General features: G+C 38.3%; 4 protein-coding genes, 1 long non-coding RNA gene and 1 pseudogene across 7 annotated transcripts in view; 3 read left to right on the plus strand and 3 right to left on the minus strand.

Annotated features, from left to right (window-relative positions):
• Positions 1–25,696: 25,696 nt before the first annotated feature.
• On the plus strand, positions 25,697–28,018 carry LOC133793702 (vestitone reductase-like; annotated as a pseudogene).
• A 741-nt stretch (positions 28,019–28,759) lies between these two features.
• Positions 28,760–30,967, minus strand: LOC133793703 (vestitone reductase-like). The gene is made up of 4 exons (XM_062230999.1): positions 30,829–30,967; positions 29,327–29,839; positions 29,023–29,221; positions 28,760–28,901 (listed from the first exon to the last, which is right to left on the minus strand). Exons 1-4 carry the CDS (start codon positions 30,965–30,967, stop codon positions 28,760–28,762), a joined length of 993 nt encoding a protein of 330 aa, XP_062086983.1.
• A 4,299-nt stretch (positions 30,968–35,266) lies between these two features.
• Positions 35,267–38,036, minus strand: LOC133796836 (translation machinery-associated protein 22). Its single transcript, XM_062234511.1, has 7 exons — positions 37,750–38,036; positions 37,579–37,668; positions 36,740–36,792; positions 36,527–36,608; positions 36,355–36,422; positions 36,177–36,260; positions 35,267–35,638 (listed from the first exon to the last, which is right to left on the minus strand). Exons 1-7 carry the CDS (start codon positions 37,895–37,897, stop codon positions 35,582–35,584), a joined length of 582 nt encoding a protein of 193 aa, XP_062090495.1. The 5' UTR covers positions 37,898–38,036; the 3' UTR covers positions 35,267–35,581.
• A 2,683-nt stretch (positions 38,037–40,719) lies between these two features.
• LOC133793704 (uncharacterized) lies at positions 40,720–41,668 on the minus strand. Its single transcript, XR_009874925.1, has 2 exons — positions 41,423–41,668; positions 40,720–41,076 (listed from the first exon to the last, which is right to left on the minus strand). It is a non-coding gene; the product is annotated as an uncharacterized LOC133793704 (long non-coding RNA).
• A 1,817-nt stretch (positions 41,669–43,485) lies between these two features.
• On the plus strand, positions 43,486–45,708 carry LOC133796837 (protein BRI1-5 ENHANCED 1). Of its 3 annotated transcripts, none has more exons than XM_062234514.1 (5): positions 43,486–44,094; positions 44,207–44,378; positions 44,477–45,016; positions 45,104–45,314; positions 45,398–45,708. In XM_062234514.1, exons 2-5 carry the CDS (start codon positions 44,240–44,242, stop codon positions 45,540–45,542), a joined length of 1,035 nt encoding a protein of 344 aa, XP_062090498.1. In that variant the 5' UTR covers positions 43,486–44,094; positions 44,207–44,239; the 3' UTR covers positions 45,543–45,708. The 3 variants fall into 3 exon arrangements, with proteins under 3 accessions (XP_062090498.1, XP_062090496.1, XP_062090499.1); XM_062234512.1 differs by having other exon boundaries at positions 44,218–44,378; XM_062234515.1 differs by having other exon boundaries at positions 43,486–44,071; positions 44,218–44,378.
• Positions 45,709–69,824: 24,116 nt separating this feature from the next.
• The window catches only part of LOC133793706 (protein transport Sec1a-like), a 5,274-nt gene continuing 3,009 nt past the window's right edge, over positions 69,825–72,089 (plus strand). Inside the window, exons 1-9 of the mRNA XM_062231000.1 lie at positions 69,825–69,902; positions 70,050–70,128; positions 70,338–70,388; positions 70,477–70,573; positions 70,679–70,711; positions 71,078–71,203; positions 71,467–71,658; positions 71,746–71,829; positions 71,939–72,037. Coding sequence (XP_062086984.1) covers positions 69,830–69,902; positions 70,050–70,128; positions 70,338–70,388; positions 70,477–70,573; positions 70,679–70,711; positions 71,078–71,203; positions 71,467–71,658; positions 71,746–71,829; positions 71,939–72,037 — 834 coding nt within the window. The 5' untranslated portion in view covers positions 69,825–69,829. The remainder of the gene's footprint in view (positions 69,903–70,049; positions 70,129–70,337; positions 70,389–70,476; positions 70,574–70,678; positions 70,712–71,077; positions 71,204–71,466; positions 71,659–71,745; positions 71,830–71,938; positions 72,038–72,089) is intronic.

Consider the following 72,089-nt stretch of genomic DNA (forward strand, 5'->3'; position numbering starts at 1 on the left):
ATGCCCTTCCTTGGGCCGCGACACGCCTCAAGAACAAAGGCCTCCCCAGGCCTTCACGCACACACGGGCCGCGGCATACCCTTCCTAGGGCCAAGGCTTGAACCTCCAAATCCAGAAAACCAGCCTTTTTCTCAAGTTTTTCCCCGAGTTTAAACTCATAATTCACACCTCAAACTTCAGCCAACCTCAGAATTAAGCCCAGAATTCATACTCATATAGCCTAAACATCCTAACAAACTCATAAACCAATTCTTACACCCATCAAATATCCAAAACCAATCTTGGAAACCAAATCCATGCAAGCCTAAGTTCTAGCAACCAAAACCAGCAGAATTCAATTTGATCAACAAGTTTAAAAGCTTACATTTGAGCTTAATTAAGCGTCTGAATTAATCCCGTGAGTGCTAAGCTACTAGTCTTCCAAATTCCAACCTTGAACCTCAGAATTTTTGGCCTAAAATCTTCCAAAACCAAGCACCAAGAGAGGAAGTGATGAACCGAATGGGAGAGACTTGAGAGCTTCTGTTTCCTTTACTAAATTCCACTGGTTTCTCAAATCATTTGAGCTAAGTAATACCCCTGCCAAATGACCAAATTGCCCCTTAAGCTTATCCTCAACCCTTGAGTAACCTAAGGGCAATTTAATCTTTTACTAAATCCCGTTAAATCCCCAGGTATTCCTATAAATCCCCGTTTAATCCTGACATGTCCAAATGATTTCCAAACTACTACCCGTTACTCAATAATTCCCGAACACATTATATTCCCAAAATACCCGTAGCTCCTCCCGAGCTGGGCATTTGACCTCGTTGTGGCTTTCTAGCTAAACCGCTCCCTAGGATTGTCTCGGATCGTGCATTACAAATATATCACCACTCACACGTGGTATCAATCACAAATATCGCATTTATGCCCTCAATGGGCTAAAATTACAAACATGCCCCTAACAACCAAAATGGGCCCACATGCATATTTAATACACTTAAATATGCATTTCTAATCACATACTCATCCAATTCACATATTAACATAATAAATCAATTATTTCCCTCCAGGCACGCTAATCAAGGCTACAAGTCTTGTTAGCAAATTTGAGACGCTACATGGTTGCTCTTGGAAGAGCTAAGAGTTCAAATCTCTCCATTTCTCTAAGTTGAATTGCTTTATTTATATCTTATGTTGTATCGATCACACATTTATTTGAAATGAACCTAAATAAGAGGATCACAGACAGTGCTATGGTCAGCTTGTTGGGCAGCATTGCAACCCGTCGTGTAATCCTCTTCTAATTGTACTGGGAGTGTTGTTGAGGGGTTTGACATGGAGATCAGACACTGTTCTCTTGGAGTAGTCAAGAGTGAGTTCAAATCTCTCCATTTTCGGAAGTTGAATTGGATATTTTAGTCTTAAAATTTTATTAAAGTTGTACTATTTCGATGAGAGGGATATACATTCTACTGCTACAATAGCATTAATATTTATTATTGTTTCGTGTTATCTGAGGTGAAAAGAATTGTATTTTATTTATTTTCATTGAAAAATGATACAAATTTATATACAAACTAGTATAACTAACTTAGGAAACTATGTCAATTAGGATCTCTACAATTAATCTAATTGATAATTAATTGACAACTATATACATGCTGTAACACTCCCCCTCAAGTTGGAGCATAGATATTAATCATGCTCAGCTTGTTACAAAGATAATCAACCCGAACCCCATTCAACGCGTTTGTGAAGAGATCCCCTAATTGTTCTCCTGTCTTCACATACCCAGTAGAAATCAAACATTGTTGAATTTTCTCATGGGTAAAATGACAATCAATTTCAATATGCTTAGTTCGCTCGTGGAATACAGGAGTGGATGCAATATGAAGGGCAACCTGATTATCACACCATAATTTTGCGGGTACTGAAGTTTTAAGACCGACTTCAGTCAAGAGCTGATAAATCCATATTATCTCGCACACAGATTGTGCCATAGCCCTATATTTCGATTTTGCACTGGATCTTGACACAACATTCTGCTTCTTACTCTTCCAAGAAACCAAATTTCCACCAACGAAAACACAATAGTCTGAAGTGGATCTTCTATCCATTTTGGAACCTGCCCAATCTGCATCTGAAAAACATTCAATATGAGAGTGATCATGATTTACATATAAGATACCTCGTCCTGGTGCTCCCTTCAAATAACACAAAATTTGCTCTAACGCTGCCCAATGATGAATTGTTAGAGATGTCATAAACTGACTGACAACACTGATTGAATATGCAATATCTGGACGAGTTACAATAAGGTAATTCAGCTTTCCAACCAACCTTCTATATCTCTCAGAATCCTCAAATAGTTCTCCATCTTTTGTAAGGTGCATGTATGGCGTCATTGGAGCACTACAAGGCTTTGCTCCCAATTTTCCTGTCTCAGTTAACAAGTCGAGAACATATTTTCTCTGAGATAGAAAAATACATTTCTTACTTCTTGTGACTTTAACACCCAAGAAATACTTTAGTATCTCCAAGTCCTTCGTATGAAACTGAGTATGATTGTTTGTGGAACACAGAATGATCTAACTTACTTTTCTTCATGCCAAAATTTTCAACAGCTTGACTACATTTACCAAACCAAGCACGGGGACTTTGTTTCAAACCATACAAAGACTTTTGGAGACGACAAACTTGGCCATACTCCCTCTGAGCAACAAAACCAGGAGGTTGCTTGTAACGCCCTGGATAACCAAGACCGTTACACTGTGTGTTTAAAATAGTGCAAGACTTGCTAATCAAGTCATTCAGACAAAGTGTAAACTCTATACCATTATCAGAGTAAGAATAAAAAGATTTTGGTCACAAACAGGCTGTTTTCATTAAAAATGACGGTTTAATACATGGAGACTCAAAACAGGGTTAAGATGTCTTAGTTACAACAAATTCTAGAAGTTACAAATAGTTCAAGCCACTCTAATGGCAAAATATACATTTTAGGTTTCCGTTCCTGTTTAATTTCTCGACCGTGGCGGCCGAGCAGCTGACGATGTACACCTCGCCCCCAGAGCTCTCTAACTCATGGTTGATTCAGCCTACCCTTGCCTTTACCTGCACCACGTAGCACCCGTGAGCCAAGGCCCAGCAAGAAAGCATAATAACATAGCAAGATCAGCAACACTTATCAAATATCTCGCAATGCTCAACCAAGAATTCAATATTTCATAACATTTATCTAATCAATAATAACAGTTTGTCATCCAAACAATCAACCAACTATATTCATAACACAATATTCACATTCATAATCAATAGATTGTCATATCCATCAAATAACACTCAGGGTTGGCGCCCTTAGTCGCACCCTCTATTTAACACACTATCTTCGGCTCATTAGGGCCGCCCCCAGTGTAATACTCACTGACTCCGGCCAGCTTAACCGAGCTCAGTGATAAATAAGCTGCCTCAGCTACCAGTGGCCGAGCCGCGCCCCAGTGCGCAAATATTGATTCCGACACCCTTAGGCCAGTAATCGCATGTCCCATGGCATAATAACACCATCTCACGACATGATATACAAATGTAGGGAGCTCTTAGTCCCATCGTGTCCACATGGTTAATCACATTCACATAACAATGCATACAAACATAGGGAACACTTAGTCCCAACCTAACCACATACTCAGGTGCAGCTTTCTTACCTGTATCCCGAGCTTCCGATGCCCCAAGGCCGCGAGCACGGTCCTCCATCCCGAGCCTCACCAAAGACCTAGTCACAACACAAACGAAACATCCTTTATCACTAACCAATCCAAATCTACTTCCCGGAACCAATCCCACACTCTCTGAATGCCCCAAATCCCTAAAACAATGCACCAAAGACATCCCCCGAATCCCCGGAGCAAAGGCTCAAAATTGCAAAATATCACATTCTGAAAATGGCCTAGCGCCGCGGCGCCCAGCAAGACAGAGAGCACACGCACCGCCCAGAAACAGCCTTGCGCCGCGGCGCGCTAGAACAGCGCCGCGGCGCTCCTTCGCGAGCCCAGAATTTTGGGTTTTTCCCCTGCGTTTTCCCGAACCCATAACACTCCAAATCACCCCAAACTTATACCTAAGCCTCAAAATCAATTCAGAACCCCAAATGAACCCCTTTTAATAACCTATAAACATTACAAACAACCTCAATCACACAAACACACCCCAAAATCCTATCTTGAGTTTCAAATTCCTAAAACTTTAACTATGGCTTCCAAAACTACAAATCATGCTTCAAAAGTCTTAAGCCACACCAATTACGAAATTAAACATGCTAAAGATTCTTACCTCAATCAAACTCAGCTTGAACTCCTCCAAATTCCAGCTCCCAACCTCTTTGCTCTTGATTACCCTAATTGAATTTCAAAGTAAAACCAGCCATATTCCCTTTAAGTTTTCTCACTTAATCTCTGAAAATTCAGACTTAAATTCAACTTAAACAGAGCACAATTCTTACCTTTGAGAAATCCTAGCTTAAACCTGGTTTTGATTGCCTCAAACTCCCTTTGAGTCTCCTCCTAGGTCCCAAGTTCAGCCCCTTCTTCATTTCCCTTTTCTTTCTAGCCCTTTCTTTCAAATTCAGCATAAACCAAAATATAACAAAGTATAATACGTATTCCCTTTTCCTACAGCTGAAGTAATCCTAATCCTTGTCTAATGACCATTTTACCCTTCCATCTAACTCCCATTCCAACTAAACCTCAAGGCCCTTCTTGTCATTCCTACTTCCTTACAATTCTACCACTTCTTTTAACCAATCTTGTTACTCTCTATGGTTACTAGCAGTTACACAAGTTACCAAATTACCAATTACCATTATCTCACAAGAGCTAACTTACAAAATCCCCAAAATACCCCTAGACTCCTCCCGAGCCGGGTATAAAATCCCCGTTGTGACTTCTGAGTTATCTAGCTCTCTAGGACCGTCTCGGCACGTGCATCGCATTGATATCACCACACCCACGTGGTACAAATTACATCACATAATTATCACACTTATGCCCTCAACGGGCTAAAATGATCACATATCATAATACACATAGTCATGAATCTTAATCATTGAATTCACGCATACTTCCCATTATGCCCTCCAGGCACGCTAATCAAGGCCCTTAAGCCTTATTAGTGAATTTGGGTCGTTACATTGCTCCATATACACCTCCTCCAGAAGATCACCATGAAGAAACGCATTCTTTATATCAAGTTGATGCAAAGGCTAGTTATGAGTTGCTGCCATTGAAATAAACAATTGAACAAATGTCAATTTTGCAACTGGGGAAAAAGTGTCAGAATAATCCACTCCATAAGTTTAAGCATAGCCCTTAGTGGCAAGATGAGCTTTCATTCGAGCAACTGACCCATTCGGATTAACCTTAACGGAAAATACCCATTTGCATCCAATAGTCCGTTTCCCTGAAGGTAAATCGACCAAATCCCAAGTACCATTGTCATCTAAAGTATTCATCTTCTCTATCATTGCATTATGCCAACTAGGATGAGATATGGCTTCACGAACCGTTTTAGGAATAGGGATAGAATCAAGGGAAGCAATAAAAGAATAAGATAAAGACGACAAGTGATTATAAGAAACAAAACAAGAAATAAGGTAAGTGCACTGATGTTTACATTTGCGCAAGGCAATAGGAAGATCATCATTTTGGACCGGATCTGATGACGAAGGAGCAGGTGCAGGACATGAATCAAGAGGTGGAAGCCTGGAGTAGACTTGCGTAATAGGAGGCCTGTTTGGAGCTGTGTATGTGGCTGAGACAGGATCAGAAGATGTGATAGAATATACCAAAAAATCATCCTCCTCCTCCTGACAAGTAGAGATAGGTGTGGATGGAAAGTAAGGTGTGTCTTCCATGAAGGTAACATCAATTAAGACAAGATATTTGTTAAGACTGGGACAATAACACCTATACCCTTTCTGAAGACGAGAATAACCAAGGAATACACATTTTAATGACTTTGGATCTAATTTAGTGACGTGCGGACGAACATATCGAACAAAACAAGTACTACCAAATATCTTAAAATTAACTGGAAACAATGACTTATTGGGAAAAAGGACCATATAAGGAATCTCAATATTAAGAACAGAGGATGGCATGCGATTAATGAGAAAATATGTTGTAGAATCAGCATCAGCCCAAAAAAGTTTAGGAACATTCATTTGAAATAAGAGGGCTCGTGCAGTCTCAAGAAGATGTTTATTTTTACGTTCTGCGAAGCCATTTTGAGATGCAGTATCAACACAAGAAGTTTCATGAAGTATGCCATTCTAAAGCATATATGAGTGAAATAAATGTGATGTATATTCTTTGGCATTATCACTCCGCAAAATACGAATGGAAACATTGAATTGAGTTTTGATCTCAGGAAAAAATGCACAAAATATAGAAAACAACTCGGAACGATTTTTCATTAAGAATAACCAAGTTACACGAGAATAATCATCCACAAACTAACAAAATATTTGAATCAAGATTTCAACAAAATAGGTGAAGGACCCCAAACATCAGAATGAACTAATTCAAAAGGGACACTAGCACGTTTATTAATTCTAGGACTCGAACTAAGACGATGGTGTTTGGCAAATTGACACACGACTCACAATCTAATGAAGACACTATATTAAGGACAAAGCTTCTTGAGCAAAGGAAGAGATGGGTGACCCAATCGACAATGAGCCTCGAAAGCGTTAGTGACACTTGAGCAAGCAATAGAAGTTGATGGCAGTGGGTCAAGAACATAGAGGCCTCCGGACTCATGTCATTTACCAATAATATTCTTCGTCATAAGATCCTAAAATAAACAGTAATCGGGAAAAAATGAGATGCAACAGTTAAGATTATGAGTGAGTTGACTGACAGAAAGCAAATCAAAGGATAAATTAGGTAAATGTAAGACAGAGGACAAAGAAAGCAAAGGGGTAGGATTGATAGTGCTAGATCCACGAACACAAGATGACGACCCATCAGCTAAAGTAACGATATGAGTGGAAGCATGTGATTGAAAAGTGGAAAAGAGATGAGAATTACCTGTCATATGATCTGTGGCACCAGAATCAATGACCCATTTGGAGGAAGAGGAAAGAAGACACGCATTGGATTTGACTGAGTCAGCAATAGCAGTGATAGAAGAAGATGAATGCTTGAGTGATTCTTGATACTGTGAGAACTTCGCAAATTCATCGGCAGAAATAAGGACTAATTTTTCAGAGGTATCATTAATAGAGGCGATGCTGGCCAAGTGTTTTTGCTGATTTTTGTACTAAAGCTTTCGACATTCAAACTTCGTATGGCCTGACTTTTTACAGTAGTTGCACATAATGGTTCCAGAGTCCGACGTTCGAGTTTCAAATCCTTGCGAGCCACCTCCCTTGTTTCCAGTATGATTATTTGATCTCCCAGGAGTATAATTATTATTCCGACCGACTAAAGCACCACTAACTGGAACAGGTGGAGGACTTTCTGTGCGTAAAAGGCGACTAAAGACATCTTGGAGAGAGGAGATATAACGACTCAAATTTACTAATGAGGCTTAAGTGCCTAGATTAGTGTGCTGGGAGGGCATAATTGGAATATATGTGATTTAATGATTTAAAGCATGTTATATGACTATTTGAATATTTGAGATGCATGACTATGTGTATTAGTATGCATGTAGGCCTTGATTAGGTTAGAAGGGCATAATCGTAATTTTGGCCCGTTGCCGACATAACTGTATATATATATATATGTGATAATTGCTGAGACCACATTATTATGTGGATATATCTGTGATCTGTGATTCGAGACGATTCTAGTGAGCAGATTAGCGACAAAGTCACGGTAGGGATTTATACCCGGCTCAGGGCGAGCCTGGGGGTATAAATGAGAATTCAGAGAATATATATTGAGGTTAATTTTGATAATGAGGAATATAATTGGTGATTAATTAGGTATCGAGAGGTAAGCAGAAAATATTAGAGACACTCGAGGAATTAACGGGAATTGGGGTGAAATGACCAAAATGCCCTAGATGCACTTAAATGTTTAAAATTAAAAGGGAGGGCATTATGGTCATTTGGCTTGCAAGGGATAGGTATGCTGATTGGAAGGCTGAGGAAAGAAGGAAAAGAAAGAAAAAGAAAAGGAAGGAAAACAGAGTAGTTTTCTTAGGACCGGTTTGTGGTTCTCTCACCATTTCTCTTCATTCTTCTTGGAGCAAAACTCAGAAGGGAGCTAGGTTAAGCTGAGTAACAAGAATACTAAGCTAAGCTTGAAGGGTTTGCAAAGGGTTAGCAGGAACACACCAATACTTGAGGTAAGCCTTTGGAGTTTTCAGTTTCTGGTTTGGCTAGTTTGAATTATGGTATCTAAGCTAAGTTTATGGGAATTTTAGGGGAACTCAAGCCAAGGAATTTTGGAAGAACAAGCTAAGGAGGTATAGATGCTAACTTGAAATCGAATTTCCATTAAAGGTATGAATTCTGAGCTTTAAACTTTGATGTCTTGACTAGTTTCTGCTGAGTTTCTGAGTTTAGGGTCAACTATGGTGAATTTTGAGATTGGGGATGCATGTGCTTGGGTTTTGAGTATTTGGGATGCTTGAGATGAGTGGAGTGTGTTAATAGGCTTGTTTTTGAGTTTGGTGAAGATTTTGAGAAGTTTTGGTTAAGTTTGGCTCGAGGAAATCGCAGGAATGGAAAATGAGGTGTTGCTTGTCTGTGACTAGCGCTACAACGCTAGCCTTTGGGCGCTGTAGCGCTAGGCCATGCTTTCTGGGGGATTTTGGTTCTGCTTGTAGCGCCCTCCTTAGAGCGCCGTAGTGCTGCCCTGTTTCCAGAAAGGGGTTTTAGGGTTATTTTCAAGGGTTTTCGACCAAGGGTTCGGGGTTCGATTCCACCACCTTGTTTGGTGGAACTAGGACTTCCCGGGTGTCACAGGCTGACATTTTGACAGCGGAGATGCCCGTGCTGCACCTTGACTCCTCTGAGCCAAGGTCAGCCTTCCAACCATTTGAATAACAATGGACACATTTTTCGCGGTTCGTGTGCCTCTGCACACTTCCGTCTCTCGAACAACTCTCGCTGAGTCATGCTCTCAAGCATCTATGAGTGCAAACATGCATCAAGGCTATCTAGCCAAGACACTCACACTGTCCATAGGTTCTCACTATGGCAAGGAAAATTCCAACACCGATGCTCACCCAGACATTCGCAAGTCAAGGTAGCATGTATGGCCAAGAGCCAACACCAAGCTGACGTGCCAACACCTCTCATCATGCCCCATTCGATACTATCCGATTAGCTCACATCACAGAACAAGGACTTGATACATCCATGGTCCAATCCTCAAGGTACCATACCATTATGCATGTTGGCAGGCCCTCGAGACTGGCTGCCAGACTAGTAGCACACACTCGACCTCTGTCCTGCTTAAGCATAGTGCACCCTCCAATGCTTGCATGCTAACAAGTCCCACGAATGACTTCCCGTGCCATCTCGTGTAGAGATTCATGGCCATGGCGCGCCACGACATCTCTCGAAGGTTTGGGCCACATTCCATGCAAGCGGCATCCCTGCAAGCCAAGGGAATCGTACCCTTAAACCTCTGGCAGCACACTTCGACGCACTACTGGGGTGGCCCGGTAATGTCCATGAGTACTTCTACTCATGGAGACATGTGAGTCCCCTCGTGGTCCTCATATGCCCGCTCTACTAGTCCTCCCAACTAGTAGTAGCTCACTTGACGCACCTGCGCCAGGGGGGGGTGGAGAGCTAACACCAGGTGCTCCCCCTACAAAGAGCCTTCTGAGCTTTTAGCCTTCTACCAGGAATGTAACGCCCCAACTCCTGGGACCGTTACGGTGTGCCTTGTAAATAGTGCTAAACTCGCTAATTGAGTCATTTGGCCAAAATCGTGATCTAAGTATGATTAGCGGTTTAGGGATTAAACATTTTGGTTAAGATATAACGTTTCACTAGAACGTTTAACATATACATTGGGATCCCGAAAATACAATTCAGAGTTTATTACATAAAATATTTACAACAGGCCGTTCTAAGCGGCAAAACAGGGTTCAACCCTAGTTCCACTTTAAACCTCGACCGTGGCGGTCGAGCAGCTGCATATGTACAGGTCATCACCTAAGCCCTCCAACTCAATGGTGGTTCAGCTTCCTCTTGCCTTTACCTGCACCACATAGCACCCGTGAGCCGAAGCCCAGCAAGAAAACATAATACTTTTCATAAACATTATCAAATGATTATCATTATAATCACACTGAATATAAAGCTTTCAAGCCAATGGGTGCACATCACATGATTCTAGCGGGAGAGTGGCTGTTAAGTAAGCCACCAGCCTCCAAGCTCTGTTTTGTAGCGGGAGAGTGGCTGTTAAGTAAGCCACCAGCCTCCAAGCTCTGTTTTCTAGCAAGAGAGTGGCTGATAGGTAAGCCACTGGCCTTCAAGCTCTGTTTTCTAGCAAGAGAGTGGCTGATAGGTAAGCCACTGGCCTTCAAGCTCTGTTTATTCATCGACCCTCAGGGTCGGTCAGGCATTAATGCTCCTTGAGTCATTCAATGCTAGTAATCGATTAGATCTAATCTCTGTTGGCTTGCGTGATTCACGCTAAGGCCGTTCTGACAAGTAAGTCAGCGCTTCCTGACCTGTGTCCAGTAACACTGCCGAGCCTGACAAATAAGTCACAGCCTCACAGCTGATACTAACACTTTTGTCGATTCTGTATTCAGTCCATACACAGGTAAGCAATGCTATCAATATGTATCATATGCCAGTTATCCAAGAATAGGGCATTCAACATGCTTACTAAACAGTTTCTAGCACAGTCATGATCATGCACAAACTCAGAGACTCAAGCTCTGACCAATCTCATATTCATCGTTCATGGCATGCTCTAATCACATGTTTCTCGTGCATTTCATGCATCACACTTAATCATCCAGCACGCCTCAATAATAATCATATGCAAATGGACAAGATTTACCAAGCATTCATTATGCTAACAATGTTTACATTTAATCACCCAACATGCATCAATCATAGCCATGCATGTCATATTCAGTAGCCAATCAACATGCATCATAATAGCCATGCACGTCATGCTCAATAATCAACCAACATGCATCCATAATAACCATGCATGTCACATATACACAGGGTGCAGTTTTCTTACCTCAGATTCGAGCTAGTACCAATATAAGAACGATCCTTGAGAACGATCAACATTTAAGCCCTTAGCGGTCACCTAATCATAACCATATATGGAACACCATTAATAACATGATAATCAAAGGTTCCACACCAATATCTAGCCCCCAAGAGATCAATCCAAACTAATCCAAGTAGTAGGGACACTCCCGAGGCCCATAACTAAGTTCCCGGGGTCAAAACGAGCAAACGGGGCGAAAACAGGGCAAGGGCTGCGGCCCTAGCACCTTGGGCCGCTGCCCCCAGGGTTCTCTGAGGCAAGGGCCGCGGCGCCCAGCGAAGACAAATTCCTGACACCTGCTTCTTCGAACTAGGGCCGCGGCGCACAAGAACAGGGCCGCGGCCCCCAACCCTGTGCCATTCCCAAACGTGTTTCAAGCACTCCAAATCCTCCAAAAACATACCCAAACATTCCCCAATCATCAAATCAAAGTTCCCAAGCTTCCCAATACTCCAAAACCCTCAAAACCCAAAGCTCAAACCGACCAAAAACTCAACAATTAACAAAGTCCAATTCTAAGCTTAGAAACTTTAAAAACTTAAAACTTAGATTACCTTCGATTGGGTTGTTTCTCATCAAATCCTTCGGTTAAGAAGCTTCTAATCTTTCCTAGGATCGCTATGCCTCGACCCTCGCTTGATTCCGACTCCCAGAACTCAAGATTTCCTCAAAAAGGCTCAAACGGTAAAACGGACTGTTTTGAGAGAGAACGAGAAGTTTCTAACGTACGTTCTTATCTGTCAAGCTACTTCAAGCTTAAGTAACCTTAAATAAAACCTAGTGCTCGGGGTCCCAAAAACACCCCCGGGGACACTATAGTCAAAACTTCCAGAATTTCACCCTGATCTCAAATATTCCCAATCTATCACCAAATAAACATTTCTATTACCCCAAAATTGACCCCGTTATGACAAAACCGCTAACTCATAATCTAAGATCGTCTCATGCCACATAGCTCGAATATATCTCCATACTAACGAAATCTCATTCACATATTACAATATGCACCCAATTTTCAAATATGCCATCAGCAGGCCAAATTACCAAAATGTCCTTATCATTAACATATAAGCCCATATGCATGCATTCACCATCATATAATAATATAATTCACATCAACATGCATATAATCATTAAATACTATAATAAATCAATTATGGCCCTCCCGGCCTCCTAATCAAGGTCCTAAACCTTATTAGGAAATTTGGGGCATTACAAAGAACATATATGATTTTTGCTTGGGAGACATATTTGGCTTCCAGCTCGCCAATTCTCCGAATCTCCCAAATAAGATCATACCATTGCGTTCATTGACCCTTCAATATGGAACCTACCAAGTCCCGTCCATTTCCGGGCAATATTGAAGATATTTACGAAAATGCCACTGCCGTACAAACTAGGCATCAACATGCTCACCAGCCTGCACCCTCGCGTGCGCATCTGACCGAGCGCCATCCTAGCTTGTAACATGCCCTCAAGGCCGGCATGTTACACCGGGGGCTCGGGATTGGTCTCGAGGCTAGGTTTTGGATTTGAGGTTTGGTGATGACTTTGATCTATAGTTGTGATTAGGTGAGCGCTAAGGCTCGAGAGGGATTGTGCTCAAGGAATCAAGTGAACAATGCTAGCGAATCTAAAGCTAAGAAAACTGCACCTGGTTATATGTTTGTGATGGGACTAAGTGCTCCCAATATCTGTATAATGTCAATGATGGGATTATGCCATGGGACTTGTGATAGCGGCCTAAGGGTGCCATACACAATATTTGCGCACAGGGCGCGACTCGACCACTGGTAGCCGAGGACAGCTTAATATTCACTGAGCTCGGTATAAGCAGGCCGGAGTCAGTGGGATAACGGAGGGTGCGGCCTGAGGGCGCTAACCCTAGTTATCATTTGTGAACTGATGTATGATATAAGTTGATATGTTTAGTATGCTGAATACTTGATTATTCTGAATGTTTATACGGTTGAGAATATGTAACGTAATATGAAATATTGGATTGTCTGTTAATTGCTTATGCTCTGTTATTGTGTTTTCTTGCTGGGCCTTGACTCACGGGTGCTACGTGGTGCAGGTAAAGGCAAAGGCAAGTTGGACCAATCCTGAGATGGAGAGCTGCGAGGTTGAATGTACATAGCCAGCTGTTCGGTCGCCACGGCCGAGGAGTGGATCAGGACAGGGATTGCCTAATTGTCTGTTTTGCCTTAATATGGCTAATATTGTATTTAGTTCTTGAATCTTTTGTAAATGGTTTTAATCTTAATATCTTTGGGATCCCGTGTAAACAGGAAATGTCTCTTTATGAGAAATGTGACTTTTGAGACCAAAACATTTTAACCCTAGTTCCTTTATAGTTTCAGTAACACGTTCTTAATTAAACGACTTGATTAGCAAGTCTAGCACTTTTATAAACACACGGTGTAACGGTCTTGGCTATCCAGGGCGTTACATGAGATCTTAGAACCGGAGAGGATTTGTGACTTAGCAGACTCAAAATTAGAAGAAAGTCCAGCCAGAAAACTCATAACAGCCATATTCTCCCGTTGGCTTTGTTGAACTTTCACATCAGGACTAAAAGACAGCAACATATTAAGCTCCTCATACGTCTTCTTGAACGTCATAAAATAGTTTATGAGGGACTGATCTTGTTTTTCCACACGGTAAAAGGCTTTGCAAACTTCGTACATGCAGGAGAGATTCCCTTTTCCAGAGTACAAAAATTCTAAATAATCCATTAGTTCTTTAACAAATTCACAGTGATTGATCAAGCCAATTACCTCACTATCAATAGAATTCTAAATCTGAAGGAACAATCGAGCATCCTCTTTGAGCCATGTAAAATCCGCTCTCTCCTTTGAATCGTCTTTAGGAGGATCGTTCGTCAAATGATCATCGTTGTCTATGCTCCGCAGATAAAGGCGAATAGTCTTACTCTAATCCAAATAATTCAAATCATTTAGCTTATAGTCCGTGGTCTTAGACATCACCGACACCACATCCGTCATAATCGACGATTTATTCTCAGCCATAGAGCATAAATAAAGAGATAATGCAGCAACCACTAGAACCAAGGTAGAATCACAACAAAGGACCAAGAACAAACCTTGACAAACTCAAATCCAGAAGCTAGATGGATGAAAGCTAAGTACAGACAAACCAGAGACGCAGAGGAGAACAACCGGCGAGAAAACGACTGCCAGAAATTGTGCCACGTGCGCTCACATGCCAGCGTGTGGAAAGTGTGGTGACGGAGGACGGCGGCGCGTGGGGCTCACGCGCAGGGCTTCTGGTCACCCAACTCCGGTGAATGGCCGATCAGAGGGTGGTCTTCACAAGACAGGCGGTGAGAATAAATTATTTCTCAAAATAAGGTTTCCGAAATGGAACCCTAAAAGACACAAAACCCTAATTTGTGTTTTTAAACCCATAAAAAATCTGAATGTGGAAAACCCTAAATTCGAACCCTAATGCTCTGATACCATGTTATCTGAGGTGAAAAGAATTGTATTCTATTTATTTTCATTGAAAAATGATACATATTTAAATACAAACTAGTATAGCTAACCTATGAAACTATGTCAATTAGGATCTCTACAATTAATCTAATTGATAACTAATTGACAACTAAATAAATGCTGTAATGAAATGGCTCCTTTATATTTTCAATGTATTTTTGCGGTTTTCCAGTGCCATGAATGCTCATCAGTTCTTCAGAGAGGAAACCTCTGATGGGTTTAAGCAGATTTTTGATACCTATATTTTTTAAGCATCCAAGGTATTTTATTATTATTAATATTTTTGTGTATTGGTATTTTCTGTGCTTCTCTCTAGATGCACTGCATGGATATATAGACATGCTTAATTATTGGGACTTGGGATGGTTGCATATGTTCCCAACTTCTTAAAATAAGCATAAAGTATAAATGATTTGTACGTGAGAATAGTAGAACTTGGAAAATAATCAAAAGAAATCGATGATGTTAGGTTTGGATGCTCTATAAAAGAAATAGATTTTTTAATTACCATTTTTATTTTGTGTCAAATATGCTTAAGTTGTGCTGTCGAACTTCTAGATATTAAAATTTGTAGAATAATTTCACCGCACATGTAGAATCATGCCTTTATTTTTTTTAATTCTTCTTAACATAAGAGATAAATTTCTCTGGCATTTGGTTTCAGTACTTTTATGTATCTTTTTTTTTCCTACGGAACTTGTTTGGTGATTTTGTCGAGGGATATTTTTCTCTCGCTTTTCCCTTTGCTGTCTGTGTTTTTACCAGAGGACATGTGACATTCGTTAGAGGAGTAATTAAGCTCCTCGAGTGCTAATGAGGATTCATCCTTTGGCTTGATCGAAAGCAGATGTCTCCTTGTGAGGCCACGCCCCGAGGTGCGGATGTCTCAAGGTGAGGCCATGTCCGGTGACCCATCGATGAGGAATGGGTGTTTCCAAGTGAGGCCACGCCTCGGGGTCTGTCCTCACAACGTGGATGTCTCAAAGCGAAGCCATATTCAGTGACCCATCTCCACGGTATGGATGTCTCCAAGTGAGGTCATGCCCTGAGGACCATTCAGAGAGTCATCGCTCTATTCATTCGCTAATCTTCCAGGGCTAGGATTCTTGTTCTTGAACCTAGAGTTGTCAACTGTCAGTCATCATAGCTATGGCCCACCAGATCTTCTGACAACTTTTGGCGAGCCGCGATTAGTGGTGTCGAGTTCGTACTCTCGATAATCGACATTTCCCGCAACGTCGCTTGACATGGGCGAACGTGTACCGTTTCCTGACATGGGTGAACGTGCACCATATCCTGACATGGTCAATTACCTGTTCCCCATGAAGTTGGTGGGCAGCTTATTGCAAATAGGCCCCGTGCAATCCACCTGGTCCCATGGTCTTTGTTAGTGCATCCATATGTGATTAATTAACAGTTTACTCCCCAAATAATGGGGGAATGTGTATTAAATGTTCATTAAGGGCACTAATGACCCAGGAATTGGGCAGCAGTATCTCCTTGTATAAGGTTCAAAATTTTCGCTAGTTAAGTAATTGTAAACTTAGAGCAATATCTACGCTGCCTGAGACTTCATTGAAGCTTGCTCAAACAAGTTTCAAACTCACTAATGCCAAAGACTCGTGGACTAGGGCTCTTTTATAGCCTGAACCACGTAAAATCTGTGTTACTTTCTTATAATTTATGTCAAGTTCTTAGATTAGGTTGATAGCAAAAAAGACAGTCAACATTTTGGTGCTTTCATTGAGAGCTTGAAGAAAGCTTGAAAAAAACGACCATGGTGACCACTAGACAGAATGCACCAGACGACGCAACTTCTCCCACCGGAGCTAAGGGTGGAGAAACCAGTCGTCCACCTCCACAAGACTTCCTGGTGATGGTCCAGGAGGATTATGAAGAAAACGCCGATTACGATGGCATATCGACGGAGGCGATAACGAATACTATGGGAGGATTATCCTCAGCCGATGGACGCTAAGGATCCACTAGAGGTGGCGGTGCTCCGCGACCAAGTGGTTACCGAGCAACAAAAACTCGACGTCTAGGAGGAGAATATTGTTGCCCTGCGGGAGATGGTTAACGCCATGAGGGCCACTCTGGCGGCTCAAGGGCTGTGAGTGGACTCACATGGCGAAGTACCGTCTAGGCAGCGTGTGCCACCCGTGCTGTAATGTCCCGAATTTCCTAATAAGGTTTATGACCTTGATTAGGAGGGCGGGAGGGCCATAATTGGTTTATTATGTTATTAAATGATTATATGCATGTTTATGTGAATTATATTATTATATGATGATAAATGCATGCATATGAGTCCACATTTTATTATAAGGACATTTTGGTAATTTGGCCCGTTGAGGGCATAATTGTGTATTTTGGTGCATGTTTGTGATTAATTGATAAGGTCACATTACAATGTGGATTTGTTCGAGGCATTCGGCATGAGAAGATCTTGAGTGCAAAGTAGCAGTTTAGTCATAACGGGATTAAGTTCGGGGCTCGGGGTGATTTTAATGATTAGAGCGTTGTCGGGAATTAAAAGGTAACAGGATATGAATTATTGGTGTTTGAAATTTTTTGAGAATAACGGGAATTGGAGGGTGTTAATTATGATTAACGAAATAGGTGCGAAATGACGATTGTCCCCTTGGTGGCTATTAAGGTTTATTGTAGACTTGAGGAAATTTAGGTCTTTTCACCCTTAAGGATTTATATCAGCCTTTTAAGTTTAGAAAGTTGTAGAAAAACAGAGCCTCACTTCTCTTCTCTCCCGATGATCATTTCTCTCCCATTTCTCTTTGGATTTTCAAGCCTTTTTGAGGAATCAAGCTAGGGAACCAAGCTTTGCCAAGCTAGGGTTATGTTCTACCATTGAAAAGGGTGCTAAGCTGAGATTGAGGTGAATTTTTAGCCATTAAAACTCTTGTTCTTGCTCTGTTTTTCTAGTTGAGTTTTAGCTGGTTTTTGAGTTGGAAAGTTGGGAATTGATGGGAGTTTTGGCTAGGGTTCTTGGGGTTGTGATGCCTAGGACATGTGGGGTTGGTTTTTGGGTTAATTTGACACTTAATTTGATGTTTGGAAGCATTGGAATCAAGTTGGGAATGGAGGAGTCATAGGGGAGAAGTTCAGGGGCACTTCAGGCTGGGTGTAGCGCTATAGCGCCAACAAGGGGGCGCTACAGTGCTACCTAGGGATGCTTGGAGCAGTTTTGGTTCTGAGAAGAACGCTAGGGTGCTAGTGGGTAGCGCCCCAGCGCTACCCTATTTCATTAGAATCTCGTTTTGTGTGTTTTTAAGGGTTTTTGGCTCAGGGTTTCAATCCTTAAGGCCCGGGATTGAATCTACTCACCGTGTGGGTACATTTCAGGGTCCCGAGAGTGGGGTTTGGGTCAAGATCTTATTATTGTTGATTTTCATTGATAGAGGTTATATTTGGTTATGACTAGGTGACCGCTAAATGATTAAAAGTTGATCGTTCTCATGGGTCGTTCTTGTTCTAATTCTCGCTCGAACTAGAGGGATGAAAACCACGTCCTATGTATATGACATGCATGACTATTCTTGATACATGTTGGATGTTTAAATATGATGCATGTGATGCACGAGAAACATGTGATTAGGGCATGCCATGAATATTGAATATTGAATATGAGATTGATCAGAGCTTGAGTCTCTGTTTTTTTGCATGATCCTAATTGTGCTAGCAATTGTTAAGTAAGCATGCTGAATACCCTGTATTTAGATATTTGACATGTGATATATGCTTTGTAGCATTGCTTACTTGGGTATGGCACTGCCTATTCAGAATCGGCACTGGTCGCGTTTTACTGACCTGAGAGTCAGAAACGGCATGAGCGTCATAAACGCAGAGTCAATAAAAGATTAGATCTAATCGATGTCAGCGTTGAATGACTCTAGGAGCATTAATGCTGGACCGACCCGAAGGTCGATGAAAATTATAAGCGCTTGGCTAGTCTAGGACTAGTTACTTAGGGCCAGGGCCAAAGGCCTAGGTGACTGTTTTGTTGGGTTTTATGCCCTTATAAAACCATGTCGGACATGTAGCACGATTTCATATTATCAATAAAAGTAGTAGAAATCATTTAGTTTGACAACCGTGTTGCTTGCTTGTTTTATTACATGATTATTGAAATAATACAAACATTTATAAAATCCCGAACATATGGATAGTTACAATTATAGTGACTAGGTCACAGTGGATTATAGTTGTAATTATATGTTCAAAAGAACGAGTCCTAAGATTAGATCAGTGCATTGGATTTTCACTGATTAGGCAATCTACGATATGATCTACTTACACATTCAGGGTGTGATGTCTTGTCCAGGCATCGACCAAGTAGATAAGATCTGATGTATTTAGTTACATAGGACTAGGACCGATATTGATTATTGATTGATAAATAAGTATCGTTGTTATCAAATCTAATCAATGTCACAACGTTGACCATAGGTTAAGTCGATCTTAATTCTGAGTGATAATATTCTGCTAATTATATTATTTAAATCTTTGACTTGTTCGTTACCAGCTTACCCTACGGTCTAGCCCATACTTACATCTTGAAGATTTATTAGTGTAATTGAGTGGGAGTATTATTCATAGATATGAAATCTATAACTTCTGTATGAGAAGTGAAAAGATGATTTCCTTAATTGCTTTGTTCAAAAGGTTAAATGATTGAGATCTCATTTCTGTGATTAAGTTCACGGAAATATCATTTATAAGGAACTTAGTGGGAGTTAAGGATAAAATACTGATGAGGGGTAAAACGGTAATTTGCACCCAGCTCGTTAGTAAGTCATCGATAGAGGATTGACTGATTGTAATGGTTATAACAATGGATAACGTATTTATGGTTTTGAAAATACGTTCTATGAATTCAAGAGTTCAATTCCGAGTCTATAGTGGAGTCACGAGGAATTAATAAGGTAGTGAAATTATTCGTAAATAAATTCACGGTAACTTGTTGGAGCTTGATTTCATGGATCCATGGTCCCCGCATCACCTTTGAGTAAATCATCTAGAATGTCTCAATTAATTGATTTAATTATCAATTAGGATTTTTAAAGTTGACTAGGTCAATTTTGGAAAATTTACAAAGATATGAGATTTAGAAAATAAAAGAGAATATTTGGGTAAATTTATTAATATTGATAAATTGGTATCAATATAAATAAATAATATTAAATCAAGTTTCAAATTATAATTAGTTAATTTGAATAAGGATTTAATTAATTAATTAAAAATAAATAAATAAAAGGTTTTGAATTTAGGCCCAGTTGGGATTTAAATTCAAAATAAAGAGATTTGGCCCAAGTCCATTTATGGCAGCCCACGACTTTTATTTTTGTTTATTATTTTTAATTAATTTAAATTTAAATAAATCTCATTAAGTTGCCTATATAAGGAATATGATATCTAGGGTTTTCTAAAGAAATTGAGTTTCAGTTGATTTGGGTAAGTGAAAACCTAGACACTCTAATCCTTTCTTAGCCACTTTCTCTTCTTCTTTTCTAGATCTCTATCTCATGTGTTGAGAACCAGCCCACACTAGTTCTAGATTGATCAAAGGCTTGGTGAGGAAGACTGTGTTGCTGATCTAGTTCAATCTCTTGATAATACTCTGCTACAGAAAGGAATCAAGAGTTAGAGAGATTGAAGGAAGGAGTTGTTCCAGTTCCGCTGCGTATTCGTAAGTTTCTACATCATTGTGTTTATGTTAATTTACGAATCTAATGTTCATATGTATGTCGTGTTATTCTATGTTTCTATTATGTGTTTGGAAAAATAATAGGAAGCATGCATCTAGATTTAAATTTCAAGATCCTACATGTTTTGTCATATGGCTAAGGGAACGGAATCCCATGTTAGTGACCCTGTGGTTACTTAGCAGGTTTATGCTGGTGACTGTTTCACCAGATACCTACCTTGTTTAAGCTAGTTAAAGGATCACTTATTTGTAAAGCCCTGATGACCCTATCGTCACATTGCTAATGGGAACGGAACCCACCTTAGTGACTTTTACAACTGTCACTCTTCTATTTAGGGCTATAAGCCCAGCATGGTTACCGGAACCACTAGTGTTAAATTACTTATCTGATTAGGATTGACTTGATAGTCATCCACTCAGGAGGGCACGATTCCTTATCCTAGATATCCATCATTACGTGAACTTATTTGCTGCTTGAATAGGGATATATTTGCTAGGCATGCGTCTTATGATTTGATGACATGTTATTACTGATCATGAGCATATTAAGTTTTCTTGCTGGGCTTTGGCTCACGGGAGCTATGTGGTGCAGGTAAAGGCAAAAGAAAGCTAGACCATCCTTGAGTTGAAGAGCTTAGGTGACGATGTGTACATATACGGCTGCTCGACCGCCACGGCCGAGGGTTGAAAGAGGAACTAGGGTTAAACCCTGTCTTGCCGCTTAGATCGGCTGCTTGTAAATGTTTTCTTGTAATAGATCTTTAAATTATATTTTTGGGTTCCCAATGTATACAGTAAACGTTCTAATAAAACGTTATATATTAACCGAAATTTTTAATCCCTAAACCGCTAATCATACTTAGTTATACGATTTTGGCCAAATGACTCAATTAGTGAGTTTAAAACTGTTTATAAGGCACACTGTAACGGTCCCTGGAGTTTAGGGCGTTACACGTGCACCCAGCTGGAGTGCCACCTGTTAATGCAGCAGGTGTGCCTTATGAGAACCTTGCTGTCGTGGCGCAAGATCTGCCAGCGGGTGTGCCACCTACACACCCAGTTGGAGCTGGAGCCCCCACCTACGTCGCAAGAGCGTGGCAAGAGCATAGTCGATGACAACCTTGCTCCAGGGTAGAAGAAGGTTCGTCGAGCCCCTGAACACAAAAAGGCCCCGAGGCCAGCAAGCAAAAAAAAGTGGGAGGGTGCCCAAGGACATCGCCAGGCTGCATGCGCTTGGGGTGCCGCAGACGTTCTGCCTAGACGCGCCGAGATTGGCCACGCCAGGCCTGGAGGAGGTGTCCCCTCAACACCTTGCCAGCGTTGCAGAACCTGTGGCCCAGGGGCCATCCAGAGGAACATTTTCATTCACCAAGAGAATTGCTTAAGCATCTTGGTTAACAATGAAAACATCGAGTCCGATGGGGAGATCGAAGTAGGGTATCCCGAGGACAATAGTTGCCATTAAGGTCAACCAGACCTGCGAAATGGTTTAAATGCTTGTAGGGGTATTGCAGCCTCCTGGAACAACCCCGGAAAGAAAGGTTAGCCAGATCTCTGAGACGATCTTAATGCTCGGAAGAAAGAACACCCACTCAGAGTGTTAATCAAGACCGCGACCCTCTCCATGTAGAATTGGAGAGCTTGAAAAAAATTATGCTCAGGATGACCCAAAGATAAGGCCAGAACTACGACTCGGAAGACAAGGATGGGGAGCCATGTGCTCCCCACATAGTGGAAGCCCTGTTGCCACGAGGCTTCAAGATGCCTGTCATCACGTCTTATGATGTCAGCACGGATCCTACCAACCATATGTCATAGTTCAATCGATTAATGTCGGTGCATCGTGTCTCCGAGGATGCGAAATGCCACGTATTCCTGTTGACCTTGACAGGTTCGGCGGACGAATGTTTCAAGAAACACAAACCAAAGTCCATTCACTCATGGCACCAGCTCTCCTCTTCATTTTGAAAACAATTCATAGCGGCTAAAAAGGTGAGCTTTAAGATCAACGCCTTTGCCAACATAAAGCAAGGTCCTCCGAGACTCTCAAGGCCTACATCAAGCGTTACAAGGAGGAATGACCTGGGAAGCTAAGCTAGTCGATGAGCGAAGTAACCTAAGTGTCATGGGACCCCTAAGCCAAGACCTGGGAAAAATCCTAGCATCGAAAAAATCCAAGTAACGTGAGGATAGACCTAAGGTATTCTCCCAAGGACAGCGCGCGACCGATGAACGAAAACCAAGTCCCAATCCTCGAGATGTGAACAGAATCCCAAGTCGTTTATACTTGGGCATAACCCCAATATAATCACCCTGGCGATGAGAAATCCAAGTAACGCGAGTGCTGACTTGAGATGTGAACGAAGATCTAACGTGCGAGGCCCATCCTTAGGACGTGAAATTCGGTTGCATGCTCTTGGGACTTAGAGACCACGGACAACGAGTTCACGACTTCCCCGTGGCGGAGGTCTGAGTATCTGTAATCGGGGGCAGGGCGGAAAGCCCAAAATAGCATTCCAAAGATAATGCACCTCGAGGCGCGATTATACTTGATGGCCTTAAAGTTACTTCCGAGGAGAACGAGACTAGGAAGAAACACTAAATGCCCAAAACGTCAATTCTGACATAGGAAACCTAGAACCCTACAACGCAATAGACTTTCTAAGGCTCGAGTTGTTGGGACTTGGGAGCCTAGGACCATCAAGTGTTCCACTTGACGAGCTGTTAAAGTTAACTTCGAGGATTGCGCACCTGGGAGACAACACTAAGCGCCCAAAGCGTCTAAACACAGAGAGAGATCTCCAAGCTCTAAGTATAATGGATGGACTAAACCCCGAGTTGTTGGGACTCGGGGATATAGGGCAGCATTACGTGAGACAAGTAATGGTGTCTCCACAGCCTCGTGCACTGGGGACTGTTGAGCACTCAATAAGCATTTTGTCTTGGTTTCTGGGTAAACTATTTGCAGGAGTGGACAGAGACAAGTAATGGTGTCTCCATCTAGATGAGGTTAGTATAATGTACAGAAAGTACATTCTAGTAGTCATACTGGGATAGAAGTTCATGCCAGTTTTGATACAAGTTGTGAAATTGGCGGAATGTGAAATGTATTGCTATAGTCCAGACTCTGATGGAGATCCTTTTCTTGAGAGAGGGGTCATGTAAGTTTCCATACTATCGTCACATACTACAGGTTGTTACATGTCCTCACTGGTGACTGGTTCTTCTTTTCTTTTTATTTTCTTCTTTTAGATGGTCATTCAATTTATTCTTTTATAATATAGAAAACTTAAGCGGGTTGTGGGTTTTCGTTTCTGTTGTTTAAGGTATGCTTAAACATTCGAACTCCTTTGAATTTTGTGTTTTACATTTGTTACATTTGGGATATTCTTTTGGGGCTTATCTCCGCTATGTGCTGTAGTAACATGGTGTCTGGTGAATTCCTCATTTATGTTCTGCGTTATGAGGAAGATGGATAAATTTTTGATGTTGTGGACATGGTGTTACTTGTTAGGGTACTATATGTGAATTATGTCAAAACTCATGACATCCCTCTAGCTATATTAACTTTCTAGGTTCTGTACCCTTGTGACCCGAGTAGGAGTAGTAGGTTAGCCTTTTAATTTTGTTGTGTATATTGTTTGTTCTTAGTCGTATGCACGAGGCCATGAGCCAAAGATTATATGTGTATTATAATATATTTTTCTTAATTTAAGAAGAATCTGAAACTTTCTTTCAAACGTAAGCTCTGCTGGAAATGTAGCTGTATCAGTTTCTTGTGTGCTCTTCCCATCCAAAATTCATGCTACAGAAAACTGTTTATATTTATGTGTTTTTTTTTTAGTAATGATATGTTAATTAAAATTATGCACTAAAATATTACATCAGCCGACGTAGCAGTTTCATTTGACCAATCAAATTTATTTTAAGTAGGATGTACTGTTTTAGAAACAGTGTCACATCAGTTGGTGTAATATTTTGGTGCATAATTTTAGTGCACACATCATTATTTTTTTTTATTGAAGATCCCAAAATGAAGAGTTCAAATGTGCCCATGGGTTATGGGTGACAGAATTGACCACTCTAACTTCTGAGATATCTAGTTGTAGCATCTCAATTTTAAATCTGCCCAAGGCTTTGTTTGGATTATAGTTATAAATTTTATATGAACTTTATTTTAAATTTGTAAAAATCAAAGCAAAGAAAATGCAATCTCACCATCTTTTTATTTCAAAATTAAATAATGGGACAATTCATATTCTAAGCAATGATCTTGATTGAATTGAATAGCTGATGGTACTTTTATTTCATCATTGACGTGAAAATTTTCATTTTAATTTGTATAACTTCAAAATGTCTATATAAATCTTTTGTCATAGAATCAAGTTTCGACAAACCAATTCTACCAAAGTCCGTGATTTCTTGGAGGGACCTTGTTGGCTCAAGTTTGCTAGGGCTGTTCTGTTGGTTATTTTTTGAGCTTTATTGTCGACATTTTTGGGTGTGATTTTGTCTTGTATTAGTAGATGGGTTTATATTTTTTTAGAACCTTGTTTTTTTCCATTATCTGTTTGGACTCTGTGTTTTGACAAATTATTTTTTGGACCCTATATTTTGTAAAATAGTTAAAATAGAACTCTAAACTCAATTTTGATGAAGAAAAAATTGAATATAACAATACAGTTTTTAAGCAGAATGATTTTATTTTTGTTCTGAATTGTTAGTTTGGTAAATTATTTGTGATTTTACTTGAAAAAACATTGACCAAAATTGAGTTTATGGTTCTATTTTAACTATTTTACAAAACATAGGGTCTAGAAAGTAATTTGTCAAAACACAGGGTCCAAACATGTAATAGAAAAAAACACAGGGTCCAAAAAAGTATAAACCCTTAGTAGATTAGTATTTAGCAACTAAAAAAAAAGAAAAAAGAAAGTAAATGAATGGCATATGCTATTGTATTATTCAACATCATTCCTTCTATCATTTACATTTTATTCACTTGTTTTTCTATCCTATATTTTCAATCTTGCCTAAGCATTAGTTCAAATAAACTAATACACTACACGTCACATGCATTGCGTCAGACGATAATTAATTAACATTGCAGCCCACTAAGAACTCATTTATAGAGTAGGAGGAAGAGACCACTAATTATATATATAAAATAGGATCAACCTTGATACGTAGGATAGTCAGAAGGAGATATGGCAGAGAATAAGGGTGCTGTTTGTGTTACAGGAGGAACCGGGTTTATTGGTTTATGGTAGGGGTGAACATTTGACCTGAAAAATCTGACCCGGCCAACTTGAATTTTTGCAAAATCCATCAAATTCGGGTGAAATCCGATCCGAACCTGAACATAATTAAAAAAAATTACCAAGACCCAATTTGTAAAAAATCAACATTACCAAACTAACAACAAAGTTTTAAAAAAAAAATTGTATTTTTGAATTTTTTTACCAAGACTTATTTTCGGTCCAAAGCCCATTTTTGGACCAATCCCACCTGAAACCCGACCAAATCCGACCCGACCAAACCTGAAACCCGAAAATTTCGGACTGGATTCGGTACCATTTTCTTCCACCTGAAACTCGCAAAACCTGAACCCGGTGCACCCGAAAACCTGACTTGTGTACACCCGTAGTTCATGGCTGATTATGAGGTTGCTTCAACATGGTTACTCTGTCAGGACTACTATTCGTCCTCACCCAGGCACATAAGAGCAACTCCAATGGGAATTGCTCAAAGGAGTGCTTGTCAGTCATGGGGTAAGTGGTGGGGTAGGCTGATGATGTGGAAGGGTTTGATTTAAAAGAAAACTAGCAACGTTGCACAGCAGCAGCAACGTTGCTTTCATTTTTTTTTTTTTTAAAAATTCTTTTTTTTGATTGGTTAAACTTAATAAAAAAGTATTAATTTGACAATTTAAGCATCTCCCCGTTGGAGTTGCTCTAACATTACTTATCATTATATATACATGATATCTGTTCTTGTTTGATTTAATGTCTACCAGAAGTACTGTTATACTAAAATGTAGTATTATTTCTGAGAGCTAAGTTTATATTATGCCATATTAGAATAATATATTGAATTTTTTGACTTCTAATAAGATGGGATGGTAAGGCCTTAGGCTTTGTATTCGAAGGTCAGAAGTTTCTAAACTAACAAGCTGTATTTATCTTTATTTTAACCATAAGTGGTTGGGTGTACAAGTGTGTTTGGGAGGGGAGAGGAAAGGAGTTCAAATCCTGATTCTGTCAAAAATAAAAGATAAAGATAATGGTGTATTATAGTATAACCTTTAAATAAGAGCCGCTGTGGTATATGCATGCAAATAGACCTATATGGATAGACAAGCACATAACACATATTTCTTGACCCTAAGCAATATTTGTTGGACAGTAGGCAAGATCAGAGACATCAGCTTCCTCACAAGCCTGCCATAGAGCCACAGAAAAGCTCCAAATTTTCTATGCAGATCTCGACCAACCAGTTAACTTTGACGCAGCCATTAGAGGGTGCACTGCGGAGTGTTCCATGTGGCTCACCCTGTCGATATTTTTGACGCAATACCTGAAGAGATAGTGACCAAAAGAGCTGTTGACGCAGCCCTAGGCATACTAAAGGCATGCCTAGCTTCAAACACTGTGAAGCGAGTTGTCTGCATTTTAGTATATTGGCCAGTGGCAATGGGCAGCCAGTGATTGAAGAGAGTTCATGGTCTGATATTGAGTTTTATAGGTCTCAAAAGCGCACAGGGGTTTCGTATATGGCTGCTAAGACCAAGACAGAAAGAGCAGTTGCAGACTTTGCTGAGAAGTTCGGTTTGGATGTTGTGACTTTAAACCCTTCATTGGTTGTGGGTCTTTTTATTTGTCCCTGTCTTCCTCAATCTGTGGCCTTTGGACTCGCCATGATTATGGGTACATTTATATATTACACACACACGCACACACACATTTCACTAGAGACTTTAGGACTATATATTAATTTCTAAATGGTTTTATTTATGTAGGTAATAAAGATCAATATGAGCGCATTGTCAAAACACATTTGGTACACATAGATGATGTTACTAGTGCACATATATTTCTTTTTGAAAATCCTAGTGCAAGAGGGAGGTACATATGTTCTTCCGACCAAATTTCACTTACTGAAGTGTATGAATTGCTCTCTGCCAAATTCCCAGAATTTCAAATCCCTACAAAAGAGTGAGCCCTCTCCTCTATCTTCTCTCTCGTGTCATTATATATATATATATATAAAAATATATATATTGTTTAATTTTTTAATTTTTTTGGAAGTCTTGTCACACAGATCTTTGGAGAATATTAAAGGTTTCAATATTGCATCCCTCTCATCAAAGAAGCTCTTGGATTCTGGATTCAATTACAAATATGGTCTTCATGATATGTTTGAAGGAGCAATTAAATGTTGCAAAGAAAAGGATATCCTTTAATTTCTGTTTTGAAGTATCTGCACAGGGTAAATCTTGTCTTTATTATAGTAGCTTTCAACAATTATAATATGGTGTTTATAAAATTACTAATAAAAGGCTTGTTATGAAAACAAAATCATTCTCTTGACAAATTCAACACATTCACACTAACAACTTTTCAAATTGTACAAATCAATTACAAAAATATATCTATAATTTCTTTCAAGTGAAGTAAAATATCTATTATTCTAACCTCTTCAATACAGTCCATGGATGGTTGGAGGGAATCAAAGGTTGTAAAGTCTACCTTGTTGACATGACAGAACAGATGCTCTTGGATTTTAAATCTTTTATATATGTATATATCTTAGTTTGTTGGAGGAAAATGGGTTTCTTTAAAACGGACTTGCGTCACCTTCTTTATTTTATATTTTCTTGTGATTGTTTCTTAATATTAAGCTATAGAAGTATAAATTGTGATTTGGACCACTAATTTCCATATTATATATATAATCATATACTTTTTGGTTGTTAATGAGACCTAATAAACAATGTGTCATAAGGATTAATCAGTATTTGGTATGGCCTTTTGCTGTTGGAAGTATATGATTAAAGCCAACGTCACAATAGCAATTTATCTTCATATTTTGTGGTGTGGCATTTGCTGTTGGAGTCGAGATACATATGTTTAAAGCGACATCTGCCTTGACAATTTTGTAATTTCTAGATGTATGTTTAAAGTGACGTAAAGCCTCAAATTTTGTTTTAATCTTTTTTTTTTTTAAACGAGAAATAAGGTCTCAAATTTTGTTTTACATCCAAGCGCAAATTAAAGAATATTCTTCTCTTTGCAAGATTGAATTGCTCCATCGAACATATCATCAAGGCCAAACTTGAACTTGAATCCAGAATCCAATAGCTTCCTAGATGAGAGGGCACATATTGTATAACCTTCAATGCCCTCAAAGGATCTGTGACACAATATCAACAAAACCCTCATCCTCAAACATATTGGAGCATATTATATATATATATATATATATACATATATTAGAATAAAATACACAATAATGATGATGAGGGGAAACTCACTCTTTTTTTGGAATTTGAAAATTTGGGTATTTTTCAGAAAGAAATTCAGACATTCCAGTCAGTGAAAGTTCGTCCGATGAACAAATGTACCTCCCCTTAGCGCTAGCATTTTCATAAAGAAATATATGTGCACTAACCACATCATCTATGTGTACCATATTCATTCTTAGAAGGTACTTGTACATATTATATCGGTCACCTGTATAATAATTAATAATCAAAGAGATAAGAATATCACATACATGTAATTAATAAAATACATTAGTTAATTTTAAATGATTCTAATCAATGAATAAAGGTGTACCTAAAATCATGGTGAGTCCCAATGCCACGGATCCTGGAAGAGTGGGGCAAATAAATGGACCTATAACCAAAGAAGGGTTTAAGGTGACAATATCAAGTCCAAATCTCTCTCCAAATTCTAACACTGCCTTTTCTGACTTGGTCTTGGCAGCTACATAGGAAAGTCCCATGAGATTTTGAGACCTATACGACTCGACATCACACCATGAACTCTCGTCCGCCACTTGTTGACCGATTTCACTAAACGAAACAGCAGCTGAGCTAGAGGTGTAGACAACCCTGTTCACAGTCTTTGAAGCTATGCAGGCTTTTAGTATGCCTAGGGCAGCGTCGACGGCTCTTTTGGTTAGCGTTTCTTCGGGCTCTTCGTCGACTATAGTGACGGGATGAGCCACATGGAACACCCCACTGCACCCTTCAATGGCTGCATTGAAGCTCTCCGGTTGGTTCAGATCTGCATGGAAGATCTGCAGCTTCTCTGAGGCTCCTGGTAGGCTTGTAAGGAAGCTAATGTCTCTTATCTCTTTCTTCTCCTCTGTCGTCCAACATTATACTTACATTAATAATTTAATTCGAATATTCTGATTATGTATCATTATATTGTAAGAAATATAATGGGTGAAAATCATCTAATTTTGTAATGTGGTCTACTTTTAATAATTTTTTACAAAATGACATATGTCTAAATTTCAACTAATTGTCTAAATTTTTAGACCAGACTATTTTGTAAAAAATTATTAAAATTAAACTAGAGTGCAAAATGACTTTAAAAAATAAGTCATTTTGCTAAAAGAATGATACTCATAGTTCACTCTTGCAAAGTAAGATTGGATGGTGTAAGATTTAATAGTTTTTATTATGTAATTTTGTTATGAAATTAACGAGAATATATATTTTTTTAAATAATTTTAAGTATAAGATAATATTTTAATCTTGACTTTAGAATAATTTTATTGTATCCAATTTTCAAATTTCAAAAAGAAGAAAAATTTACAATTTTGCATCATTGATTTAATCTAATTTTACTTTCTAACGCAACGCGACCATATTGTTACTGAATATCTCTATGAAAATTTTAGAATATACTACGTGACAAAACTAGCAGATGGCATATATTTGTTAATTATTTTTACATTTCAATATATATATACGGATTTTCGTTTAGGAAAAATTATTTAAATTAGAGTATAATTTGCACGCGTGCTTGATTAATTGACCTATTTTACTTTTGTATAATCTTGAGATCCACCAGCCATGATAGACAACCATAATTATTTAATTTGTTACACATATATAGTTAACTTCTGTAAATGAGTGAGAAACAATGAAACAATATATAGCACATATATAGCCCTATAATTAACATTAATTGTACGAGTTTCATGTATGTACCATACTGTTTATTAGATGAGAACTAAGAGATATACTTGGAAAAGGTTAGATATTGAAGTAAAATTAAGGCGATCACACACAAACATATATATATAATATATATATATATACCAGTTGCAGTTGGGTCATCGGGTCGAATAGTGGCTCTAACAGTGTAACCATGTTGAAGTAGCCTCATAATTAGCCATGAACCAATATATCCCGTTCCTCCTGTTACGCATACAGTTCCCCTATGCTGTTGGTCTCCCATATTAATATTATCTTATATAATTAAGAGCTTCAAACTGATGCTCTCCCTAGATCTCTCTCTCTATCTATTTATATATGTATATATAAGCTAATACGCATTATTGTCATGGAAAGCTACGTTATCTTTGACGTAATGTGCCTATAATTTAGTTCATAGTTTGATCCATGGGACGTTAGGAAAAATGCATGTACAAGTAGATAGAAGAGTTTGGAGACGTAATGGACAAGAGAGAAAGTTATTAATACACAACAACGCAGCTCATGGACACTATTGGGACGACCGATGGGCTTGGCCGGCTGGGACATTCGATTAGCCCATACCATACGTTATGTGGTATATGGGCTAATTAATGTCACTCTTCAAAATTGAAATTTGTTCTAAATTTGCGCGATGCTGTTGTCTATACTATTTAGTGTTGTTTGTGTACAAAAGATCTATCCCCGAAAGAAGAAAGAAATTAGTTCCTACACCATCTTTTATGATTTATTATGCACAATATAAATTCACAATGTATTCAAGACACTCCTCTATAGTCAATTAAACAACCAGCTCAATTTAATTATGAATGTCCACAAGTGATTGTACCTATTATTTTCTATACTCCACCCCTTGATGTTTGAAAATAGAATTTAATCTTTTAACTCCAATGGTATTTAAGTCTAATGGTTCTTCACTTTGCAAGTGGGCCTGACTTTGGTAGCCCACATATCTCAAACTTATTGATAAGTTAAACTGGACTACTTCACTTTCTCAAGTGGGCAAAGAAAAAAATTATAAAGAAATTTTTTTAAATTGTGAAAGTTTGTGTAGAAAAATTTCAATAATTTGCTCATTAAGTTTGCTCACTAACTACTTAATGAGTATAATATCAAAATTCAAAATACTAACATTAACCTTATTATATGTTTGTAGTTTGTCTACGTCATTTACTCCATTAACTAAAAGTTTGAAAGGTGTTTATAATCTCAACCTCTCCTCCCAAATGGCGGAGCACAAGACATAGAAATAGAAACAAAAAATATTGAAATAGTTGCCAATATCAAAACTGAGAATTGTGCTTATGACCCACAAAAAAAAAGATCCCAACACACCTGTTACGACATGTTTCTCTTGCAAAGCGTCATATAGAACCAATACGATTCCCATTTCCATCAGGCAGATATTCAAAGTTTACAAATGCAGATAGAAACCTTGCCATTTTTGTTTTCGATGAAGGACAATGTGATATATACGAAATTCTCACAAGTTCGGTAAATCCTTAAATTCGTAAATTAATCCAAATAATTAATTGAACTTCTAAATTTTTAATACAAATGAACTCTACTCATTTTTAAAATGATCGTTACCAAGTTAATTCATTTATTGTTTTACTATATGATTAATAACTTATAAATTGTTTACCCTTCTCATGTTGCAAAATATAGCTTATTTCAAGACAGTAATGTACTGGTAAAATTCTTCCCTCTAGAATTTGGAATCGAGTTACGATCACAACAAATGGATATTCAGATCGATATAAACTTGTCACATTGTACACGAACGGTTTCCACAAACTTGGAGGATTTTCCAGTTGGGAATACCATCCGTTTCAATGCCTCTCATCATATGTACACAAAAGTACTAAAAAACAAGAACAACAAGAGAATGAAACATATCACTGCCATGTTCGAAGTCATCATCTACTGCTATATGGAAACAATGAAGATAATTTCATTAAATTATTTGATCTTACAAATGGGACTATTAAAATGAATTGTGATATGGGACTTCCCTTACAACCACTCCTATTTTCAACACCAATTGCCTGGAGTAGCAATGAAGAAGTCATTCTACATTCAACCAAGGGACTAGGACTATGGGATATAGACCAACCTCAGCCAGTTCAAATGAGCCATCTCCCATCAATGGGAAGGCATGTCAGGGCCTTTACTACTATAAAAGATTTCAATGACAACCAAGTATAGTGCGAAAATAGGTCATAATTATCTCTTAGCTTAGTCTCAAAGATACGTGATCATAATTTCTTCTTAAAATAAATAACTTCATTCATCATAATTGTACTTAATCATAATTGTACTTTATGAAATATTAAACACAGGGTAACGATGAATGGTGTCAACGCGACATACTGTACCAGTCAAGGCTTGTTCTTGTTCAACTCTAGAAGTCTAACTGTTAAAGTTATTAACTTACCCAACAAATTGAAGATGTCTTCAGCATTAGCCTCAATGGATATTCAATCCTCCTTGGCGTAAGGGCTTCATCTATGTCAAAATATTATCAGCAACAAAACAAGGTAGTGGATGTAGACATAAGAGGAAGTACTCCAATTACAAGCTACATACTTCGAGGGATCCAAAAACAGTTACAATTAGATACAAGACTTATGCAAGTGTGGTCGAATGGTGAAAAAGTATTAGCGCTAAACCTGATGAGTGTATACGTTTTTTATCACTACAACATAGATTACATAAGCATGGTTGAGGATGTTCTACTACCTCCAATACGGCTCACTCATACAATCGACACTTCTCAGTTGGTTGAACCAATTTTTCATGCAATTGATAAGAAAATAATAATTTCCTCATTCACTAAGCTGCCAATGTGGTATTCACTTTAAACCTATGTATTGAGAATATTTCAACTAAACTTATGATATTGTATTAAGAATATTTTAACACTTAATTTATGTAAACACTAGTTGCAAGATATTAACATGTTTGTGTCCAACATATATCAATCAAGCAAGTAGTGACTCTCCTAATTAATCAACCATCTAAATAACATTTTCCCATACCTAACTGAGTTAGTGATTCATTCATCCCAATATTGAATAAATGAAATATCTCCAGGGAAAAAACTTTAAAAAAATCTTATAAAACAACTACAAAATATATATCAGTTTTACTTACGTGGTTATTATTGCGTCTTACTCAACATAACATATAAATCACTTAGCGAAATCACAATGTTTACGTTACCAAAATCGTAAGTATCTCTCAAGTTCATATTAAGTTTACGATCAAGTCCTCGACTATACATATTTTTGGATAGATAATTATTTTTTTGCCCGTACTTTTTATGCCCACATCACCAACTTTCCAACCGTTCACACAACCGCTAATTGTAAGTCAAAATCAAATGTGAAAAAGAGACAAACTCCTATAAAATTTTGACACTTGGCAAAAAACTAGGCCCCACACTGAAGGACTGAGTCCTGTGAGGGATTAAAGAATTCGCCTATATATATATATATTTCACTTCATTTTTTTTTTTTATATTTGCTCATCCAAATTTAAATTTATAATTTCACCCCTATTCATATTTGTGAGCATTATTGTTGGGGTGAAGATCAAAGAATTATTGTATACCCCGTCATGTTCAACACGGTAATCTAATCTTTTGTCATAGTATTCTAATCATGATAATAAAAATACATTGGTAGTTTTATAAGCACAATATATTATAAATCGTTTCCTTTGCAACATTTAATTGCTCCTTCAAACAAATCATGAAGAACATACTTGTAATTGAATCCTATAATCACAATCATCTCTCTCATATAATAATATTGGCCTATCTTTTGTCAATTAAGCGGAAGATGTTGGGTTCAGTAAAATTAATTTAGTAGAAATTACACTCCTTATGGGTTTTTTTTTTTTGTCAATTAATTATTTCTATAAAAAAAAATTAATTTGTTAATATTTCTATATTTTTTTATAAGTTTTCAAATATATGACTTAAATATTTTCTTATAAATTTATAAGTTTACAAATAAGTTATATTCTTTTACTTAAGTTGTAAAAAATTTAAACTTAATTTTTAAAATGCCATAACTTATATGGCTTTTTTACAACTTTATTTTGATTAAGTTTTTAATGGCATTAATTTGAGAAAGTTGTTAGTAATATGGTAAAATCATATTTTTTAAAATTTCCCATTGTTAGCACCATTGCCTAAATAACAGATCAGTTATTACATGAAAATTTAAAAACTAGGCTTGTCACAATAAAAAGTAGGGCAAAACATTTGGAGTCTGCTTCCACGACTTCTTGGAGTTCACACCAAGCTTGCCTGTGGTTCTTGCAAATTCGCAATATGCGTGGTTCTATTAAGTAAATTCATTCTTATCCATCAATACAAGCTCAAGCAAATAAGTTTGGGCAACCATCTTGGTTCACAATAATACAAGAGATTGCATATTCAACTGATGTTAACTCATAAGATGGGAAACATTCCAGGGCTATGCATCAGCAACATCTTGTTGCTACAGATTACTTTTGGGTGGAATGCAAAATCTGAGAACACCACTCGCTCAAAAAGATGAGGGTGAGAGAAGTAGAGATTGCTCTTATACAAGAGATTAAAGAAGATCCTCATATATTAAACGCCATTCAATAGCCCCAAAAAAGTAAAGGAAAAACCATATTATATCATCCTATGCAACAAACGATAAATGTTTTAAAAATGGACAAAACGTCTCCCTGGCTTTTTTGTGTTTACCAAACTCCACCGGCTCTATACTTTCCAGAGTACAATGAGTCTGGTTAAGGTCGGGACCACAGTGAGGAAGATAATTAAATTTCAATCTCTGTATCTGCCATGAATACAACTTTAAGCGGCTGGCACTTTTCTTCCGTCCTCTATAAAGAAAATTGCAGTTTCTGGAACCTGTTTGAAACAGAGATTTGGATAAATGTATAAGCAAAATGTCTTCAGCTAATGCAACCCAAATACGTCTTCAGCTATAATGTAAAGGGCATAAATACAATGACATTTACAAGACAGTAGGTAAGGAGGCAACTGATCAACCAAAACAATTGACTGAGAGAACCAAGCAAAACCTTTCTGTTAATTTACCAAATTAATGATGTAAAAGGTACCAAGGAGTAGCATAAATTGCAAAGTTCACCTCATATGCAGATTCAGACAGTTTCACGTATTCATTGTTAGAGGGTAGTTTCATGAACAATGCATGAACAATAAGGTCTACGAGATGTTTAGGTAGCAAAATTAACTGGGTGCCCCATCTTCTCAGACTCCAGTATATATCAAATCTACTTAAGATTCAAGCATTGGAATATAACTACAAAGTTCCTAGTAGGATCAAAGCAAATGGAACCCTTAATGCCTGAATCACAACTGAGAAAAATAATAAAGTATAACCAAAATTATAATCAGAGAACAGAAATAAAAAGTACCAACTTACATCTGGCCAGGTATCCGTAATGAACTCCACAATATCATAGGCTATGTCCCCTTGAACATCAATCTGTTCCTTCTCAGTTGGCCCCTGTAACAAATTATTCAGAACAAAATTGTAAGAACGTGTGAGACAAAAACGGACTATTTTCCACGCAAGTACAACAGCCAAGACGTATTTAAACCTTGACAACTGAGGCTCCAGTAGCAAACTTTTTCCCAAGTTTCTTTGAGGCTTCACTAAGTTTGACACCTAAGGCATAATCATAGGAACATAATTTAATTATGACAACAATATCACTACAAGTTTAGAAAGAAAAACAATGAAAAATAACTTCAAAGCAACAATTTTCTCACCAAAAAGTTCCAGCCCTTTCACAGTGGTGATACATTTTCGTTTATTACGTGTAACTTTTTCAATGACAACTTCTGGCTTCTCCTGCAGAAAAATAAAAAAACCCAAATTCAACCCTATCTCTTCAAGATGTCAAAAAATAATATATACCATAGCATTGGTTTTCACAAAAGAGGTTGCTTAAACTTAATTGAATCTAACTTTTTTTCTCTTACCTTTTTCTTTATCTTCCCACCAGGAAGACGTTTGACCTCCTCTGGCTTAGATGCTGAAGTATATCACAGGAAACCCATAGTGAGACAAAAAAACAAAAGGTCATTGTAGACTATACTTTGAATTTAGTAAAGATAATACCTTTGGAAAGATATTGAATCTAATATTTTATACTGAACACAAAGATTTCCCAAAAATTTAGTGGCTACCCCCCAAACATTATACTTCAAACACGAGGAAAGGTCATATGATTGGAAAATGGCACAGGCAGACCAGTGTGATACAAGTCAGAGTTACTCAACGGGAGTTTAAAAAAATATCACAGACCAACCTTCAATACCCTTTTCCAGAGGCCAAATTAGCTAGAGCTCTTATAAATCCAAGCCTAATATTATATGATATTTTGGATATTCATATATAAGATTTTAATAATAGGAATTGAAATCTGAACATGAAATAAACACGCATTAATAACTTAGTTACTCAAAATCACAACTGCTTACATATCGTTGCATCATCCTACAGTATCAGTATCCAGCTAAATAAAGACTTGAGGGAAAAAAAACAAATTAAATGGTCCCATTTCTTTTATCAAGCAAATATCTCTCTAAATAGGTCTCCAGAGTCCAGATAAAGCCAAACTAGAAGGAGAATGAAATATGTTTCTCTTCTTACTATGAGTTGCCAAATAATAAGCCTCGAATCCTTTACCACTAAAGCTTCCATGATTACAATCAATGATAAATCAAGATATACACAATACACAACGATACATAGATATATACACACAAACAAAACCAATGTATAAACAATACGCTCTGTATAATACATATAAAAATACCTGAAGAAGCAGCCCCATCACCACCTCCCGAAGAAATACCAGTAGATTGTAACTTCTCGGTAATTTTATCAGTTTCATTCGAATTAGATTCTAAACAATGAGGAAAAAAATTAAATCAAAACAAAAGAAATTGTAGAAGCTAAAGGAAGAGAATTAGGGTTTTTAAGCGACCTTTGATAAGATCGGGATAGAGGTCCGGGGCGTTTTGGATCAACCAGGGCTTGCACTTTTCGAAATCGGGTCCGAATTCACAGTACTCGGCAGGTAAACTGCATACGCCACAGTAAAGCACTCGTACTGGTTGGGGCTTCTCCGCCATCGGAACTCAAAAGCTTCAACTTTACTCGTCTTTACTCCCTTGTGTCTCTCTCTCGGCAGTGATAGCGAAATTCGAAACGCTGCGTTTCGGCAACCACAGACTTTGCTTATGGCAATTGGCAGGGTAAGCTGGCAATCAAGGGGATGCAAATATACCCACAACGTAGAAATATCGCATATTAAACTCTTTTTTTTAACAAATACGCATTAACTTTTTACAAATAATATTTCTAATATTCCCCGGAAAAAATAATAATTATAATATATTTTCCTTTGCTAAAAAAACTTTACAAATAGTAAAAACATATAAATAAATAAATAAAAATCGGAGCCAAAAACATTATACATGATAGGCAATTCTACGGTGGGGTGCCAGTTTTGCTTTAAACATCAAAAATTAAAATTTTGATTCTTTAAAACTAAATTATTTTAACCGTTAAAGTTGTACTTTTTCAACTTTATTAAAAAAAAATTGATATCAAAATTTAAAACTTACATCATATGTAAATAATCTTACAACAAATGATCTAAGGAATATACATATCATTATTATTTATAAAATATTGATTAAAATATCACTCTAGATTCTTAACTTTGCTTATATATTCACCAAATAACAATAAATATCATGAAATATTTTATTTGGAAACTATACTGAATATGCTCTAAAAAAGCATCCAAAATATATATTATTTTCTATTGTTTTGTGTTTATGTAATAATTCAGGTGCTCTAGTGCACCATTATTTTTGGGTGTACTAGTGTATTCTCTTTTGTTTTTTCAATGTTGTAATAATTTTTCGTATATATTTTTATGATTGTGTATATTGTAGTTATTTAGAGTATTATATAAATTTTCAGAAAATTTCGAATAATTTATAGTACCAAAAACAGAGTCCAAACAAACTACTATCCACTCGCATAAAAAAAACAATCAAACGTGCAATAAACAATCTGAAACACTATAAATTATTCGAAATTTCTTAAAAATTTTTAGAATGTTTTAAATAATTATAATGTACACTATCGTAAGGAAATAATTAAACTAAAAAAATCATTCATGTATCAAAAACAAGTGTGAGTATACTAGTACACCCAAAATATAGGGTGTGCATTGAGAATTTCCTCATAATTTAGGATCTGGTTGGTTCGCAATTAGAAAATGGTATTTTCAAAAATATGATTATGAAATGAAAATCTGGATTTAGTAACCGAAAATATTTTTCTAAATATGTAATTGGTTCACTATCTTTAAACTATTTTTGAGTTTAAAAAAAAAAAAAGAATATGTGATTGGTAGAAAATTTAAAAATATAACAATAACAAAATATGTGATTGATAGAACTGAATCTAAAATCTATTTTGTATGATTTAACACCAACATGAAATAAATTGTGTATGATATTAAATTTTAATTTGCCAATAAATTTAGTTAAATGAAATTTAAAATTAATGCATTGATTAAATTTAGGGATATTTCCCCCTATTCTTTGACAAAAGTAGCCACAAACCCCCCAATTAAAAAATTTAGTGGCGAAACCTCATTCCATTAATGGTTTGTTGCAAGTTACAAATTTTATGTGTTAAATGTCATGTAAACAAGTTAAGTGCCAACTAAGATACACGTGACAACACTTTATAGGGTGACACGTCAAAAAATAATTAATTATTTTTTTGAATAATAAATTTAATTAATAAAAAATAGAAAAAATTTAATTTAATTTTTTTCTATATAATTTTTTTGTTTAATTTTAATTTAGTATTATTTTTATAAAACATTAAAATATTCGAATTTTTTTAAAACAAATTAAAATAAAAAAATTAAGAACCTTTTAAAAATAAATTTAAATTTTGAATGGAATAAATTTAAAACTTTTTTTTCAAATAAATTTAAGTTTTAAAAAAGTTTTAAATTTATATTTGTATTTTAAGTTTTGTTTTAGTGTTTTAATTATTTTAATGTTTTAAAATAATAATAATACATAATTAAAATTAAACAAAACTTAAAATTGAAAAAAAAAATCTATTTTTTTATTAATTAAATTTATTATTTAAAAAATTAATTATTTTTTGACATGTGGCTCTATAAAGTGTTGCCACATGTATTTTAGTTGACACTTAACACCTAAAAGGGGTAACTTGCAACAAACCATTAAGAGAATGGAGTTTTGCCACCAAATGTTTTGATTGAGAGGTTTGTCACAACTTTTGTAAAAGAATAAGGGGTTTTTCCACAAAATTTTTTGATTGGGGGGTTTGTCGCAACTTTTGTAAAAAAATAGAGAGTTTTGCCGCAAATATCCTTTAAATTTATAATAATTGTTCATTCTCATAACTTCACATTTTTTTTAATTAAAGTTACATTTTTTAATTAATTAAGCATTATTATTATAACTAAGCCACATTATCCAGCAATATCATCTCCAACATTTTTCATCTTAGTCAATATAAGTTTTTTGATTGAAATTAATATATGGTGACTCATAAATTTCACCTTGATCTCAATTTTGTTGAAACATGCTTATTTATAAAATTATAATATTGTAAACTTTTCATTTTTCAAATGCATGTCAATTTTTAAATAAAATCAGTGTATTTCATTAGTTGGAAACAACATTAATTATGGCAAAAAAAACTAAATTCGAAATTAATGTAAAAATATATATTTACTTGTTGCTGACTTTCTACACCAAATCACTATGTTGTCACATCATCATAATTGTTAGTACTTATTTATCATGTATGAACAGTAACAAATAAGAAATTTTCCATCTATATATCACATTAGCACGGGAAACAAAAGAAAAAAGTTTTCAACCAGCCATCCCCACCAAAACTGCCCAGCTGGGCTCAAAGTTCTCCACTAAAACACATATATTACAACTCTAACTATTTTTTTCATTTTCTGACAAAATAAGTATTTTTTTTCATTTGACTAAACATATAAGGTCGTCGGTCTATGTAATTGCTAGAATTAACTCAAGCTGGTCTGCACATTTCAGTAAATACAACAAAATCTAATCAAACAACCACATTACAACAAATCTACAATGTGAGAGAACACCAACAGAACATGGATAGCATCTCAGGAAAAGGAAATTCGATAGCATCACTTCTGGTATGGTGGGCGTGTAATGAGCCCTCTCAATCTCTTGATTTGGTCATCAAGACATTTCGAGTACTATAACAGTTATAGACAATAAATTAGTTCAACTCCCACACATAAACAGAGAAATACATAGAAAGAAATAACGCAAATAAGTGACTAGAACACAAAATAACAGCAATTATAATCCTTTCTTGTGAAGTAAAAAATCAATACATTTTTGTGCAAAGGATAACTCTCATTCTTAGCTGTTAGCAATAAAAGATGGTTTATCATTTTATTGGCTATAGACCCGTGCCTTTGTCATCATGATTAACAAAGAAAATTTATCATGATAGCAAACAATTAAAAAATAAATAAAAACACAATCAAACAAAATATTATTACATCAAGATAAAAAAGAGTAGATTTGAGCACATACCTCAAAAACAAACAATAAAATGATAAACCTCAAATCAAGTTCATGGAGGGTGGAGTTTTGAAGAAGAAGCTGTGAAGAAGAAAAATAGGAGAGGAGGAGGACGAGGAGCTACAATGAAGGAGAAGGAGAAAGAGAAAGAGAAGAAGAAGATAAAGAAGAAGAGCTGCTCTGAGGGGAAGAGGAGATGGAAGAGAATCGTGCAAGAAAATTGATAGGGATAGAGTTTCTGAATTTTGGGATTCAATTTGGAGAAAATGTTAAATTTCGTTTTCAATTTTTGGCTGAGTTTTCATGTTTAAATTTGAAAACACTTTTTGAAAATACTCAACCAATCACATATTTTTGCGAGACGGACAAATTTTTAATTTTTAAATTTATAAAATTATATTTAGACTAATACTAATCATACCCTTATTTTTGAACAACTTTCAAAGTGACTGTTGAAAGGCACTATCATCAAGAGTGACATATATGGGAAAGTCATTATCTTTAAAATAGTAGAAAAGTTCAAGAAATTTGATTTACTTGAAGGAGCAAAATCTATATTCACTTTTCAAGTTGTTCTTTTACTCCCTCCTGAGTATTTCAAGCAAGTAGTATTTATATTATGGAAAAAATTACATTTAGTACTTTAAATTTTTAAAAAAATTGAAAAATATGAAATTTTACAATAATTACAAAAGTACGGATAACGGTCCTGTAATTGTCTGTTACAATAGTCTATTTAGTATGTAGATATTGTTTATAAAATTATAACACATGATTACAAACTTGTAAACTTTTGTCACAAAAATAGTATTATTATAAATTTGAACTTTGTTTAAAAAAACTTTGTATTTACAATTATTATGCCCTTCTGTATTTTTGTAATTTTTGTTCAGGTTTCTTATTTTTAGTATTTTTTTTAAATCTTAGGTATTTTTAGGAATTTCCCTTATATCATTAATTAAGAAGTTTTTAAAAACTTTTTTGAATCTCATTAAAAAATCTGTTTATAGTGGTATTTATGTCATCAAGTATTTTGAGTACTTATTGGCAAAACCTTACTAAAGTCAATATTGATATTTTTTAAGAAGAAGTCTTATTTATGTATGGTCTACAAGACTATTATTGTAAGTAGTTTAACACCATAATTGTCCCTTTGCTATTTTCTCATTGAATGTTTAATCTTGATCGGCAACTTATATTTTTAGTCTTCGTTACCATCTACAACACACTAATATTTGTGTATGATCAATATGTAAAGTATATATTAAGTAGGTAAAAGTAAGAAATAAAACTCATATAAATTAAAAGGTTATTGGAACTCAACTCAACGTCAATTTGGCTTAGGTTCAATATAAGCTGATTTGAAGTTCGGCCTAATTTAATTTGAACATCATTTAACCTGTATCGAAACTATATTCTTCGAATTAGTTCGATCTGAGATTGAAATAGATCCTAACATCAACAATTTGGCAAAAATATATCAATTCAAAATAATAAAAATCATTTATCTAATCGTTTTTCGAAGAACTCAAAAATGGCCTAAAAATTATTTTATAACACACATGTAAACATAAACAATACGTTTAATTACCCATCATCATTTTTTCATCAAACGCCTCCAAATTTGTGAAAAGATATCTAAGATGAGGGTGTAAGTTTCAATTCATCCCACGTCGGCCATAGCTTGTCTCACTGTCGTTCGTCATTCTACCCACCACCAGCCGCCCTTTGTCCACCATCTCCTACCTTCTTCAACTTTATTTATTTGTTGTGGGGTTTTATTTTAAGAATTATGTAGGGTATAGAGATTTTGAAGAAAATAGAATTTTTGTCATATTTGGATAAGTTAGGAGTAACTAGGTCCTTTCCACTAGCTAAAGATATAGTTTGCTTTTTATTTACCTACCAACCAAGTGGCATTATCATTTTCATAAGAGTAATGTGTAATATATTGTAACTGTGAACTGTCAAGAAATGGAAACCCATATGGTCCAAATGGAATTTTATGTCTAGGCTAGGTAGACGCGTTAGGCAAAAGGAGGCGCCGGCCGGTGAAAGTGGTGTTCACTGTGATGATGATTTAGATCGATCATAATGGCGCATAGTATTATTAGGATCACATGGATATATGTATATAGCATACACATAGACTCGTACACCCCCAATTTCAATCGAAGACACTACTTTGGGAATTAGGAATATAATTGATAAACTAAAGTCTTTAACCAAAATAATTGACAACCCACCTTATATTTATATATGTGTATATATATGTAGCTTCCCCTCATGTAATTATTTGACCCAACAAAAAACGTTTTTTTTTCTTTTTAATTAAATACTTCTGGGACAGTTTCGTGAGGCTCTCAAGCGTATTTCTGCGTGTTTTTATTTCAGATTGTCCCTCTTTTTTTTTTTCTTTTTTTTTTGTAATTCCTACAATGTTTTGGCTATGTATTCGTTTATTATGACTTTATACGCCTTAATTTGTGGCTGTAAAGGATCTTACTCATTCAGAACTATAAAAATATATATTAATTCAAATTTATGAATGATTATACCTTGTCTTTTTATTTTGGAGGTTTCTAGACTTGTTTTTACACAAATAAAGTAAAATTAAAAACGAAAGAAAGAAGCTGCACATGTAATAATACAGGAAATCAGGTATACAGCTTGAGTTGAATCCGGTGAGAGTTGACTTCCTTCAGTTTTAAGCTTCCCATCATATGTTTAGAGCTTTATTTATAAATATAAATTAATTATTATTTTATTTATAACCAGTTTATATAAAATGACTAGAAGTATTTCAGATTTTAAACAGCAAAATCAGATATGGAAGAAGAAGAAGAAGAAGGTAGAGGTACATGTTGTGTAACTGGTGGAACTGGCTATGTGGCTTCGTGGCTCATAATGAGACTTCTTCAACATGGTTATTCTATAAGAGCTACCGTTAGATCTCACTCATCATCAGGTAATAAAATTACATAATATAAATGAATTTATCTACTATTATATATGTCGGTTGATATATATAGAGGCAAATTTTTTATCATAAATATTATGTGGCAGATAACCAAAGAGATATAAGCTACCTCACAAGCCTACCAGGAGCAAAAGAGAGACTGGAAATTATGGAAGCAGATCTGGACCGTCCAGAGAGTTTCAACAGAGCAATCCAAGGGTGCGTAGGAGTCTTTCATTTAGCCCATCCCATGAACGTGGACGGAAAGGAGACGGAGGAAATAGTTACCAGAAGAGCCGTGGAAGGGACACTTGGCATCCTCAAGGCTTGCCTCGCCAACTCGGACACCATAAAACGCGTCGTTTACACTTCCAGTGCCGTAACGGTTTTGTTCAACGACAACGGAGCTAGCAGCCTAAACGACGAAACGACATGGAGCGATCTTGAGGTTTGTCGTCGTAGGAGCAATAATGATAGAGTAAGCTCTTCTTATTTGGTATCCAAGACTGTAGTGGAGAGAACCGCCCTAGAGTTTGCGGAGAAGCATGGACTAGATCTCGTTACTTTGGTTATTCCCTTGGTGGTTGGACCTTTTATTTGTCCCAAGATACCTTCCTCCGTTTACATTTCACTCGCCATGATTTTTGGTAATTACTCACAGTAAATACAAATATAATCATATCTTATTAACTAATAGTATAGTATTAACATTAATTAATCATATATTTGTGCAGGTGACCATGATATATATAAACATTTTGTTAAGTTTGATATGGTACACATAGATGACGTGGCAAGTGCCCATATCTTTTTTATGGAGGAACATTGTACTGATAATGATGCGAAAGCAAGGAGGTACATTTGTTCTTCAGCGGATACAACTGTTCACGAATTATTTCATTCTCTCTCAACAAGATACCCAGAATTTCATATATCATTACTAGAGTGAGTTTTGCCTTATTGTTAATCATATTTATATATATTTTTTTCTCTAATTCATTTATTAATGTAGTTTTTTTTTGGTTCAGTGATTTAAAAGAAATTAAGATTGATAAGAAATATTCTAGTCTGTCCTCAGTGAAGCTCTTGAAAACTGGGTTCAAGTTCAAATTCGGCCTCGATGAAATGCTTGCGGGTGCTATTCAAAGCTGCAAAGACAAGGGTTTTCTTTAAATAAAATATGTAAAAAGATTATTATTTTTTTCTTTTCCTTCAACGTGCTTGTCAATTAGTGTAAAAATTATATTAGTTTATTAGCTGTTTTTTTTCCTTATGTTTACACGTTGACATTCGTCTCATTTTAATATATATTTTTTCAATTGTTATCTTGGTGACAGAATCGTGTTATTTATTATTATCTTTATTAAAAGAATTCATCTAACTTTATCAAGCAAAAAAAATAAAGAATTAACAATATGATATGAAATTCAAGTTTACCTGACAGTTTTATTTAAAAAAATCAAATTTATTTGTGAAATCTAATATTTTAAAAATAGTGTAGTAATTAGTATAATATTTTGGTATATAATTTTATTGCACGTATAATTTTTCTTAATATACATATAATGATGGGTCGTTTTCTGAAAACAATTAGAATAACAAGTAATTTATTGTCATAAAACAACACGTTCTTACTAATTATTTGAGAATAAAGGCGAGTTAGCCTTTTATTCTGATACCAATTACATTCTTCTTCTTGAGAAGAACAATGACATTTTTTGCTTAGGACAACAAGTCATCAATTTTATACAAAGCTAAGACAACTTGTTTGGGGTTATTTTCATGTTTGGACTCAATATCAAAGTTGTAAGAAATTACATTATATATATATATATATTTACAAATAATTTATATATTTGTGAAGGAATAATTAATAAGAGATTGAAATCTACACTTGAGGATGAATCATATGCTGAATACTGACAATTTGTAAAAGAAAAAAATACCATAAAAGTATTTGAGATGCTAGGAAAACTATTAATCAAGTTGGTAAACAATTCAAAATAAATAATAAACAACAACACTAAAACATTACCTATCTCTGCCATAAATGGTAGCAAGGGGTTAGTTAAGGTGCTAAAATGTAAGATTGAAAGAAGCTAAGAAGATTAGAATATACAAGAGAGTAATTCTAGCTTTTTGAGAATTGGTTGATCGATACTCACATAGTAGCATGGGGCTAGGTATTTATAGGCCTCTTGAGACTGCCATCAACCAACATTTGACGGGATAACTAGTGAAGTAGTCTTCCCTTTTATTTCGGAGGAAGATCGCTTCTCCATGAGTGGCTAAACACTACTATGGTCTTTAGCCTGTTAGATTTGATCCAAATGTCCTTCGATGAAACCAGTTCATAAGATGTTTTAACTATGTTACAACGATGCATGGTTCAGGCCAGGCCTTGCACGAGGTGATTCGGCCTAGTCGATGACATTGAGTTGTGGCCCAAAGTTGTTATGAGGGCTTAACTCAAATTGAGATTGATTGATCATTGACTTTTGAAGTTCTTTTGTACTTTTTCCCCCGAACTATTACCCGTTTAAATCGAGCTTCCTGAATTTTTCAACTTGTAAAAAAAAATTCCTGAATTATTCACGTTAATGAAATGTGGGACTTCCATCCAATTTTGCTAACGGAATAGTGATGTGGCAGTTTGGTGGCCGATGTGGTATTGTCATTTCAATGCCTCATTTATAATATAAATAATAAATAAGATTTTTGCCTCTCAAACTATTACCATTACCAAATTGTACCCTCTGAATTTTAAAAATTTGAAATTAAACAATCTTTTGAATATTAAAAAAAACTATTAAAATTAAAAAAAAAATTGATGGTGACAAAAAATTAGCTTGGGTGTTAGGCATGCGTCAGAATGAGCTCAAAGTTGGTTGGGTAGCAACATTGTCGACGGACTGGGCTCATGTGGGTCCCTGGTGACATTCAGTTTTGATGTCGCCTTAAGTTTGTATTTTGTATGATTTAATTTAATTTAAATGAATTTTTAGTTTAATGATTTTTATATTTTTTTAATATTCAAAATATTGTTTAAATTTTAAATTTTAGAATTCGAGGGGCATAATTTGGTAACAGTAAAAGTTTGGGGGTAAAATCATATCTATTTTTTAAATTATACACTTGGCAATCCACATCAGCACTCCAGTGTCATCGTATCACCATTTTGTTAGCAAAATTGGATAGAAATCTCACATTTCAATAACATAAATATTTCAGGGGGAATTTTTAACAAGCCAAAAAATTTAAGGAGCACAATTTAGTAGTGGTAATAGTTTGGGGAGAAAAAACCTTAAAAACCTTTAGACATTGATGAATAAGTGATCTATAATTGGGCTTGAGTGTAACGTCCTAGTTACCCCAGAACAGTTACGGTGAATGGTGGACCGGAAATTTGACCCGCTACCCGAATCATTTGGTAAAAAACGTGCTCTAAGTGTAATTAACAAGTTAAGGTGAAAAACTGTTAAAAAGGAAATGGATATTTTCATTACAAACTGCTATGCAGAGCTAATCAAGACATTTACAAGTTGTTCTCAGTATAAAACAGTCATTACAGTTTCAAATTTACAATCCCGCCAACCTAAGCGGCAAAATAGGATAAACCCCCTAGTTCCTCTGAGAACGCCTTGGCCATGGGTCAAGCGGCCGCATATGTACACATCACCACCTAAGCTCTCCACTCAAGGCTGGGTGAGTTTTTCTTTCCCTTTACCTGCACCACATAGCACCCATGAGCCAAGGCCCAGCAAGAAAACACAATAAAGCATGAGATAATATGAACAATGATCATAATAATCATTCAGGACCATCAGTCCAAACCAATAGGTGACAGTCGCAACAGTCACAAAAGTGGGTACAGCCCCCTCTAGCCATGTGACGTTAGGGTTACTCGGGCTTAACTGATAAAAGAACCTTCCATAAGTTTGAACAGGATAGGTGTATGGTGATTAGTCACCAACATAACCTTCCTCATGACTTACAGTCATAACCCTGGAACAGCGTTCCCTAGCCATGTGACAAACAGTCACCGGGGCCATATGCCCTGGCTCTGAATAACCGGTCTTAGACCAGACAAGCGCTTATAAGTTCATCGACCTTAGGGTCAGTCCAGCATTAATACCCCATATGAGTCATTCTTTGCTGATATCGATTAGATCTAAACTTCATTTGGCTCGGCGTTCATGATGTTATGCCATTTCTGACTCTTTAGGTCAGTGTCCCTGACTAATCAATACATATACAAGTATTCAACATTTGCTAGCATTTAATAGGAAATCCATGTCCACATTTATCAATCAACATGCCTTAATAATAATCACGCATGTCACATATACATAGGGTGCAGTTTTCTTACCTCATATTCGAGCTAGAAAGATTAAAAGAATGACCCGTGAGAACGATCAACCTTTAGTCCTTTAGCGGTCACCTAATCATAACCAAACACAGGACATCATTAACAATAATGGTCAACATAGGTTTTCACACCAATATCTAGCCTCCGAAAGATCAATCCCAACTAATCCAAGTAGTAGGGACACTCCCGAGGCCCATAGCTAAGTTCTCGGGGTCAAAACAGGGCAAGGGCTGCGGCCCTGGCACCTTGGGCCGTGGCCCCCAGAACTTCCTGAAGCAAGGGCCGCGGCGCCCAGCAGGCACAAAGAACCCCACCTGCTTCTTCAAGGCAGGGTCGCAGCCCCCAACTCTGGGCCATTCCCAAACGTATTTTTAACACTCCAAAATCATACCTAAACATTCTCCAATCATCAAAACAAAGTTCCCAAGCTTCCCAAAGCTCCAAAACCCTCAAAACCCAAGGTTCAAACCAACCAAAAACTCAACAATTTACAAAATCAATTCAAAGCTTAGAAACTCGGAAAAACTCAAAACTTAACTTTCGATTACCTTCGATCGGGTTGTTTTCCGTCAAATCCTTCGGTTAAGAAGCTTCTAATCTTTCCTAGGATCGCTATGTCTCAATCCTCGCTTGATTCCGACTCCTAGAACTCAAGATATCTGCGAAAATGCTCAAACGGTAAAACGAACTATCGAAAGGGAGAACGAGAGGTTTTCTAATCTTACGTTCTATCTGACAGCTACTTCAAGCTTAAGTAAACTCAAATAAAACCTAATGCTCGGGGTCCCGAAAATACCCCCGGGGACATTATAGTCAAAACCTCCGAAATTTCACCCTGACCTCAAATATTCCCAATTTATCATCAAATATTCTACTACCCCAAAATTGACCCCGTTATGACAAAACCGCTAATCCATTATATATGACCGTCTCATGTCGAATAGCTCGAATATATCTCCATAATAATGGAATCTTATTCACAAATCAAGTTATGCACCCAAATACACATATTCACCCTCAATAGGCCAAATTATTAAAATAGCACAGTTATTCAAATGTGGACTCACATGCACGCATATAACATCATATCATAATATAATTCACATATGCATGCATAATATCAATTAATGGCATAATTAAACAAGTATGGCCCTCCCGGCCTACTAATCCTGCCATTAAACTATATCGGAGAATTCGAGGCATTACATTGAGTATTAGGTTTACATCCATTTGTACATACATTTTTTTATGGCGAGTTTTATTGTTGATTCACTCTATTATAAGCTTTGTTGTTGTATATACACCATTTAGTAGTTTCTTATAACATTTTTGCATCCTTCTCTATGATGGACTTCATTCTCCTAGTGGGGCTAAAAAAAGCACATTAAAAAAATATATTAAATATTTATAATTTCTTTATTTCTTTAACAAATATTAATAAAAAGTTCTTCAAAAATAATTTTTATAACAATTAAGCCATCACAGAAAACAAAGAATTTCTACAAATAACTAATGTTTATTAATATCGGTTAATACATATAACTTTTTATTTTAAGCCCTGAACAAAAATCCTTCTGTACGCCCTGGTTTTCCCACGGGCTGTTTAGCAGGGGAGCCTCGGACTAAACCTGATTTAGTCCGAGGCTCCCACAGGCCGGAGGCTCTATTTCCAGGACGGGCCCTTGTCAGCTCGAGGGGGTCCTGTTTCCAGCTCGCATTTGTTGCCCCAGGAGCTGAGAATGACATCCGAAGGCCACGGACGGAGAAGCTCGGGTTATGAACTGCTCCGGTAGCGAGCTTCTCAGGAAGCTCCGACCGTATGGGAAGTCAACACGCAAGATAAACGTGCATATTCCTGCCATCACGTGTCCGATATCCCCCTGACTTCTCGGACACGTAGCAGGAACGTGCGTATTCAGACACCCACAGACGGGTTGGGCCGTGCGGCCCATTATCTCCTTCCATACTGATTAGACCACACTTGTGTGTCAGGTTTAGGAATTAATCATGAATGTCACAGATTTGATATGACAAATGGTAAGGTCACGGGATGACCTCCCTACCAACTTCCAGGTGCCCTCTCCTATAAATAAGGAGACCCTGGGAGTTGATAGGGGTTGGAAAAAATAGTCTTTGAAGAACTATATACTTTGTAAACCAAATACCCAGAGAATATCAATAATATTGACTAGTGGAGTAGAGGGATTTTAACCTTCGAACCACTTAAAAACGTGTCTTGAGTCATCTAGTTCTTTCTCAAAGATTTCATATCTGTGACGGTTCTACTTTTAGTACTAATCTCTTTCTCTTCTTCTCTTAATTATCTGTTGCCGAAGAACCGCGTCAACAGTTTGGTGCTTTCATTGAGAGCAAGTCCGATTAGTACTACCACAAACATACAACTATGGTGACCACTCGATCCAAACATGGCAACGAGATAGAACGGCATGATGGGCAGGAGGCCCACCATGTTGCCCTCCCTGATGAGCAAATTCCTGAAGTCCAGCAGAGGCAAGGGAAGCAGCCGGCGGGCCAAGACGACACGGGTAGTTCAACGCCCCGGCCGCCTAATCCGAACCCATGTTATTACACTGCGGTGGAGATGGAGAATGCTCAGCTGAGGATCCAGTTAGCAGCAGCTGGTCAGCAAATCCAGGATATTCTGAGCCGACTACCCCCTCTCACAACCAACGGTAACGTTGGAGAGAGGCAAGGCGAGGCTCCTAAGTCTCGACGGAGTAATCGATCCAGGCATAGCCGTTCGGGTAGACTCCCTGCAGCCAACTCCACCCCTTCACCACACCATCAAGAGGCGAACTTCAGGGAAATGCCTCGGACCGAACAGCAGCAGTACAGCCGTTCGGTTAGGACGTCAACCGCTAGCTCTCAGCCTTCCTCTAGGACGCCCAGAAGAGATCAAGGAAATTCCCAAAGAAGGGCCGAGGAGATCCGGAGACATCAGCCCGTCCCCGAAGAACGTCCAGTTCCTCGTCCAGCTCGCCCAGCGCGAAACCAGCAAGCTGGCAGGGCCGAGAGGCCCCCACCAAGTTTAGTCCGACCAGACGGTACCAGGATCGCCTCCCCGGTCAGGCATCCTCCTTCTCCCATCAGATATCCGTCTCCTCAGCCCGTCAGAGACATCCCGACATACGGAAATAGTAGAAGAGACCCGCCATCAGCCGGGCCCTCCCAGCGCAACAGGATGCCGGGGGAGGGATCAGGTCGGAGCCGCCAAAGACGCACCCCGAGCCTGTCCAGCAGGAGTCACTGGACCGGTAGTACACGGAGTGATCTCTCGGGAGGAGACCAGCGCCAGCGACTAAGTTCAGCACAAAGTCACCATACTACCCAGGGAGGCGACCTTCGAGATCGCCTCAACTCTCACAGAGAGGATCGAGTTAGGGATGGTAGCCAGGCCCGCTCGGTTGGGGTCCGATCCGAAGTACGTAACGGCGGGAATGCCCCAAATGACCTATCTCAAGATAGGAGGGGTAACAACCCGCCTAATATGTACAACGGGTCCGGAGCTGTTGGACAGCCCCGGAATAACCCAGGATCTCAGGACAAAACCCTAGAGCGCTTAACTCAGATGGAGGAGCTGATGAAGAAACTCCTATCGGAAAAGGAAAAAGACGAATATGATTCAGGGGATGAGATGGAACTCTTCGCCCCCAATATAGCAGCAACGGCATACCCTTCTGGCTTTCGTATGCCCCACTTGTCAAAGTTCAACGGGGATGGAGACCCGTCTGACCACCTAGGGATGTTCAACACCCTAATGATGGCCCATAACATTGGTCCAGAGCTTCGTTGCTTGATCTTTCCTTCCACCCTAACTGGGCCCGCCAGGCAGTGGTTCAAGCAGAGTAAAAGGCAGTCAATCAGCTCCTGGAAGACATTTTCGTCTGACTTCAAAAGGGCATTCCGAGCCTCCCAGGCCACCCGAGTCCAGGCCGACTCCCTAGCTAATGTGAGACAGCAACCTGGTGAGACACTGAAAACCTACTTGAGCAGATTTGCAAACGTCGCTGCTCGAGCCAGGGATGCTGACGATAGCTCCAAGCTCATGGCCATGAGGACCGGGATCCTAGTCGGCGGAGACCTGTGGAAGGATATTCAAAGGAAGGGGGTCAGCTCGGTTAGTGAATTCCTTAACCGAGCCCAAGAGTGGATAAACTTGGAAGAAGCTGAAGCTTCAGCCGCGGGGACCGGCCAGGTCCTCGAGAAGCCCGCTGGGACGGGAACAGAGACCATAGCGGCGATTCCCGACGTTGCGCAAAATAACCTGCCCGGTGGTAGCAAAAGAAAAGGAAATGGTGAAAACAGCCAGCACGGTCAAAAGAAGAATAAGTCGGTGGATAAATTCAAGCCCGTGTTCACAACGTATACCGAGCTCACTCAGACCAGAGAGAATATTTTCCTGGCCAACGCTACGCGAGTCCCCTGGAAGAGGCCGGAGCCATTAAAGCACCCTAAGGGAAAGAGAGACGCTTCCAAGTTCTGCCGTTTTCATAACGACGTCGGGCACAATACCGACGACTGCAGGCACCTCAAAGATGAAATCGAGACTCTAATCCGAGCAGGTCCATTGGCGCAATACTCGCGAAATAGGGTCCCGGCAAGTCGACCCGCTCCGGAGGTCCCAGTCAATCAGCCCGGACCTCGGGTAGATCAGGACGTCCTTCCCCCCGCGGTCAAGGGGGAGATCTCCACCATCTCTGGAGGACCACACATGGCTGGCACGAGCAGAGGCGCCCAGAAGAGGTATGTGAATGAGTTGAAGGCCCACAATGGAGCGGAGTTCGTCCCGGAACAGCGTCAATCAAAACAACAAAGATTAGAGAAACAACCGATTATCTTCGCGGAGGAAGACGCAAGCCATGTCCAATTCCCTCATAATGATCCCTTGGTCGTAGCAATCCAGCTCGCCAACCGGAGAGTAAGGAGAGTGTTAGTGGACAATGGGAGCTCGGTGAACCTCCTATTCCGGTCCACCTTTGAAAAAATGGGTCTGACCGTCTCCGAGCTGAAGGCAACCTCGATGATGATGTATGGTTTTTCAGGAGAAGGATCAGCGGCGATAGGGACGATTGAGCTGGTGATCACCCTAGGAGACGAGTCCCAAACAGTGTCCAAACTACTCGAATTCGTGGTCATTGACTGCTCCGCTGCTTACAACGCCATTTTGGGCCGACCTACGCTCATTGCTTTCGAGGCTATCACTTCCGTCCGGCACCTCGCCATGAAATTTCCTACTTCGACAGGGATCTGCACTATCAAGGGCGATCAGCTCGCTGCCAGGGAATGCTACAGCATTTCCATGAAGGGAAAATCTAAACCCGGGCAGGTGACGATGGCCGTTCGGGACGAAGAGGAATCTCGGGGACCCAAGGCGGCTCCCGAGATTGAAAAACCTCAGATTTCCGAAGGCGGAAAGCTCACCCTAAGCGAGGACATTGACCCCCGAGTAGGCAAGGACAGGTCCGAGCTCCAAGCTATTGAAGAACTCGAGGAGGCAAGCATCGATGTGCAAAACCCGTCACGGATGGTTAAGCTCGGAAAGAACCTCTGCGATAGAAGAAAGGCGGAGCTAACTACGTTTCTGAAGAAGAACCTGGACGTATTCGCATGGTCGCACGAGGACATGATAGGGATCAGTCCGAGCGTAATCATGCACACGCTCCACCTAGACAAAAGCGTCCCTGCCAAGTCTCAAAAGCAGAGGGGGTGTTGTACCGACGTGGGCATTCATTACCTCTCCTCCGGTGCGTTCTTCCAAGCGAAGCGAAGGCCATCCTGCAAGAAGTTCATGATGGATTCTGCGGAGATCACACTGGGGGGCAAAGCCTGGCCTTGAAGATCCTCCGGCAAGGTTATTACTGGCCGACCTTGTCCAAAGACTCGATCTCATATGTAAAAAAGTGCGACAAGTGTCAGCGGTTCGCTGCGGTTGCCCGAGCTCCTCCGACCGAGCTAAAAATGATTTCATCTCCCTGGCCATTTGTCGTTTGGGGGATAGATCTAATAGGCGCCCTGCCCACCGAAAAGGGCGGGGTCTGTTACGCCGTGGTAGCCATTGACTACTTCACCAAGTGGGCCGAAGCAGAACCGTTGGCGATAATAACATCGAAAAAGGTACTAGACTTCGTGGTTAAAAGCATCATATGTCGGTTTGGCCTACCTAAAAAGATCATCTCCGACAATGGTACCCAATTTGACAGCGATCTGTTCACTGAATTTTGCAAAAGGCACGGAATTGTGAAAAGCTTCTCGTCCGTGGCCTATCCCCAGGCAAACGGCCAGGTCGAGGCTGTCAATAAAACTCTGAAGGCGAGCCTCAAGAAGAGGCTAGATGAGGCAAAGGGGATCTGGTTAGAACAGCTCCCCCAAGTTCTGTGGGCCTATAGGACCTCACATCGGACTCCCACGGGTCACACTCCTTTCTCCCTAACCTTTGGAAGTGAAGCAGTCCTCCCCGTGGAGGTGAAGGTCCTGCCACATAGGGTCCAGTCCTACGACCAAGACGGGAACCACGAGCTCCTATGCCATTCCTTAGACTTAGTGGATGAAAGGCGAGAGGATTCACAACTCAAGCTCGCCCATTATCAACAGAAGATCAATCGCTACTTCAACACTAAGGTCAAAAGACGTGCCTTTGGAGTCGGTGATTTGGTCTTGAGAAGAGTTTTTCTGGCCGGGAAGGATCCCAAAGATGGGGTTTTGGGACCAAGCTGGGAAGGACCATACCAGGTCATCGAAGTCATCAAAGAGGGAACTTATAAATTAGCTCGACTTGGTGGAGGGGCGGTCCCGCGGACTTGGAATTCTATCCACCTAAAGAAATACTATCAATGAGCCATTTGTAAGGCCTAGAAGGTCACCTTCCATGTATAAATAAAAATCAAATGTTTCTCTTTATTTGCAAGTGTAATTTTAAAGTAACCGCGAAAGACCCTTTCCCAGTTACTTGGGGGGCATATGGTACCTGGATATAACCAGGTCTCCTTAATGACTTAGGTGTTAATTTTTATCTATGGATAAGAGTTATCACAAACTAAGTCCTATCCTGGTCTTAACCAGGTCACAAAACTTAGAAGTTAACTAAAATTTGTTGACCGTGGTTCTTCTTTAAAGAGCCTGGGATATGGATAAAAGTTGACGCGAACTAAGTTTTTTTTAAAATAAGTTCCTGGTCTTAACCAGGTCAGAAAACTTAGAAGTTAACTAAAATTTGTTGACCGTGGTTCTTCTTTAAAGAGCCCGGGATATGGATAAAAGTTGACACGAACTAAGTTTTTTAAAATAAGTTCCTGGTCTTAACCAGGTCAGAAAACTTAGAAGTTAACTAAAATTTGTTGACCGTGGTTCTTCTTTAAAGAGCCCGGGATATGGATAAAAGTTGACACGAACTAAGTTTTTTAAAAATAAGTTCCTGGTCTTAACCAGGTCAGAAAACTTAGAAGTTAACTAAAATTTGTTGACCGTGGTTCTTCTTTAAAGAGCCCGGGATATGGATAAAAGTTGACACGAACTAAGTTTTTTAAAAATAAGTTCCTGGTTTTAACCAGGTCAGAAAACTTAGAAGTTAACTAAAATTTGTTGACCGTGGTTCTTCTTTAAAGAGCCCGGGATATGGATAAAAGTTGACATGAACTAAGTTTTTAAAAAAATAAGTTCCTGGTCTTAACCAGGTCAGAAAACTTAGAAGTTAACTAAAATTTATAGATCGTGGCCCTTCTCTAAAAAGCCCGGGATATAGATAACGGTTAACCCGAACTAAGTTCATAAAAATAAAGATGAATTGTAGCCAAATGCATAAATATATATATATATCAAGCTGGCTGAGCAAATTGTCTCGAGGTGGAAGTACCTCATCAAAAAATTTATTACAATGTAAAGTAAGAGTTCAAAATGCCCAAAGAGAAGTATCCTAAGCCCCATCAGTTGGCCTTTTGGAGGTCGCGGTATCGTCCTGCCCTGCCGCGGCAAAGGCCTCTCCAGTCTCCGAGGGAGGAGCCTCCTTATTTAGGCGGGCTTGGAGCTGCGACAACAAAAACGCCCAGAGGTCCGGGGGCATGAAAGAAAAGTCCGCGTCCGGATTGTGGGACCAGCAGTGATAGAACAGGTCTTGTAAGGACTGCTCCGAAACGACCCGCTCGGCTTCCAGGGCGGCCTGTGCGGCCTGGGCCTCGGTCTTCGCTGCCTCGAGATCCGTCCGCGACGCGGTCAGGGAGTTTTTAAGCTCTTGGTTCTCGGAACGGATCTTCTTCAGTTCGTCTTTGGAGGCCGCCAGCGCGTCTTTTGCCTCCTGGGCCTCCTGAAGCGCGGTCTGGCGCTCAGCCTCCATACCCTCGAGCTGGGCCTTGGTCCTAGCAATGCCTCTGTACGCGGCAGCAATACCCTGCAAGAAGGGAAGGACAAATTAACTAACTATAAAAAAAAGGAAGGGGGCGGCGTGTGAATGTTAAAAGCTTTAAAGGAATGGAACAGTTTACCGTTAGGGTCATGTCCATCGAAGATTCCATAACTCGGACCGGGCTTGTTGATTCAATTGCCCGGAGCTCCCTCTCCTTGAGCTTGTAGAAATGGCTGACGGCATAGCTCGCCGACTCATATACCGTTCCCCGGAATGCTTCCGGCATCCTCTCCAGGTCCTGGTGATCGACCGGGATGCGCACATCCGGGACTGCCGTGGCCGGATTCCCGATCCCCATTACCCCGTCCTGGACGGCTAGTGGAGATCGTTGGGGTGGCGGGGGCATGGGTCCTGTCCTGGCGACAGGAAGGATCGCCCCCGCGCCCTGGGATGGAGGGGCTTTCTCCTTCTCCTTAGCCGGGGATTTGGTGGAGGTTCCAGCCGAGCTCTTGGACTCTCGGAGCCTTTTTAGCCTCGGCCCCGCTGGGGGGTTCCCGCCGAACACCACGCCCCGTAGACTACCTCCGGGCTGAGACATCTCTTCTGCTAAGAACAAAAAACATGGTTATTACAAGGTAGCAATCATGCGGAAAGAGACAAAAGGTTTAAAGGCAACAAGTAAGCGAATACTAAGGGAGCCCTACCCCCCGAGCTGGAGGAGCCTAAGACGATTATCTCGCGAACTGTAGCAGGTTCTAGGTCCGGCTCTGACTCGGGGCTGGACTCTCCTACGTACTGCCTAATCCCCGGAGCATAGATGCCCCTCTGGAGCGCTGGCCACGTGCGTAAGTTGGTCCCGTACTCCTCAAAGAGGACCGACCTAAAAGCTAGGGTGTTATCTACTACTACGGTACCCTTAGGTCAGCTCTCTTGGTTGTCCAGCACGAGCTGGTCAACGCAATGGAGTAAGAGCGTATCCAGGTCCGGATTCCTCTGATGACGATGGACGATCTGCCTAGGATTGAACCTAACCAGCCGGGGGTCTCCGGTGGCCCTATCTACGTTCTTAAATAAGTAAGGGTTACCTTGGCCGGAAGGACCCGCGGCTGCTCCGGATTGGACCCTCTCCTCGCCCATACCCTGGGCTACCTCCAAGGTCCTCTTCCTATTCCTCACGAGAGGAACTTCGTCACCCTCCTCCTCGCCTTCGTCGTCGGCGATCCCCTCCGCGACGATCGGTCTGTTGTCGCGAGCTGGGGGAGGCCCCCGGGGCCTCTTCAAATTCAAAGTCTGATTTGGGAAAATCAGCTTGCAGAATACCATCGTCTCGTCCGTCACGAGCACGCGGTAGTCTTTCTCACTGGGGGGCAAGTTCGCCAATGTATCGTATTGACCCCCGAGGGTCACAGACTTTCCGGTCCTCGCGTAAATGGCTGCAAGGTTGGTTGAAGTCAGAAGTGGAATAAGGGAGGAGCTAAAACAAGATAACCTTTAAAAGGCGAACTAAATCAAGGATCACTTACGAGGACGGTTGAAGTAGTGATGGTCGCAATTGCGGAACCCTGTTGATATGAAAAACTGGTCTTTGAAGTCGTTTGGATGGCTCGGCAGCTCGATGACTGCTGCTGTGTTAGGGAAGCGGGTTAAATAATAGAACCCGTCGCCTCGCCCCCGCTGGTCCGGGCTGGCTTTGAGGCAAAAGAAGTATAGAATATCAGCAGGAGTGGGGACCTCCCACTCATGCTTTTGGAACAAATACCTCAATCCCGCCAGCAGACGGTATGAGTCGGGGGGGAGCTGAAATGGGGCCAACCCCACATAGTTCAAAAAATCAGCAAAATACTGATCCAGGGGGAGGAAGGCCCCTGCCTTGAAGTGTTCACCGCTCCAGGCCGCGAACGACTCGTCGAGCGGCGTGCAGCTCCGCTCCCCATCCGCAGCAGGTCGGGCGATCACGGAGGCCATCCCCAGGGGGATGTTGTGGTTGAGGAAGATTTTGGTGATCTTTGCCTGGTCGGTTATCTTCGAGACGATTCTCTCCGCCTCGAAAAACGCGTCAGGGGCCACCTCGGCTTGCTTCTCCACCGCCGGCCCAAAGTGAGGAATTGGCGAGCTGGCCACCACCGCCTTTCCTTTATCTTGCTGGGAAGACGGACTTCCCACGTTCTTCTATGGCAGATTTCTCTTTGGAGCCATCTGGTCGCCTATCGAACAAAAGAAAACACTTTAGAAAAGGCGACCCAAGCAGGAGAATGAAGCAAGTATTAAGCACACGAGCTGGGGTAAGCCCAGCCCGTGGAGATTGATGCCACGCGTTCCAAGGAACACGCGCCTATGCCCTCAACAGATCCCAGATTACTTGGAATTTGTGTGTCAGAGGGTTCAGAGTAAAAATTTGCCTTGGGGGGAAAGTTTCAACAGGCAAAACGTGGCAAAACCGCTTTTGAGGCGTATTCCCTAAGCTACCCGGTTTTTGCACCCAAAATTCCTAAAGGTCCTACCCAGAAATTGTTCCTGAAGAAACACCATGAAGCCCATACTCTAAAACGATGTCCCATGGCAGGCGTGCCCTAACCTAAGAAGGGCTGTCACCCTCTGTATTCACGCAACTCAGAAAACCCCTGCATGTGGCTACAGTAATTTTTTTTTTACCTAAGCTACAGTGGCATGCCTTCAAAGTGAACAGGGTCAGAAGAACTTACAGTGTGTGGCTGGATGGTGAGTGAAGTTGCCGCGCTGGTAAGAACTTCGTTGGTACAGTAACCTCCAAGGCTTTGAAGAAACCCGCGCGCTTAAGCTTCATGAACGGAGAAGATGAGAACAGCAGAGGTGATGGTTTCGTTCTTTGGAAGGTCAGATAAAGAAGAAGGAAATTTGAGAATTTTTTTAATGATAAGGTGGCCCGTGCGTGGGATGACCACCCCCTTTTATACAAGGAAAGGATCACGTGTAAAAGGCTCTTGGGAGACCCTCCACTCGAAATGTGAAACGACGGCTGGACAGTAGGCTAGGCCATTTAATGCGGTTCTCGTAGAGTGTACCGTCGCCACCTACGGCGTTCCACGTATCAGACGCCTGCGAAAAGAATGGAATGCGAAGGGTTGTGGGGGAAGTCTAGAAGCCCCTATTGTGGTCTCCTGTGTCTGACATCATAGACCACGAGCAGGAGCTTGGGGGCAGATGTACGCCCTGGTTTTCCCACGGGCTGTTTAGCAGGGGAGCCTCGGACTAAACCTGATTTAGTCCGAGGTTCCCACAGGCCGGAGGCTCTATTTCCAGGACGGGCCCTTGTCAGCTCGAGGGGGTCCTGTTTCCAGCTCGCATTTGTTGCCCCAGGAGCTGAGAATGACATCCGAAGGCCACGGACGGAGAAGCTCGGGTTATGAACTGCTCCGGTAGCGAGCTTCTCAGGAAGCTCCGACCGTATGGGAAGTCAACACGCAAGATAAATGTGCATATTCCTGCCATCACGTGTCCGATATCCCCCTGACTTCTCGGACACGTAGCAGGAACGTGCGTATTCAGACACCCACAGACGGGTTGGGCCGTGCGGCCCATTATCTCCTTCCATACTGATTAGACCACACTTGTGTGTTAGGTTTAGGAATTAATCATGAATGTCACAGATTTGATATGACAAATGGTAAGGTCACGGGATGACCTCCCTACCAACTTCCAGGTGCCCTCTCCTATAAATAAGGAGACCTTGGGAGTTGATAGGGGTTGGAAAAAATAGTCTTTGAAGAACTATATACTTTGTAAACCAAATACCCAGAGAATATCAATAATATTGACTAGTGGAGTAGAGGGATTTTAACCTTCGAACCACTTAAAAACGTGTCTTGAGTCATCTAGTTCTTTCTCAAAGATTTCATATCTGTGACGGTTCTACTTTTAGTACTAATCTCTTTCTCTTCTTCTCTTAATTATCTGTTGCCGAAGAAGCGCGTCAACACCTTCTTTGTACCACTTGTTGTAACGTCCTGCTAATTAGGGTCCGTTACCAAGTACATTTAAAACCAGTGCTGGACTTGCTAAACAAGTTATGTGGACTAAATATGTGATTAAGTCATTAAAGGTTTAGGTATTTAAAATTTTGGCGAAGTCATAAACATTTCATGAAACCCAAAAATATGTTCTTTACACGGGATCCCAAAGACACAATTGAAAAGTTGGTTACAATATCAAAGTTACATAATAAGCCGACCTAGGCGGCAAAATTTGGGTTCAACCCTAGTTTCCTCGAGTGTCTCGACCGTGGTGGTCGAGCGGACTGCATATGTACATGTCACTGCTATCGCCCTCCGACTCATGGCTAGTTAAGCTTTTCTTTACCTTTACCTGCACCACAAAGCACCCGTGAGCCAAAAGACTCAGTAAGAAAACATATTAAGCAATTCACAGAGTAATACATATGTCAAACAGTAATAACTGAATCTGGCCTACACGTTATACAAATTGGCAATCGTAAAGTTGCACAAGTGCGTGTCGCACTTCCTTTTAATTCATTTGGCAACCGAGCCAGTCAAGTGCGCGTCACACTCTCTTTCCATTTGTTTGGCATCCGAGCCAGCCAAGTGCGTGTTGCACTCCCAAGGTGGCCTAGCCATGGTGGCTCGCACTCCACGTGCATAATGACAATCTCAGCTCATAAGCTAAGTCCTATTATATTTTAATATAATGTTTGATAATATTATATTTTAATATAATGTTTGATTAAATAAGTGTTACAAAAAGTTATTATTTAATCTAGTGGGGGAATGTTATATTATTTCATATAATATAATATTAGATTAAATAATGTGACAAAATGTGATTTTTCACACAAATGTGATTTGTCACACCTTGTAACATATTATTGAGAGTCACAAAATTGGACACATGTGTGTGTCCAAATGTGACATATTTTGGAGTTACAAAATCAGTTACAAATTTGTAACTCCCAAATATTACCCAATAATGTGTATATTATATGTTACACATTTGAGATTGGATTTCATAAAGCATTTTTGAGAAATGGCTGATAGAGATATGATTTTCACTCCCATATTGTGTATGGAAGTTACAAAATCAAGTGGGAATAAATTGGAACGTTTTGGAAAAAAAACTGAAAAAATTTGTTGCTGAAATTCACTGAGCACCGCGGCACCTGGAACAAGCGCCGCGGCCCTAATGGCTGACAGCTTCTATAATTTTGGTTTTTTGTCCAACTTTGAACGATTCCAACAGCTAAGTAACTCCCAAATCTGTATTTTAATTCCATAAAACACCCAATTAATCATTGGTAACAGCCATGGGGGTTGGTGGAATTTGAAATTCAAAGGGTGTCTCTAAACTCTATAAATAGGAGCCTAATGCTCACTTATAAGACACACCATTTTTTCATCCACAAAGCACTTGGCTGAAAAATACACCAAAAGGCTTGATAATTCCAGAGAGCTATTTCTTAGAGAGATCCCTTAGTGCTTAGAGAATAGGGGGAAATAAGCTTTTGGACAAAGGTCTTGAACCTTGTTCAAGTTGGTGATCCCCACTACTCTACACTTTGGTTGTGTGAGAGTTTGTTTGTGTTTTTCATTCTTGTGTTCTTCTTATTTACTTGTATTGTTATAGTACTGAGTTTGTAATCTTCTTCTTCTACATATTTCTATTTACTTGTATTTTGAGCAATTGAGTTGTAATGGTTATTTAATCAATATTATCTTGTCCATTGTATTTTTTGCATAGAGTTGTAATTTTGGTTTTTCCACTTTTCCATTGAGCAATAAAATAATATTCTCTAACAATCAAAAGCTTAGTTTTCTCTTTGTTTCAATGGAAGGGGAGACCATCAAGATCATGAACCAAGACCTAGTGAGGTTGGATAGGTTTGATGGATCCAATTTCACTAGGTGGCAAGACAAGGTGAAATTCCTTTTGACAACACTCAAGATAGCCTACATCATTGAGTCGTCCTTGGCACCTCTTGCCGAGCCATCCGACAAAGACACTCCCGAGGAGGTGGAGAAAAGAAGGAAGAGAGAAGAGGACAACCTTCTTTGTAGGGGTCATATCCTTAATGCCCTATCCGATAGGCTATATGATCTCTATACCAATATCAAATCTGCGAAGGAGATTTGGGATGCCTTGGAGAGTAAGTACAAGGCTGAGGAAGAAGGTACAAGAAAATTCTTAATTTCTCAATATTTTGAATTTTCTTTCATTGATGGGAAAACTCTTTTACCTCAAATTCATGAGTTACAAGTGATTGTGAACAAGTTGAAAGTTCTCAAGATTGAGCTTCTCGAGGCCTTCCAAGTTGGTGCAATAGTGGCAAAATTACCACCAACTTGGAGGAGCTATAGGAAAAGAATCCTCCATAAGAATGAGGATTACACTTTGGAAGAGATCCAAAAACACATTAGAATTGAAGAGGAATCGAGAATAAGAGACAAGGGTGTGAATGAGTCTAAAGATGAGACTTCCAAGGCCAATGCGGTTTCGCACAAGCATCCAAAGGGCAACAACAACAACAAAAGGGGTAGTGGGAACCCTTTAGGTCCAAAGAAAGATCGTGGACAATTCAAAGACGTGAGAGGTCATTGTTTTGTTTGTGGAAAACCTGGGCACTATGCTAGAGTGTGTAGGTACCGAAAGGACCCACATGAGAGAATGAGGTAAATGCTGTAGAAAAGGAAGAAAAGATCCTAGCATGATTACCATGTTTATGTGCCTTATTGGGAAAATTGTTATTTTGTAATAAAGCTTGTAATCTTGAAAGCTATCAATAAAATTAAAGTATTATTCTATGATGATTCTTTATTTTGCTATGAGACATTTGTGTGAGACATTAACAAAGTTTCAAAATGAACTTGTTAAAATAATAGGTAAGTGTGTAGACCTATTATTTCATAATGTGATTATTTGTTTGAGAAATTCTCACATTACACTTGTGTTCACATTTTATTTTGTGAAATATATAAAAGAAAGCAACTAAGTGAAAGTTGCTTTCAAATAAGTGTGCCTTGCTTTAGCAAGTAAATGAATCAAGATAAACATTGAGGTTTTTTATGTTGATCTATTGAGTGTTTATCATGAAGCTTAAGGACTCATGATGAACTTTGAGAATCATAGGCATAGATTTATCTTGGAGGATAAATGACTTATTAGAAATGAAGAGATTTATATTTTAAAGTGATATTTGATTATCACTATGTGAGAAATGTGGGGGTGATGCTCCAAAGTTAATCAATTTATTTTGTTGTTAATCAATTGATTAATTTGGTCATCCTATCAAATAGGTGATTTGGAATTCCACATTCTAAATCACATTGGCTATATGTGTATAGAATGAACAAATCTAGACATGTTTGGTGTCTAAAGTCATTGTTTGTAATATTTTGATTCAAGAAGGAATCAATTTAAACATAAAGGAGAATTTTAGAAACAAAAAGGTTTCTAGAATTAATATTCAAGGAAAATGTTTATCTTGGATATAAAACTATAAAATAGTGGGGGTGTTGACTATGGTCAAAATTACTATTTTTAAAAGGGGTAACTATTTTAATCAAACTATGGCTAGCAACAAAGTTTGAATAAAATAAAGAGAGTATTTAAAGTATGCATACATGAGAAAAGAAATGATTCAAATGGAATCATTTCTACATCTCAAGGGGTGGGACTTAGACTCCCTAAAGAGATTCACGGTTGATGGTAACCTATCTTAATACTAGTAACCAAACTAGTATTAGGTTCAATAGGTAATAACAAATCAATCAAGTGAATAGATAGTAGTACTCAAATTTTGTCCCATCTGAGATATGAGTACTAGTGTGTTACCAAAATGAGGGTTAAAACCGAAAGGTTTTTTAATAGAACTCAGTCTTGAAAAGACAAGTATTTTAGGGTAACAAAATACTATAAGAGTTATACCTATATAGACCTAAGGGTGGTGCCGCCCTTCATGAGAATTGGGAGTCATTCTCAAGAAAAGTCTATGAATGGAATGTGCACATGGCCATTAACGGTGCAAAAGTGAGACATTGAGGTCTCAAGTGAACACAGCAAAGGTGTGTGTGTTATCACCGGTTTGTTATCAAGGGATAGTGGTTCAATGCTTCGGCAACCAAAATTTCAACAAGCTTTGTGATAATTACACTAAGGTAAAATTCAAGTCGAAAGACATTTTACTTTATGCACCAATGCAAAGGTTTCTATAGAGAGTGATTATTTAATCAAGTGGGGGAATATTATATTTTAATACAATGTTTGATAATATTATATTTTAATATAATGTTTGATTAAATAAGTGTTACAAAAAGTTATTATTTAATCTAGTGGAGGAATGTTATATTATTTCATATAATATAATATTAGATTAAATAATGTGACAAAATGTGATTTGTCACACAAATGTGATTTGTCACACCTTGTAACATATTATTGAGAGTCACAAAATTGGACACATGTGTGTGTCCAAATGTGACATATTTTGGAGTTACAAAATCAGTTACAAATTTGTAACTCACAAATATTACCTAATAATGTGTATATTATATGTTACACATTTGAGATTGGATTTCATAAAGCCATATGAGAAATGGCTGATAGAGATATGATTTTAACTCCCATATTGTGTATGGAAGTTACAAAATCAAGTGGGAATAAATTGGAACGTTTTGGAAAAAAACTGAAAAAATTTGTTGCTGAAATTGACTGAGCGCCGCGGCACCTGGAACAAGCGTCGCGGCCCTAATGGCTGACAGCTTCTATAATTTCGGTTTTTTGTCCAACTTTGAACGATTCCAACAGCTAAGTAACTCCCAAATCTCTATTTTAATTCCATAAAACACCAAATTAATCATTGGTAACAGCCATGGGGGTTGGTGGAATTTGAAATTCAAAGGGTGTCTCTAAACTCTATAAATAGGAGCCTAATGCTCACTTGTAAGACACACCATTTTTTCATCCACAAAGCACTTGGCTGAAAAATACACCAAAAGACTTGATAATTCCAGAGAGCTATTTCTTAGAGAGATCCCTTAATGCTTAGAGAATAGGGGAAATAAGCTTTTGGACAAAGGTCTTGAACCTTGTTCAAGTTGGTGATCCCCACTACTCTACACTTTAGTTGTGTGAGAGTTTGTTTGTGTTTTTCATTCTTGTGTTCTTCTTATTTACTTGTATTGTTATAGTATTGAGTTTGTAATCTTCTTCTTCTACATATTTCTATTTACTTGTATTTTGAGCAATTGAGTTGTAATGGTTATTTAATCAATATTATCTTGTCCATTGTATTTTTTGCATAGAGTTGTAATTTTGGTTTTTCCACTTTTCCATTGAGCAATAAAATAATATTCTCTAACAAGTCCTACTGACCCTCGACTCATAAGTCGAGCCTCACAAGCCCCCGACTTATAAGTCCAAGCTTTAAGACCCTCGACTTATAAGACGAGTCTCTCAAAATCCATTGTGCCCTCGACTAATAAGTCGATCTCCAACTAACATCCTAATAATCCCCTGGTTTATAAACCAAGCTCTCTAGTTACAACAGACAATCACATATTTCATTTATCATACCTACATACGATTACAATGTATCATAATACAATCAAATAACACACATAGGCATAATCATAATCATGCGCATTTCAGTGTGCTTAACTGGACACTCACAAACATAATTATAAGCATGCTCATTAACAGGGCCAAAGCCTTAATCATGTCTTTATTTAACCATCGAGCCAAGCCCTAATCACATATTCATATACTGGGTGCAGTTTTCTTACCTTCGATCCAAGTGTAAGCTACTAACGACAATCCTTGAGTACGATCCCTGATCTGAGCCCTTAGCATTGACCTAGTCACAACCACAATAAGGAATTCCATCAACAACAAGTGAATAAAGGCTTTTGGACTGAGTCCTAGCCTCCAGGACATCGAATTCCACCCAACACGGAAGTGGAATCGATCCCGAGCACAAAAGGCTAAGTTCCCGAACTCAAAACCTCCTCAGGGCCAAAAACCCCCTTAAGAGTCGCGGCCCCATACTCCTATGCCGCGACCCACCTCCATCCAAAGGCTCATCCTCCCCAAACTTCAGACACGAGTCGCGGCACAACCCTTGTGGCGCCGCAACTCGCCCTTGCCACAACGCCCAACTTGGCTCCCATTTGCTCTAGAGGGCCGCGGCATACCAAGAACAGAGCCACGACCCAACCCTTCGAACCTAGAATTTTTGGGTTTTTCCCTTATCCGAACCCAACTAAACACAATCCAATTATACTCAAATCTTTCAATTTAATCCCCATAAACAATATAACTTATTTCCAGCAACAAAACCTAGCTAAATACTAGATTAAAAACTCATCAACAGTCCAAAATTTATCCCCCAACTATCAAACATGCAAATACTTAAACTTCAATCAAAACCATAGAAACATCATAAACAAATTTTGAATTTAAGCCCTTACCTCTGCTATGATAATTTCCTTGAGCTAATCTCCAAGTTTCCCAAGCTCAATCCTTCAATTTTCCAAGCTCAATTCTTCAATTCCTCAAATTTCTCAAACCACCAAGATGAAGGAGAAATAGGTACGGGAGAGAGAGAATGACTCTGGTTTCATTGCTCTGCTTTTTGTTCCCTTCAGCTAAGGAAACCTCTAGTTACTCTCTATTTAGACACAAATGACCTAAATGCCTCTAGGTCAATCCAATATCTTCAAAGCCCTCTAAGGGCAAATCTGTCAATTGCCACTTCCCGTGAACCTCAAGTATTCCTCTAAATCCCCATCACTCATAGAATAATAATCATTTAATTTCCCATTACCCGACAAATCTCGGCAATGTACTAAATTACTAAGGTACCCCTAAGCTCACCCCGAGCCGAGTATTGTACCTCGTTGTGACTTTCCGCTAACTTGCTCACCAGGATCGCCTCGCGTCGAGTAACTCAAATATATCCACATAATAATGTGGTCTCAATCACACAGATTCAAATTTATAAACATACCCTCAGCGGGTCAGATTACTAAAATGCTATTCTTATAAGAAACAAACCCACATACACATATTTAACATGCAAGCATAATTATATCATAATATAATTCACATCATAACATGCTCATACCATATTAACACAATTATTGCCTCTCGGCCCCCTAATCGAGGCACTAAACTATATTAGGGAATTTGGGATGTTACACTTGTCGTCTCCCCATTGTGGGTTTGTTCCATAATTAGGTTGGATCTAATTGTTGTATACGAGAATGTCACATTGTTAGTAGTAATAATTATTTTTTTGAAGGAAAATAATGGTTGATTTTGGTAAAATTTTTGTTTTTGAATTTTTTAAACACAAAAATAGAATTATTATTTTTTATTTTTGTTTCTTTATTTTAAAAAAATAAAAATATGTTTAGTAACTATTTTTGTTTTTTGTTTTTAAAAACAAAAAATAATAAATGTGTGATAACTTTTGTTTTTATTTTTTTGTTTAACAATACAAAATAAGGTATTGATATAAAGAAGAGAAGAAAAAAAAACGAAAATTTAAAAACGGTTTAAAAAAAATTTGAAAGTGAAAAAAATTCTATTTTTAAAATTTAATAAATTTAAATTAAAATTTAAAAAAATAATAAATGAAAATAGAATTATCAAACAAAATTTTATATTTACTTGTTAAATTTTTAATTAATTAAATAAAAAACTATTTTTTAAGTGTTAGAAAGCACCAATAATAATGGTGTTGTTTGGTAACACTATTTTTATTTAATTAATTAAAAATTTGACAATTAAACATAAAATATATTTGGCAACTCTATTTTTATTTATTATTTTTTAAATTTTAATTCAAATTTATTAAATTTTAAAAATATAATTTTTTCACTCTCAAAATTTTTTTAAACCGTTTTCAACATTTTTTTTTCTTTTTCAAATCAACACCTCATATTGTTAAACAAAAAATAAAAATAAAAGTTATTTATTACTTTTTGTTTTTAAAAACAAAAAACAAAAACAATTACTAAACAAATTTTTATTTTTTAAAAATAAACACAACAAAGAAAAATAGAATATTCAACAAAGAATAAAATCTTGCTCGCATCGCATCGCGTGCATCCCATCCCAGCAAAGCTAGCAAGAGAAACAAAAGAGGTGATAAGACGCATTTACCCCTTGTGACCGGTATTTGCGTTTTAATGAACACGTTCCCGCGCTATATGACCAGTCCCCATGTTATCACGTTTCTCCTTCTTCCTCTCTCAGAATTCAATTCAAAACATTTTTCTCTCTCTCATGCTTTTCAATCGAAACGCAAAATAATCTGCTTTACACAACATGTCGTTTTCGGATTCCGATTCCTCTTCTCATGGCGGAACCACCGAGTACAAAATCTTCCGTCAAACCAGTCGCGACAGTAAGTTTTTTTTTTTTCGTGTGTTTGGTTCCCGAGAAAATGCTAGGCATAGGTCACATGATTTAGAAACTTTCATTTTTCCAAACGTTAGAACTATGCTCCTTAAAAGCGACATTTAAAGGAATCAAGATAAAATTAAATATGTTGACAAATAGGGTCTCCTTAGATGATTAAATTTGGGATTTTGATTTCCTTTAATGATTGTAGGATTGTTACATGAAATGCTGGGATCAACGAAAACGGGGGACTCGAAAGCTTGGAAGGTCTGTTCAGATTAGTGTTATTATTCTTACCAATTTCAAGTTTTTCTGACTGAGATGTTTCATCATCAGGTACTTATTATGGATAAAGTTACCGTAAAAGTCATGTCTCATTCGTGTAAAATGGCTGATATCACGGACCAAGGAATTTCATGTAGGCATAAATATCATGTTCATTGCTTCCTCCATTTTTAATTTTTTAACAATTGCGAACAACTTTTGATGAGATTAATCGTTCAAATTCTAGAATGAGTACATTTCTCATGAAAGCATTTTAACTTATTTGGATATTTTACTGCAGTGGTGGAAGACCTTTTTCGGAGGAGGGAGCCATTGCCGTCCATGGATGCTATTTATTTCATTCAGCCTTTAAAAGAAAAGTACATTATTCTTTATAGTCATTTTCATAGTTGAATTGGACTCCTGTAAACATGAGGTGCATGGATCAGTAATTAGAAGTCATTGTATATAACAGATGCCTCTCGCCATTATAATAGGACTATCAACATAAATTAATCAGTGCTCTTCTATTTAGCTCATAATAGTTTAAGTTTGGATCACTCTAACCCTGTTTTTTGCTAGCATGCAGTGTTGTCATGTTCTTGTCTGACATGTCCGGAAGGGAGCCTTTATACAGAAAGTATGAGAATCCTTACTTTCATCACTTAAAAAAGTCCAAACCAGTAACACTTTGTTTTTGACATCCATTTTTCATTATTGGGTTTCAGAGCGTTTGTGTTTTTCAGTTCGCCTATTCCAAAAGAGTTTGTAAATCACATCAAGAGTGATACAAGTGTATTGCCCCGCATTGGCGGATTGAGAGAGGTCCAAATTTCAATTTGAGTTGTAATGATTCTCAGTATGTGTAATTCTTATTTAATTTCTCCCTAATTATGGTTTTGATCTGATCTTATGATTTATAATGTGCAGATGAATTTGGAATATTTTCCTATAGACAGTCAGGTACTTCATGATATATCTATTTCATCTTTACCTCTCCATTGTCTCATACGCAATTTGTATTCAAACCATAATATCTTGTCTTCCCCACAAGCTTAGCACGTAGATTTTTATTCAAGATATAAACTAAAATCTGATTATTAAAAAAGAGTGTCCTTAAATGAAGTTGACTATCATTTATTTCTTAAGCTTTATAAATACCATTAGAATGGGACTTTTAACTTATTCAGATATGACAAATGACTTGATCACTGACATTTTAAGTCCCACCACAGCAGGACATGTGACTAGATTTGCTCTGTTCTAGTCTGTGCTTGTTTAGGTTTTTCTTAACCATTTATTCTTTTGTTAAAAATATTATTATTACAGGCTTTTATCACTGATCATGAAAGAGCATTGGAAGATCTCTTTGGTGATGTTGAGAATTCTCGAAAATACAATTCTTGCTTGAACACAATGGCAACTCGAATCGCTACAGTTTTTGCTTCGTTGAAGGTATGAGTCCCAGACTACATTGAATAAAATTTATGTATCTAATTTGTTCTGGAAGTTCTATATTCAAACGTATGACCCTTTATTCTTTAACATCAAACTCTCACATAATTAGTGATATTTGTTAATGATACTGAAATCCATGTTTAATTTGAATCTTGTACTAGTGTACTGCATTTCGTTGCAGAATTTTCCCCCAAATTTCAAGGGTAAATTTCTTCGTTGTTGGTGCAAATGTCTTAGGAGTTTTTTTTGCATTTTGTCAGGAGCTGCCATGTGTGAGATATCGTGCTGCCAGGGAAGATGATTTGTCTACCGCTGCAAAATTGCGTGATTCTATTCCTACAAAACTTGCTTCTGCAGTTTGGAACTGTATATCGAACTATAAATCTACTGTTCCAAACTTCCCGAAAACTGAAACATGTGAACTACTTATCTTGGATAGATCTATAGATCAGGTAATTCTCTAAAATATACTAAATTTTTTCTGTGTGCTTATAGTTTTTAGTTTTGACATCGTTTTTCGGCTTGGACTTTCTGAACAGATTGCTCCTGTCATTCATGAATGGACTTATGATGCCATGTGTCATGATCTATTGGAGATGGATGGGAACAAATACGTCTTTGAGGTATATCTTCGCGATGTTTTCCTAGTTTATTTTTCTTTCTTTAATGATTCTCTACGCATTTTCTTGCTTTGTTTTGTTGTATATATGGATAACATATAATGTATATTAGGTTCCCAGTAAAACAGGTGGTCAGCCTGAGAGAAAAGAGGTTCTTCTGGAAGACCATGATGCAATCTGGCTCGAACTTCGCCATGCACACATAGCAGATGTATGTTCCGTGATATTAACTTTTAGTATTTAATGAATATATATGTCAAAAG

The sequence above is a fragment of the Humulus lupulus genome, chromosome 8, assembly GCF_963169125.1.
Source record: "Humulus lupulus chromosome 8, drHumLupu1.1, whole genome shotgun sequence".
Taxonomy (NCBI): domain Eukaryota; kingdom Viridiplantae; phylum Streptophyta; class Magnoliopsida; order Rosales; family Cannabaceae; genus Humulus; species Humulus lupulus.

Bases quoted from the DNA above. Each gene is read 5' to 3' on its own strand.
- LOC133796836 (XM_062234511.1), bottom strand. From the start codon at position 37,897: ATGGCGGAGAAGCCCCAACCAGTACGAGTGCTTTACTGTGGCGTATGC. The intron at 36,609-36,739 runs GTAAGAGAAAAA...ATTTTTCTGCAG, and splicing joins GTGGGAAGATAAAGAAAAAG to GAGAAGCCAGAAGTTGTCAT. The intron at 36,423-36,526 runs GTGAGAAAATTG...ATTATGCCTTAG, and splicing joins GAAAGGGCTGGAACTTTTTG to GTGTCAAACTTAGTGAAGCC.
- LOC133793703 (XM_062230999.1), bottom strand. From the start codon at position 30,967: ATGGGAGACCAACAGCATAGGGGAACTGTATGCGTAACAGGAGGAACG. The intron at 29,840-30,828 runs GTATATATATAT...AAGAGATAAGAG, and splicing joins CGATGACCCAACTGCAACTG to ACATTAGCTTCCTTACAAGC. The intron at 28,902-29,022 runs GTGAGTTTCCCC...ATTGTGTCACAG, and splicing joins TTTCAAATTCCAAAAAAAGA to ATCCTTTGAGGGCATTGAAG.
- LOC133796837 (XM_062234514.1), top strand. From the start codon at position 44,240: ATGGAAGAAGAAGAAGAAGAAGGTAGAGGTACATGTTGTGTAACTGGT. The intron at 44,379-44,476 runs GTAATAAAATTA...ATTATGTGGCAG, and splicing joins TAGATCTCACTCATCATCAG to ATAACCAAAGAGATATAAGC. The intron at 45,315-45,397 runs GTGAGTTTTGCC...TTTTTGGTTCAG, and splicing joins TTTCATATATCATTACTAGA to TGATTTAAAAGAAATTAAGA.